The sequence below is a fragment of the Phoca vitulina genome, unplaced genomic scaffold (genome assembly GCF_004348235.1).
Source record: "Phoca vitulina isolate PV1807 unplaced genomic scaffold, GSC_HSeal_1.0 scaffold12, whole genome shotgun sequence".
NCBI lineage: Eukaryota > Metazoa > Chordata > Mammalia > Carnivora > Phocidae > Phoca > Phoca vitulina.
In genome coordinates, this window is record NW_022589715.1 from 11687004 (window position 1) to 11758739 (window position 71736).

At 43.3% G+C, this 71736-nt stretch overlaps 2 protein-coding genes and 1 long non-coding RNA gene across 3 annotated transcripts in view; all 3 read left to right on the forward strand.

Moving 5' to 3' along the window:
* Window positions 1–1044, forward strand: part of LOC116636358 — a 4691-nt gene extending 3647 nt beyond the window's left edge. The window contains exon 3 of the long non-coding RNA XR_004300328.1: window positions 980–1044. This is a non-coding gene — a long non-coding RNA (uncharacterized LOC116636358). The remainder of the gene's footprint in view (window positions 1–979) is intronic.
* A 33010-nt stretch (window positions 1045–34054) lies between these two features.
* On the forward strand, window positions 34055–38701 carry IL36G (interleukin 36 gamma). The gene is made up of 4 exons (XM_032411184.1): window positions 34055–34109; window positions 34578–34682; window positions 35367–35506; window positions 38492–38701. Exons 1-4 carry the CDS (start codon window positions 34055–34057, stop codon window positions 38699–38701), a joined length of 510 nt encoding a protein of 169 aa, XP_032267075.1.
* An 11332-nt stretch (window positions 38702–50033) lies between these two features.
* On the forward strand, window positions 50034–54670 carry LOC116636357 (interleukin-36 beta-like). Its single transcript, XM_032411139.1, has 4 exons — window positions 50034–50056; window positions 50615–50722; window positions 53526–53665; window positions 54458–54670. Exons 1-4 carry the CDS (start codon window positions 50041–50043, stop codon window positions 54668–54670), a joined length of 477 nt encoding a protein of 158 aa, XP_032267030.1. The 5' UTR covers window positions 50034–50040.
* Window positions 54671–71736: the final 17066 nt, after the last annotated feature.

Below are 71736 nucleotides of genomic sequence, written 5' to 3' on the forward strand. Positions count from 1 at the left end.
ACCAGGAAGGCATAAGCACTAGATACTGTAATTTCCCAACCCTGGGAAACTCCAAATGGTGACAATGAGGCCATGTCCTAATTCTGCCTCTTTGTAGGTGGCCTGTGTAGAAAGGGAAGAGTCTTCCTCTGACTCCCAACACAATCCTTTTGAGTCTCTGTCTGAACCTGGCCTGGGACAGCTCCACCTTCCCCCATTCCTACCTCACCAAGGTGCAGTCCTCCTGCTTCTTAGAAGCATAGACTGTCAGAGCTGGAGGCACAGACAGGGAAAATGAGGCTCAGAGTGGTGAGAGGCAGAATTGCCTCAGACAGCCAAGTAGTTAGCAAGGCCAAGACTGTGTAGAACCTTCATACCAGAGCACAAGGTTTGAATTTTCTTCTTCCCTGGGTGCTATATACTCTCAATGTGCAAAGGTTGTTTGGATTATGACCAGGGATTTCATTCAGGTATTTCTCAAACTTAATGTTTTATCAGGTAGAAGGCTCCAGATTATTCTCAGATTAATGTATACTATACCCCCTGAATTAATGCAATGCATATGTTTGTAATAATTAAGGGTTCTAGGAAGTTCTGCATTCAGAAACTAGGTTAGCTCTATTTCATTTCCGTTTCTACCATTTTTGACCAGGAAAGTTTTGTTTTGTTTTGTTTTGTTTTAGAGAGAGAGACAGAGGGTTGGTGGGGCGGGAAGGACAGTGGGAGAGGGAAAGAGAGAATCTTAAGCAGGCCAGCACAGAGTCTGACGTGGGGCTCAATCTCACAACCTTGAGATCATGACCTGAGCTGAAATCAGGCTTAACTGACTGAGCCACCCAGGCACCTCCAGGAAAGCTATTTTTTATGCCATTACTGTCTCTGTGCTTTAGTGTCTCTCAAAACATACAAAAAAGAAGTAAAGCATTAAATGGGCCCTGATGTTTCTAAATCCCTAGAAAATCCCAACTGTATGTGCTAACCTCACTGTCTCTGATTTCAGACTTTACCAGAAGCCCCCCGGAGCCAAACATGAGCCTCCCCACAATGAGCTCTCCCTATTCATGTAAGGCCCCTGGGTGAACTGATGAGGGTGGTGATGGGTGAGGGTGGGGATGAGGGTGGTGCCACTATGTTCTCTTAGGGAAGTCAGAGGATCAGAGATGGGGGATACCTAAGGGTGCTGTGATGAGGCTGAGGCTTTTCCTTTGTGGAAGTGAATCTCAGGAGGGTCAATAAGAAAGATGAACCCTGGGTGGGCCTCTGCCTTTCCAGAGAGGTGCAGGTAACACATCCTGCTGAATGGCACAGGAGAAGAAAGGTTATGAGCCTGGGAACCTTCCATGTCCTTCTGACCTTTGCCATGAGGCTAGCTAACAACCCTGACCTCCTCACATAATTTATGAAAAACAGGAATTTGGCCAGCAGAGGGCGCACACGAAGCTCACACCACTAGTGCCTTGGCAGCCCTCACAGATCTAGAACCTTCTCATAGGCTACTAGATAACTTCATGATGACCTTAAGAAAATTCAAGTGCAGAAACTGAGGAAGCGAGGGAGGGTACCTACCCCAGGTGACACAAGTATTAAGTGCCAGATGCTGGAATTTAAAGGTACTGTGACATCTGTCAGCCCAAGTCAGGTTTTTTTTTTTTTAAAGATTTATTTATTTATTTGACAGAGAGAGACACAGTGAGAGAAGGAACACAAGCAGGGGGAGTGGGAGAGGGAGAAGCAGGCTTCCCGCTGAGCAGAGAGCCCGACGCGGGGCTCGATCCCAGGACCCTGGGATCATGACCTGAGTTGAAGTCAGACACTTAACGACTGAGCCACCCAGGCGCCCCCCCAAGTCAGGTTTAAGGTTTTCCCTCACCACCCTCTGCACAGGAAGAGTCAGGAGACCTCAGCCTGAGTCCCAGATCTATTGCAAGTGACCTTCCTCCCTGGTAAACTGGCAGTGAGTGCACATGGGTGCACGGCAAGCTCCCGCGACTCTGGGAAGGAGGTCACGTCAAGCACTACTGCGACTGCCGTTGCTCCCTCTGTTGTTTGGGAATGGAATCCCTAGAGAAAATAATTACCAGCACATTAAAATCACTTACACCTCTGCTGTGGCCTTGAGAAGGAACTCTGAAGAACGCATATGGGGTCAGGAACGATATGATGTGAATTGATCCGGCTAAGAGGATACTGCACAAGCCTCAGTGCATGATGATGGGAGGCCCAAGTCAGCGTGATAGGAGGGAAACAGAAGCAAAAGAAGGACAGGTTTTGGAAATATTTAAGAGGCAAACAGCCCAATGCTAGTGCTGGAAATTCAACTTACAGAGCACGAGTCGGTGTCTCCCCAGACCAATCAGAATCTCAGGGATGTGGGGCCCAGGCATCCATGGCCCTAAAAAATCACCCATCAGGTGATTTCCAATGTATGGTGCTTGGCTCCTAGATACTTTCTGCCTAATTTCTCACCCCCCACTCTTCCACTGGCCCTCCAGTGCAAAGATCTGTCCCACCCCAGGCATTGCTGATGGCACGATGCCCCCAGTGATAGGCTACAGAAAAGAGGGTTAAGAAGAATAAAGATTAACATGTTCTGAGTCTTTTATATGGCTCAGATACCTGACTAAATGCTACTCATCTGAGTAAGCATTTTAATCTTCCCAACACCCCCGCCAGGTAGGTGCTACTATTATCCCCTTTTCACAGATAAGGAGGTTTTGAGAGATTTAGTAACTTTTCCTAGGTCCTAAACCAGTAAGCAATGGGAGCTTGGATTGAACCTATCTGTGAAAATAGATAACCCATGCTAAACTGCTTGTTCAGAGCAAGGCAGAAAACCTGGGAGTGGGAGCAATCTTCAGTGAGCTGTGATGTTTGAGGCCACAGGCAGTTGGAGGGCTGGGGCTGGGACTCTTGAGTGTGGCTAGAAAGGATTGCCTGTAAAAGGGCAGTCTCAGGGTATTTAATCTGCACCCTAACCAGAGGTTCCTTTCGCAGTTGGCCACTCCTTCTGCTCCCATTCAAGATCCTGGGGTAGGGTGAGGCAGGTGAGGGCAAGAGCAAGGCTGTCTTGGGAATAGAAGAAGACCTTTATCCATCCTGTACTCTGCTTGGCATTGAGTTACCTGTACAGGGATAACAGCCTTAGGAGTGGTATACTCTAAGCATTTTGGATCCCAGTGACCCCAATCAATTAAACAAAACTGAGGATCTACATCTTTGAAATGTGAGCATTAGTACATTATGAAACTTACACAAAATTAGAAAATTCACAAGGACTAAATAACATAGGAACTGACATTTAGTGGTTTCTTCCCACATTCCAGTGGACTGTCTGGCTCACCCAACCACTGCACTCCACCCCCAACCCAGCAGACACACACCTAGCAGTGTGCTGGCAAATGTTTGACAACCAGTTCTCTGGGATTGGGGGGAGTGGGAGGGAGCTCTGATACGCAGCTCTTGCCAGTTTTCATGGTGTAATGATTCCCAACATGGCTGACTTCAAACTGCCAACATGAAGTCATTGAACAGGGATTTGGGAAGAGATGCTAGCAGTTGGCTCTTGCAAGCTGATATAAGCTGGTTCCAGCACACCACTGCAGCCACCTTTAAGATCTTCATTTTAGAGCCAGGACTGGTTGGCAAACTATAGCCTGCAGGCAAAATCCAGCTCACCGCCTGTTTTGTGTAGTTTGCTAACATAGCCATGCTCATTGGTCATCTATGGCTGCCTTCTTACTACAACAATAGAGCATGTGGCTTCTTGGCCTGCAAAGCCTAGAATATTTACTATACATCCCTTAACAGAAAGTTTGCTGACTCCTGCTGTGGAGGGTAGGAGACCAGAGGCTGTTGGCAGCCTCTAGACATTCATCCCTGAGTCAGTCTGGTACTTGAAGTACAATTTCCATTAGAGAGCTGAATGCGTGTGTGGGGGTATAGCTCAGGGGTAGAGCATTCGACTGTAGAGAGCTGAATGCACGATGGTCACAAAACTCTACACTATTTTACACTGCAAAAGTAACAGTAGATGTTTTAGTGTTTTTTGTTTGTTTTTACTTAGCTTAGTTTGTCTTGGCAATTTTCAGAAGGAAAATGCATTCTAAATTCCACCTATTCAAGAGACCCAGAGCTGTTGACAACTACCTGTTACTTCCCCCCAGCCCTCTTGCAAAAGGAGCTTTGTCAGAGCAGCTCCACGCAGGAGCTCAAGGCAGGATCAGAGGTCAGTTGGCCCAAGGTGGCAGGACAGATTCTCTTTGTAGAGTGTGCAGAAGGGACTGTTTGGCAGTCTCTCATGGTGATTTCTGGTCTCTAAAGTAATTTTCATAGTGCATTGGGTGATTGTCACATCAATAATCAACATAACGCTGTGAGGAGGGCAGAGTGGGGATTATTATGCTCATTTCATAGATGAGTAAACAGACTCAGAGACAAGTAACTTGACCAGTCACCCAGATCGTAAGTGGCAGATTTCCAGGTGTTCTGACTCCTAGTATAGAGCAATTTGCATTGTCCCTGAGGTGCTAAAAAATGACTGTGCTTAAGAATCATCTGGGAAGATACACCTGGGTGGCTCAGTTGGTTGGGTGTATGCTTTTGGCTCAGGTCATGATCCCAGGGTCCTAGGATCGAGTCCTGCATCGGGCTTCCTGCTCAGAGCCTACTTCTCCCTCTGCCTGCCACTCCCCCTGCTTATGCTCTAACTCTTTGACAAATAAATAAATAAAATATAATCTTTTAAAAAAGAAAAAAAGAACCACCTGGGAAGCTTCTGATAAATCTTAAGGGTATTGTGCTATGTGAAAAAAGTCAGACAGAGAAAGAGAAATACTGTATGTTATCATTTTTTATGTTTAATCTAAAAAAGCTAAACTCAGAGAAACAATGTATAGTGGTGGTTACCAGGGGCTGGAGTAGGGGAAATGGGGAGATACTTGTCAAAGGATACAAACTTCCAGTTATAAGATTAACAAATTCTGGGGATCTGATGTACAGCATGGTGATTATAGCTAATAATACTGTATTGTATACTTGGAAGTTGCTAAAAGAGTAGATCTTAAATGTCCTCACCACACAAAATAATTATGTGATGGTATGGAGGCATTAACTAATGCTATGGTGATAATCATATTGCAATATATAAATGCATCAAACCAACAGGTTGTACACCTGAAACTTATTTATATGTCAATCATATCTCAGTAAAGCTGGAAAAAATACAGATTCTCAGGGTTATACACTCTGAGATTCTGATTTAGGCATTCTGAGATATAACTCAGGGATCGAGCTGCCTTGTTAAAAAGCTCTAAGTAATTCTGGTTCAAGTATTTCTTTCTAGTCCACACTTTGAGAAACACTGCTTCCTCCCCATATATCTCATTTGTGATTGAGAGCCATTTCTGAGTGATTGGGTACCAGCACCCAACTGTATTAGCATTTAATCTGGGCTAAAACATGCGCCACTAGGGATGTCCTGCTCCAGGTGACATGAGCCTGAACCATGGAGAAATTCCATTGCATGGTGCATCTGGTGACTGTGTACTGTTCCCAGCAGCAAGGTGCCCAGCAGAAGACAGTGGCTGAGAGAGGCTTACTCATATAGAGCTTGCACAGTGTAGTTTGGCCTGGTGAACCCACTGCTAGTTGACTCATTCATTACAGAAGTGCTTGTGCCAGGCTCTGTGTTAGGTGAAAAGGATGAAAGGCTGAGCGGACCCAGATGCAGACTCTGTCCTCACGGAGCTCATGGTCTGGTGGGGAGGCAGACATTAATCAGGCCAACAACAAGTGTAAATGGAGAAGCAGTGCCCAGTGCATGATGGGCGTGGGTTGTAACCCAACAGGAAATCAGAAGGGCTTCTTTGGGGAAGAGACACTTGAGCAAGATCACAAGAAAGAGTGGGTATTAGTTGGCTCAAGGTCTGTTTAGGTTCTAGACAAGGTCAGTCTAGGCTCTGCTGTCTGTCTTTGAGTGGTCCCGATGAGTTTCCTTTATTGATATAGAAAAAAGCAAAGGTGAAAAAAAAGGGAGAGATGAGAACAGCATGGAGCCACCTGCATCTCCTTATCTGGCAGGGATGGTTTACCACGCCCCAAGCTGTGGTACCCTGACACTCCATTGAGATACCTTTGGGCACTTCCGTTCTTATGGGGGCACAAAGGGAACGGGCGGTTCTTTAAAGGCCCAGGGAGCTCCTGCCACCCATCCTCTTCCACTCTTTCTCCTGACATGCACAAAACCCATTTCCTGACCTGACAAGGGAAACAAGTGTGCTGGAAGGGCAATGAATAAAAATGGGCCTTGGGCACATCTACAGTATGAGACAGTCTTTACCTTTTCCTTGGAAATTTGGGAAGAGAAACTGGTTTATTTTTTACACAACCCCAAAGCAGATCCTGGCCCCTGATCCACTTTCTGAAACTGTGGCCATAGCCCACATATTACCAAAGGCTGCAGAGGAGAGGAGAGGAAAGGAAAGGCAAATTTCCTAATGTTGGTGTGTGCTAATTACTTCCTGGCTCAGTCAGCAAAATCTTCAAGAGAAAGGTGGACTCAGACCAGCTCTCGCCAGATGGCAAACAAAGATGGAGGGAAACATAGCTTTGCTAAGGCAGGGCCTGGTCTGCAGCCTGCAATCTAAGTTCACTGCAAATTCCACCCCCCACCTTTTTTTTTTTGGACCTCTGCAGGACCGGGAAAGCCAACTGCTTATGTATGGGCCTTGGAAGCTGCAAAGTGGCAGCTTTCATAGTAGATAAGATTGGGGCCCCATATCTTTATCAAGCTTGGTCCTTTAAGAATAAACATACAAGTATATTTATTCCAATGTATCAGGCATGATCCCTTCAGAGTTAGGTCCAGTCAATCTGCTGGCCAGTGTCAGACTAAGGATATTTATGATCTCATCTGAGCCCATTATGAATGGTCTCAGGGCAGCATAATGAAGTTGAGGGACCTCTTACAACACATATCAGTGGCTAAATGCTGCTGCCAAACAAGAACTGTCAGTTGCTAGAGCTCCCAAAATGAAAATAAATGCAAACAAAGCACATTAAGTATTAGTTAAGTACTTGCATAATCATATAAAATGGAGAATTCTTGAAAACATTGTAACCACAAAGTAATTTTGATTATATATTCTCTTTGGGTTGCAGAGAAAGAAAAAAGCAACTGAATTGTTAAATCTTGCTATTCCTCAGATCACTTTAATTTTAGGTATTAGTCATGTTGTTTTGGACTCTAGATCAGATAAATCAAGTGAGTAAGCTAATTTTGTAAGTATCACAATTTTCAATTAGAAAGTAATTGTATAGCTCACTGAATTATAAAAGAAAGGCATAGTGTTTTGGTAAACTGTTGGCTTTAGTCTTAAGATGACACAAACAGGATTTGCCTTTCTAAAGGATACATGGGGAAAGACCAGCAACAGAACGAAAGGAGGCACCAACTTCCAGACCCCAAATTTTTACTAGGCTTTCCCAGTGCAGATGACAATTTCTGAGTGGGTAAGGATCATCTAGACTTTAAGCATTGGATCTGTTATATGCACCCGAGAAATCAAACCGATACTAGCCTCCAACATCCCTTGCCCCCAAATCTGTACCTGACTCCTGGTTCCTATTCTGATTGCCTGCCTGGCCACCACCCCCACAGCGTTTTAGTATCTGGACCTTGCTTTGCTTTGGACCTAAACCCAGATAAGTCATGAGGGCCCTGCTGCCTGCCTTCAGGCTTCCCAGAAGTAGCTTCTCCCGATTCTTTGTTACTGGTTCCTCTCACCTGTTCACAGCCGCTGCCCCATCCTTCTCCACTGGGGACTCATGGACAGTGCCTTGCCATACCCCTTGGACCCCGGACCCCACTGAACCTCTCTCAATGTACCTGCAGCTGGATCAGCTTCCCTAGAATTCATCATCCATATGCATCATTTATTATAGAGCTTGCATTGTCCAGGCTATCCTCCTGGAGGAGATAACCAGTAGAGCCTGGCTATATCTTGAGAAACAGAAGCACCCGGGTGAGGTTGGGCATGTTTAGGAAAGCAACAAACCCACAGGTACTGAGATCATCACTTCCCAGAAATTTATTTCACCCAGAACTTTGTAATTAACCACACTCTACTTTAAAAAAAAAAAAAGATTTTATTTATTTGAGAGAGAGAGTGTGTGTGCACAAGCTGGGGGAGCAGCAGAGGGAGAGGGAGAGGGAGAAGCAGGCTCCCCACTAAGCAGGGATCCTGATGTGGGGCTCGATCCCAGGACCCTGGGATCATGACCTGAGCTCAAGGCAGACGCTTAACTGACTGAGCCACCCAGGCTCCCCCACGCTCTACTTTTTATAGCCCAAACAACATACACTTTAAAGGGACAAATGACACTGAAGGCAAAGTCCATATGCTTGCAGGGTGAAGACAACATGGTATAGGGAGAAGATATGTCCTTATTTGCTATTCTCTATAGAAATACACAAATGTTGGGTGCCTGGGTGGCTCAGTTGGTTAAGTGTCTGCCTTCAGCTCAGGTCATGATCCCAGGGTCCTGGGATAGAGCCCCGCATCGCATCAGGCCTCCCTACTCAGTGGGGAGCCTGTTTCTGCCTCTCCCTCTGCTGCTCCCCCTGCTTGTGTTCTCTCACTCTCTCTCTCTCAAATAAATAAATAAAATATTAAAAAAAAGAAAAAAGAAACATACAAATGTTGACACAAAATGAATAAACCTTTTAGAATCTCTAAAAGAAAGAAAGAGAATTTTATTTGAGCCCAAGATAGATGCCTGGGAAACATGCTCTTCACAGGGAAGAAAGTGCTCCAGGGAATGAACAGTTTTTATGGTTATATACCTTTTTACAACTTGTAAAACCTCAAAAGACAATAGATTAAGATGTAAGCAGGAATCACAAATTTTAATGTCAAGGAATGCAGGGAGTAGGAGCATCGATTAAGATCTTAAGGACAAGATGGTTTCCTTCAGGCTACTCATTTACAACGCAGGTGTACAGTGTGTGCTTGGTGGGCCATAAATCAGGCTTTTGGTTTAAACAAAGTTTATGTACAGTCATGCTGACTTAGAAAGAAATCTAAAATGGCTTTCCTTACATATCAGGCCTTTAGAGAAGGCTTCATTGTGAAGACCACTCAAATAAGACAAAAAGGAGCTATTTATTCAGAGTTTGCTCTAGCAAAGGAGTCAGCCACCATCACTTGCATTTGGCAGTGATTCAAAGGCAGGCAGAGGAGTGGGTAAGCTGTATGGTGACAAAGAGGGAGGGCTCCAGGTGTGTATTGACTGGAGTTGTTGGTATGGGAAGCCGGAGGTGGGCCATCCTGTGTGCTTGGCTCGAAGAGCATAGTTGGCTTTCTCTGGTTGGTCCTGAGTTGGAAGTGGAGACCAAAATAGAAAAGCTGGCAGTCACTGAACACGTCCTAACTCTGGGCCAATCGCTAGAGAAGCTGAGGGTTAGAATTCTGTTGGTCTGGCCATTCCCATTTGCAGATTCAGTCCCCTACTGTATAGAGATTCACACTGGTATTTTGAAATTTGAATTGAGTGTTGTTTTTTTTTTCTTTTCCTAGATCTTCCCTTACTCCCACAGTTTGTCTGTGTAATTAGAGATACAGATGAAGTATCTGGAATTTGCAGCTGACTCCAAAGTGAAACAGGAGCCAACATATTCCTTGAGGGAGGTGAAGGGATCCTCGTTGTTCAGCGAGTTCGGTTCTTTGATGTTCTTTTTCTGAAATACAAAGGAGAATTTATTAGGTAGCCAGGCTACTTTGTGAAGGAAAGAAGGAAAGATCAGGCAGTCTTTGCCAAAGTTTGGGTTTTCAGCCTTAGCATTCAGGCTTCCCATTTCCCTGAACTGGGAGGGCAGGGGTCATTTCTTTCCCAATCTCTTACTTTCAGTTGCAATGAGAGATGTTTTGGCTCTTTGACTCTGTCACAGGAGGGACAGAGTTCTCCTTTAGAGACAGCCAAAAAAAATGATTTTTCTTGATGTTATTAGCTTTTCTTTAGTGTGAAGTTGATATATAAAAGGTCTCTGGGAAAAGTCAGAAAACTGGGTCAGCTCTAGGAGTAGAAAAATGATCTTTTTTTCTTTTGACATTTCTGGTACAACACCCTCTTTCCTTTAGCATAGTCATCAAATTCTCATAGGTGAGTTGGCCCAGGAGCCAAGAACATCTCGATTCTTGGAATTTCCCTTTCCCTATGCCTCTGGTTCCTTCTTCCTTCCAACCCTTCCAGATAAACTTCTTTTAGATCCAGGACCCCCTTGGGCCCAATTCCTGTCACTGTTGCCCACCACCAGCTGGTCTTTGAGGCTGCTCCCCAGGAGGCAGCCCTTTGCCCATCCTGGAGAAGAGAGTGGTTGAAGGCCCCATCGGGAGAAGGGCTTTATACAGGCCAGGTGGGAAGTGAGAGAATGAGAATCATTTCTGCTAAATAAAGCAAGATGGAGAGTCACCTGGGGTTGTGGTGCTTTTGTCTGGAACTGCTTTGAGGATCCTGCCTTCTAGAACCAGAACTTGCTGGTTTGGGTCTCAAATAGTATGTGTATTTAAGGTTATGGATTGATTTTTACTCCTGAAAAACAGTACCAGAGATTATGAACAATGAACATGCCTCAGTTCACTAGCCTCAGATCCCTACTTTGCCCATTGGGTTCAGGCAATATGTGTTCCTCTCAGTTTTTCACCCCAACCCATTAATCCATTCATAGAACAACTTTGGTAATTAACCACACCACTCTGGAATCAGACTGAGTTGGGGCCAAATCCCTGTCAGTCATTTACAATCTGAACAAGTTACTAAGCTCCAAATTTCATTTTGCCCACCAGTAAAATGGGGATAATAAAAGCTATCTTATATAGGATTGATGTGAGGTATAAGGGGATTCAATGAAAGTTAATTATTATTATTTGTAGTAGTATTGATAACATCCAATGGAAGTTCATCATTATTATTAGTAGTAGTTGTGTTGATGACATCCAATAAAAGTTGGTTATTATTATTATTATTATTAGTAGTAGTAGTAGTAGTGGTAGTATTGATAACCCTCTCTTCTGCACCCTCTCACTGGTGGGCCCATGACATCAGCAACGCCCGGGTGACATGGATCTCTGCTGTGTTGGGCACCAGCTGGGCCAGTGGTGAGGACAGTGAAAGGGTGAGGATGACAGGGTGAGGCAGGAAGCACCCAGGAGCAGCAGTTTTGTGTCAGGAAGGGGATGGAGATGGCAGGAGTCTTGAGGAAAATGCAAAGGGGTTGTACTTGCCCTTGTGGAGCTTGTCTGAGTGGGCAGGACCAGCTACAGCAGTGGCCTGGGATCTGCCTGACTATGGGGGTTTTAGGGATTCAGTTGATCAACCCTGCTTATGGGGGATAGGGGTGCTGGACAATTCTAGACAGGGAACTTGTCCCTATGCCATCTCTGATAGGGAAAATGACCAAACATCAGTGGCTGAATTCCAGCTTTGCATGAGGGAGGGTATGAGTCCACATACAGGACTGATGATTGGGTCTATGTAGAACAAAAGATATAAAATATGATTGATGTGATAGATTAGCATTTATACTGTATAATGATATACAAACATAAACAAACACAACAGTCTTGTTTCTGGCTCCATAAACATGATACCTTTAGCAGGGATCTATGGTTTGTACTGCCTTCCGTGTTACCCACTGATCTTAGGATCACCTGAGGAGCTTTAAAATTATAGATCTGGGTCCCATCCCCAGTGACGGATCTAATTGATGTGGGGTGGTGCTCAGACATTGGTATTTTTTGAAAGCTCCCAAGTGATTTTAATGTGTGGCCAGGATGAAGAGTCATTGTGCTATAGGGTTGGGCTCCTAATTGGAAACCGTTTGCTCCATCAGGCAATACAGTTTCTGATAATAGTTAAGCTCCCCTCCTAGATATTCTGATACAAGATGAGTCATGTTTATGAGTTTGTATCAGGAAAACTACTTTTGTCCTTGTTTTTTCCTTCTACTATTCTAACTCCAGAGTCCTTTGGAAATCCCACTGGGAGATGAATCTAGAAATTTAATCTCTTAGCTACTGCAGAGAGTTAAGTGTTGGCATTTGTGCCAGATCTAGTTGGGACTGGTAGGAAAGCAGCACCCAGAAATCCTTTTCTCTCCCATCAACTTCAGGCCCCGTTTGGATCAGATAGAGTCCTTGCTACAAGGTTTTCTTACTTTACTAAGACATTTGGAAGTCACATTTATCCGAATTATTAGTTTAGAACCACAGTTCCCAAAGTGTGAACTAAGGGGCCCTTGGGTGCCTCACCACACTCACAAAGGTGCCATGGGATGTTTTAAATTTTCAAGGGAAACACAGACATTTGTCAGACCCATAAAAACCACTATCATTAAGTTGTTTCAACCTGACTACTTAATAAACAGAACTGACTGTTAAGGCACTCCTATCTTAGAGGCTCTGGGAAGAAATTCCTGAGACACTAAGGGCACAGTGAGTTGAGAAAGTTTGGGAACCTGTGACTTAGAAGTTGGAGGTGACATTTCTTGGGTAGAGTACTGCCTTGGGATTAATATATACTTTTGACAGTGCATTTAGGTGTGGGATGAAATCTCAAGTGGGACTGGGATGTGCTAGAAGATTGTACTAGATCTATCTGCCTGATAAAGAAGGAACACTCTGGGGTTACTTGGGTGGTGCAGTTGGTTAAGCGTCCCACTCTTGGTTTCAGCTCAGGTCATGATCTCAGGATCCTTAGGTCAAGCCCCACCTTGGGCTCCGAGTGAGTCTTCTTGTGAAGACTCCCTCTCCCTCTGCCCCTCCCCACTGTGCACTTCCCTCCCACTCCCAAATAAATAAATAAATCATAAAAAAAAAAAAAGAACACTCTGATGCTTCCACAAGCAGCCAGGGAAGAATAAGGCATGGGGTCTGAGAATAGAGAGAAGCTGAGGGAAATGAGAAGAAAGGAAGGCCTGGGAGGTGGGACTAGAGGAGTAAGGTGGTCTCTGAGAAGTTCCTGAGAGCAGTATCACTGATAGGTGTCAACCAAGAAGGGCATAAATTGTTTGCTAGGCCATTGTCATCCCCCATGTCTGCTGGCTCCTTGGTAGTCAAGAAGCAATCTGGGGATCAGCAGCGTCATTGGAGAGCTTGTTAGAAATGAATCTGGAACCCCACGCCAGACCCAGAATCAGACTCTGCATTTTAACAAAATCCCTAGATGATCCTTATGCACAGGTATTTGAGGAGTGCGGGCTAGCTGAGAGACTCTCGAGCACTGCTGACGTTGAAACATCTAAAAGAGTTAAAAAAAAAAATACTGGAACTCTTACTTAACTGATCTAGGGAGTAGACTTGGGATCAGGATACTTTTAAAGTCTTTCAGGTGTTTCTCAAGCCAAGTTTGAGAACTATTGGGCTGGTAACAACTGCTTTGTGAGAGAGGGGCTTTTTTGTTTTGTTTTAGTTTGGTTTTGGTGGGGTGTGTGTTGGGGGGAAACCAAAGTTCTGTGTCAGTTTGGGACAAACAGGAAAAAACTGAAATATGTGAGCCATGAGAGAGATCAACAGATATAAGAAATCGGGGACTGTAAGAGGTGTCCCTGAAGTGTTAGGGGATAGGTATAAGGGAAATTGAGTTTCCACCATATGTTGGATAGGGGATTAAGTGAATTCTTACTTAAACATTGCAAAAAGGATGACTAATAGCCTGGAGCAGTTGGAGACATGTAGGTGACTGATATCCAGTTACAGACAGAATTGGCTCACAAGGGGGTGCCTGGATGGCTCGGTCAGTTAAGTGTCTGCCTTTGGCTCAGGTCATGATCTCAGGGTCCTGGGATGGAGCCCGTGTTGGGCTTCATTCTCAGCAGGGAGTTTGCTTCTCCCTCTCCCTCTGCCCCTCTCTCCACTCATGCGTGCTCTCTCTTTCTCTGTCTCTCTCTCAAATAAATAAATAAAATCTTTAAAAAATTAAAAAAAAAAAAGGAATTGGCTCACAAGGCTAATAAAATTCACAATAAATCTCCAAAGAGTATCCATTCAGGTATATCCACAGAACCACCTAAAAAAAGTGCTATATTCAGTCTTCTGGGATCTGTATCCAACAAGCAAAGAAGGCTCAAAGCAGTGTCTTCCAAAAGTACTTTCCTAAAACTTCTCTATTTGCCTGCAAAATTAGTCAGTCCAGCCCCTGGACTAGAGGGAGTAAGTGACATATCAGTGGTACCCTACCACAATGCATAAAGGTATGTATTTTCTCAAGCACCATTCTCTCTTTCCCCCTAGATCACTGACAACCCATTGATTTCTAGGGAAATCCCTCCTGGGAGAAAATGGTTCTTCTTGTACCTTGGAGAAGGTTGCTCAGAGTAGTCTTAGGGATAAAATTTGGAAAAATTAGAAAAGCCTTAGGGAGGAGGTCCTCCTAGTGAGAAGACAGCCAGGCCAAGCCTGTGGGTGCTATTCCATCTCCCCATCCATGAAGTTCTGCTGCTAAGGAAGTCAATTTTGGGTTGGGCCAGAAGGTTGAGAAGGGCCAAAGTCTATGGTGTCCACAGCCCAGGAGAGTGTTCCGGAAACTGGGGGTGAGAACCACATACCTGGGCTAGGGATGTACCATGCCTTCAGCTCTAAATGGATGTCTGGAGCTATGTCTTTTTTTTTTTTTTTTTTTTAAGATTTTATTTATTTATTTGAGAGAGAGAGCACAAGCAGTGGGGAGAGGCAGAGGGAGAGGGAGAAGCAGGTTCCCTGCTGAGCAGGGTGCCTGATGAGTGCTTGATCCCAGCGTGATGACCTGAGCTGAAGGCCTGTGCTTAACCCACTGAGCCACTCAGGTGCCCCGTATGTTTTGTCTTATATAACACTGAGACTATTGCCTCATTGAAAAAAATAAAATGGGAGTGGATTGATGTGAAATAATGAAAGCAACAATTAGTCAATAGCCCATTTGTAGGGCAGAATAAATACAGTACAAATTCTTTGACATTCTTCTCCTTGACAAGGGTGGTCAGGGTTCCCTTCTCTTGACTCTGGGTGGGCTCTGTGATTGCTTAACCAGTATTTAACAGAATGCAGTAGAATTGTGCCATTCCCAGCCACATCCAGGTCTTAAGGACTGGCAATTAAAAAAAAAATTGAGATATAATTAACACATAACATTGCATAAATGTATAATGTATTGGTTTGATACATTTATATACTGCAATATGACTACTACAGTATTCAGCTAACATACCTTTATCACATCACACAGTTACAATTTCTTTTTTTTTTTATGTTGGGAACACTAAGGATCTGGTCTGTTAACAACTTTAAAATTTATAATACAATATTATTGATTATAATCGCTATGTTGTGCATCAGATCTCTAGAACTTGTTTATCTACTATTTGCAAATTTGTACCCTTAAATAACATCTCCCCAGTTCCCCCATCCTCCAGCCCCTGGTAAGCATTCTACTCTCTGTTTTTGCAAGTTCAGTGTTTTTTTTTTTTGTTTTTTTTTAGATTCTACATATAAGAGATATCATACAGTATTTGTCTTTCTCTCTGACTTATCTCAATTAGCATAATGCCCTCGATGTCCATCCATGTTGTTGCAAATGACAAGTTTTCCTTCTTTCTCATGGCTGAGTGATATTCAATTGTATAAGTATACCACATCTTCTTAATTCATTCATCCATTGACAGGCACAAAGTTGTTTCTGTATGTTGGCTATTGTGAATAATGCTGCAGTGAACATGGGTGTGCAGATATCTCTTCAAGATACTGATTTCAGTTCCTTCAGGTATATACCCAGAGTGGGATTGCTGGATCATATGGTAGTTCCGTTTTTAGTTTTTTGAGGAACCTCCATACTGTTTTCCATGATGGCTATGCCATTTTACATTCCCAGCAGCAGTGTAAAAGGGTTCCCTTTTCTCCACATTCACACCAACATTTGTTATCTCTTGTCTTTTGATAAAAGGTAGCTTTTATGTAATGTCTCCTGAAATATGTATTCTTGTACACCAGTCATCACATTGTGAGAAATTCCAGGCAGCCTTGGGAAGAGGTCCACGTGGAAAGTAATTGGGGACCCACTGACAGCCCAGCTGAGCTCCTAGCTGACAACCAGCACCAACATGCCAGCCAAGTGAGTGGCCTCCTGGAAATGCATCCTTCAGCGATATGAAACAGAGTCAACCATTTCAGCTGAGCCCTGCCCATATTGCAGAATTATGAGTAAAATAAGCCACTAAGTTTTGGGGTGGTTTGTGATGCAGTAATAGATCATTGGAACTGAATTTGGTACCAGCAGTGAGGTGCTCCAGTGACTAAAGCTTACAATATTTGCCATTGTCTTGGGTTTGGGTGACAGATGGAAGTTGGAAGACTTTGGGGAGACTTTTAGTGAGGGCTAAGACAGTGAGGAAAGTGCTCCTGACAAAAATGATATGTGTTATGTAGGGGTGAGAAGTTTAGAAAAAGTGTTGCCTGAAGTAATGTGGGAAACTGGAAGACCTCAGAGGGATTTAGGACATGCCTAGTAGGTCCTTGAAAAAACAGAAGACTCACAGGTGACAGAAGGTAGAGCGGGCTGTCTTGAAAAGAAATGTAGATGTGTTTTTCCCCTAATGGAATTGATTATACATTGAAAATGCAAAACATTTTTAAAAGAATTATGGTAGCTTGGACTGAAAGGGACAGAGAAGTAAAAAATAAAGAGAGGCCTTAACATATAAAATATTATATAAATATATATTATAAATGTATATTATATAAATATATTTATATATCTATATAAAATATTATATAAATATAAAATATATATAAAATACATTTTAATACATAATATATAATATATTTATATAATAATACTTTAATATATAAATATATATTATAATATTACTATATGTAAAAATATATGTTACATATTATATATAAAAAATAATGGCCCCAAAGGTATGTACATCCTAATCCCAGAACTTGTGCATATGTTACCTTACATGGCAAAAGGGCCTTGCAGATGTGATTTGGTTAAGGATCTTGAGGTAGGGTGATGATTCTGGATTATCCAGGTGGGCCAAGGTAATTACAAGTGTTCTTATAAATGAAAGAGGACATTAGGAGGGTCAGAGTCAGAGCAATGCAGTGTTTAAAAAGATTCAACTAGCCATTGCTGTCTTTGAAGATGGAGGGGAGATGTGGAATATAGGTGCCCCCTAGAAGCTGGAAAAGGCAAGGAAACAATTCTCCCCTAGAGCCTCCAGAAAGAGCCTGCCAACGTCTTGATTTTGACCCATGAGACCCATTTCCAACCTCTGACTTCCAGAACTGGAGGACCATGTTTGAGATGTTTGCATTATGAAGTTTGTGGTAATTTTTTTTTATAGCAGCCATAGGAAACGAATACAGACCTCCAGCTTTCCATGGGCCAGAAGCAGGTGGAGAGAAATCCTCCACTGCAGACATGGGCTACTCCATACAGAAAAGGAAGGGTGGCTCAGAGGGTGGGGCTGATGGCTCCCCGGTAGCCTGCTCCCGGGGAGCAAGGCAGGTCCCTAATCAAGGAATTGGTGATGTGGTCCCAGCTGGACTTGTGAACTGCTATGAACCAGAGACTGCTGTGTATGTCTGGAACCTCCCCTTCTGAACAGGAAGATCTCTGTGGTCGCTCTCTGCCTGTTTACCACTGCGTGTTGGGTATGTGTGGATAGATAACTTATCTCTTTGGTTCACAGGTCTTCAGATTGGGAGAAACTTCATCCAATAAGCCATATCTTTACCTGGACCTGATTTAGACCAGGGATGGGCAACTTTTTCTGTAAAGGACCAGATAGTAAATCTTTTCTGTTTAACAGGCCATCTAGTCTCTGTCATGACTACCCAACTGTGCCATTGGAGCACAAAGGCAGTCATACACAATGTGGAAATGTGTGGGCAGGCCAGATCTGGTCTGTAGGCCAGAGTTTGCCTGACTGAGATGATGAGGTCCTGGACATCAAGCTGATGCCTTAACTGGAGGAGACCTTGGGAGCCCTTGGGTGAGCATAGGTGTATTTTGCATAAGTGAGGACTAGAAATAAGGCAGACTAAGATAGATTAAAAATAAAGGCAAATTCTTTGACATTTTTCTCATTGAGAGATGGCATTTATGTGTACTCCTCTTGAATCAGTGCAGGTTCTGTGATAGATCAATAGAATTATGACAGAAATGAAGTATTGCCAGTTTCTGGGTCCAGGCCTTAAAAGATTAGCAACTTCGACTGTTCCTCCACTTTTTTGGAGGTTGGGATACTTGTTCTTGGAATGCAGCTGCCATTCTGTAAAGAAGCCTGAGCAGCCACAGTATGGGTTATGTGAGCATTTGTGGCTCTGAACAATTGACTTAGAAACAGCCCTGTGAGACACAGTCTGTTCCTAACTCTGGCTCTACGTATGCCTTTTAACTGGGCCCAATGAGTGGTTGCAGCTCTGGGCCTGGACCCATGGGGCCATGGGGCACAGAGGTGGTGCCAGGAACAGGACTGGGGACACAGGTGGTCCTTGCTGAGTGATTCTCATGATATACTTCCATAGAGCTGTGTGTTCCTCCCACCCCCCCAAGTCTTTCTTTAATTTATAAGTTAATTCTTTTAGCAACAACAGAAATAGAAGAGCAGGAGTTACTCCTCCATTTAACATAGGAAGCACTTGCGGGGTCCAAGGATGGTTAGGGGCAGGATGGGCCAAAAGGGCTCTTTTCTGCTAGTCCCAAGCTCGGCTCTTTCTGTGGGGCTAGGCTGTGGAGGAGACCAGAAGGGCCTTGTGCCCTCCAGAGCCAACTGCCAATGATCTGTTTTCTCCCAGCTCTGATTCTAGGACAATGCCTTATCAATTGTGGGTTGAGAACATAGTAAGTCATAAAAATCAATAGAAAAAAAAGAGGAATAGAACATACATCAGAATCCATTAAACATAGTGAGGGTGAATAATATATTATGAAATGTCTATTCTACATTTAGCTCACAGATTCTTGGTAAAACTCTTTTTTCTTTTTTTTTTTTTTTAACTATTCAGCAGGAATATTCTGCTCCCATGTCTTAAGGAGCTGAAAATGGATTGGGTGGGAGCAGTTGGGTTTTTTAAGACACACCGATGTTTTAGCATCATGTGGTGTGGAATTCAGATGTCCCGGCAAGATTTTACACCCTAGATCTTCCCTGTGAATTCGATAATCACCCAAAGTAACTTAATCTCAGTGCTTTCAGAAAGAACTTGACATAAAGCCATGACACCTTTCTATTTCTGCAGCCCCATTACCAGGACACAAACTACTGTAATGCTTCTAGAATACCTTATTTTTTTTTAAAGCATTTATTGGCTCATGAATATTCATCCCCAGTAGCTTGTCTTGTAGAATTTCTCTTTAGGGATCTCAACGGCTGTAGTAATTGGGCACAGTTACTTATGCATTTTTATCAATCTGAAATGAAAATTTTAACTTAATATTCTATTAGTAGTTGTTATTTGAGAGTGGAACCTTTTCTTTTTCCTCCATTGGTCTCAAGCAATGTAACAGCTTTCACAGGCTAGGTAAGGGACTGATTCTGCCACTGTATGAGGCATTTGCCTTTAACAGTTAACTGCATCATTCTGTGACCAGCTCCTGTTGTAACCAAGCTCACAAAATCATTGTTTCTTATTTTGCATTTGTAGACACTTTGGGAATCTCCATTCACCTTGCAAGGTGTCCTCACAGTTTGTTTCCTGCTCCTGGTGATAACTCTTCCATGCAAACAAGACTTTTAAACTAAGGAAGAGAATTATTTGGAGCACGAATCCAAATATAATTGTTATTATGTCTGCTACAAAACAAAACACCAACAAGATGGAGTCATTCATGCTAAGCCCCATGTCACCAAACTAAGCTCAATTACAGTTTTAGCTCTCCCTGAAATGGAATCTGAAACCAGCAATAAAAACAAAAACAAAACAACAAAAAACAAAACAAGGCAGGTCATTCAGGAGTCACCTGATCAGCATTAGCTAGGTAATCTGCCTGAGACACCTCTGCCATCACCTAAGGGAAAGTAACCTTGCAATAAGCAATAATCAACCTGATTTATTGCCAAGAGGACTTCCTTGTTTCCGCTCCCTTCTGCCTATTAAAGTCTTTCATTCTTCACAGCTCCTCAGAGCTCCTTTCTATCTGCTAGATTGGATGCTGCTGGATTGGAATTGATTTCTGCTCAAATAAATTCTTAAAATTTTTAATATGCCTCAGTTTTATCTTTTAACATGTGGATGACAGAATTTTGTCCCCACAGCTGTCAATGACTTGTGAATTAGATACCTTTCTAGTTTTATTTAAATTTTATACACCCTGTTCCCCAGAAAGTAAACAATTTATGAAAATTGAATGTTTCATCTTAAGGAGGCTGTAGGCCTTTATGACTTTACACAAATTTTCATAATTTTTTATGTTACCTACATTTTAAAGAATGTTTCAAAATTCCAAAAAATTAATCATGCAACAAGAAAAGTAAAATATACTGATATAGTAAATTTCATGTATTCAGTAACTAAAAATCTGAATATTTCACCAAAACAAGGCTTCAGTCATATAAATGCAAATTATTTAAAACAATAATTTGCTGAAGGTACAAAGACCAAAAGTCCACTTTAACTAGCTCAATTGAATTTTGTTAAACTATTTTGTATTTTTTGAAAATGTATTTCATTATGAAATTCCATCAGTCAGATTTTGGTAGGTTAACATTACAAGCCGATAATAAATTTACATGTATGTGTGAACTCGGTTGCAAGGTAAAATGTATTTCAAACTGGGATGCAGTAAAAAAGAAGTTTGCAAGCATGATTCTAAGCTTGTGACAAAGGTCCTGCGTTCAGACACCTCGCTGAGTTGAGCTCCAGGCCCGCCCCCTCCCCCCAATCTCCAAACCGGTGCGGGATGTGGCCTGCGAGCCTCGGCCTTTTGATGTCATTCGGTGCCTTGGCTCCCTCTGCTGGTCCCAGGAGGCACAGCTGACCCCTCAGCCAGGGCCTTAGCTCCAAGTCCTGAAGGTGTTCTAGGGTGACCAAAGGGCGGTCTTTGGATTCTGTGACAGCCAGGCCCTCTCTGTAGCAGCATCTAGGAGGGGGCAGGGGCTGAGGATGGCTCTTGAAGGGGTTTGTGATGAACCAAACACTTGCATTCATGAAGCCACGATGAGCAAGCTGGTGAGCTGAATCAGCTCATAACAGGTCTGGTGGACTCACTATGGAGCTTGGACTTGCTGGGGGGAGTGGTGTGATCGGGTCTGAATTTTAGAGAGATTTGTTTGTTTGTTTTTAAAAGATTTTATTTATTTGAGAGAGAATGAGAGTGAGAGAGAGTGCGCCCATGAGAGGGGGGAGGGTCAGAGGGAGAAGCAGACTCCCTGCTGAGCAGGGAGCCTGATGCAGGACTCATCCGGGGACTCCAGGATCATGACCTGAGCCGAAGGCAGGCACTTAACCAACTGAGCCACCCAGACGCCCCTAGAGAGATTTCTTGGCCAAACTCAGGCAGACAGCCTGGAGCACGGAGCGCCTGGAGGTGGGTAGGCAATTATGGGCTGGGCCAGGAGTCCAGGTGAAAAGTGGTGCCCCTGAGCCGCAGGAGGATGTGCCTCGTGTCTCCACCTGCTCTGTGTCTGAGACTGACCTTGTGAGTTGCTTTAGGGGTCTCTTGTACTCTGACTTCTGGTGGGGCTGAGGCAATGGGAGATCAGAGGGAAGGAGGAGAGTTTGGTTAGTGTGGGCCCCCCCCCCAAGTTGTCAGTAGTGTTCCTTTCTGATATAGAAGCCATACTTCAGTTTTAGGTATACCAGTTACTGGCCAAGCCCCTTGCCCCTTCTCCTCTTGGGGGTGTGGGGATAGGGGATTCCAGCTGTTGGCAGCTCCCGTGCTTCACTCTCTCCTATTGCTTCCTCTAAACCTGCCTGCAATTTTGTAAATATTCCCTTGCTTACATTCTTCCCAATGTGCACCTTCTGAGTATACTTCTTTCCCTTGCCAGGTCCTGAGCCATGCCAAAGAGTTTGAACTTTATTGTTCAGGCAATGAGGAATCATTGAAGGTTTTAGAGGACGATAGCAAGAGCAGATGTGTATTCAGGAAAAATCTGTCAAACTGAAATGAGCAGGACAGGCCAATCAGTGAGGATTTGAGGCAAGTAAACCATTAACAGGCAGCAGCATGAATCCAAGTGACAAACCGAGACCCTAAGCCCCACATCGTTGGGTCAGGGAATGGGAGAGGGAAGCCAACCATTAGATGAGCATCCCAGTTGCACATATTATTTGGTAATTTAACTTTAAAAACCTCTACATTTAATGTTTTGGTTTTTTAGTGTTGAAAAAAATGAGTGTATCAAAAGTGTCAAACCAAAATGTTGTGCTTTGCCTCGGCTCTCAGCCCCTGCCCCTTCCACACAGGCTGGACCAAGTGGCCGCACCTTCACTGATGTGGTACCTCGGTCTTTCTGGCACCAAAGCTGCATCTTTAGTGTCCAATCAAAATGTAATGAATGGTGAGCCACAAATATGAGCACATATGGAATTTTAAATTTTCTAGCCACCGTGTTAACAAAATTAAACAGAAGTAGGTGAAAATCAAAATATACAAAGATCTCTTTACATTCAATGATGTGAGAACAAACAACCCAATTAAAAATGAACAAAGAAATCTGAATAGACACCTCACCAAAGAAGATATACAGATGGCAAATAGGTATATGAAAAGATGCTCACCATCATATGTCATTAGGGAATTGCAAATTAAAACAACAGTGAGACACCATTACACACCTATTGATATGGCCAAGCTCTGGAACACTGACAACGCCAAATGCTGGTGAGGATGTGGAGCAGCAGGAACCATGGCTGGTGGGAGTGCACAGTGGTTCAGCCTCTTTGGAAGACAGTCTGGCAGTTTGTTTTTTTGTTTTGTTCTTTTTACAAAGCTAAACACAGTCTTACTGTGTGATCCAGCAATTGCATTCCACACAAAATTTGCACATGAATGTTTATCGTAGCCTTTAGGGCTTCAGAATATCATATTTTCCCCCAAAATATTATCCAAAATGTTGTATTAATATCTTATGAATATTTTAGAAATTCAATTGTTTAATAAAATTAATTTGTTACCAAAATTTTAATTTATTAAGTATTTCGTGTGATTTGTTTTGAAATATCCTTAAACATAAAGATAACCTAAAATTTTAAGAATTAATTTTCTGGAGCCATAAGGCCTTTATTTATATTAAATAGATTAATGCTTTATGGAGATTTATTTTCTAGCCAGCATAATAGATAATTTTGATTAAAGCTGAGAAGTCTCAGACTGACGAGACAAATGTTTGTTTTGTTTGGGGAAAAACAAGAAATTAAGCTTATCTTATTTAATTTTTTTTAAGAAACTAAGTTTAAATCACCAATTAGGCAATATAGTAGAGAACACCTCAGTTCGGATTTGCCCAACTGATAATTCTCCTTCTCATTAGTCTAAACACCTCATTCATATGGAAAAATGATCAGAGAATCAGCAGTACCAAACCAACTACTCTAGCAGTTTACCATAATACATTCATTTCATTTTTCTTTTTAACTTTTTATTAGAAATAATAATAGACACAGAAGAAGTTCAAAAAAAGTACAAGAGTTTACAAATATCATTCACCTAGCTTCCTCTAATGTTAGAAACTTAAATAACCATCTCCAGCCCAGAGAGGGTGGCTACCAATGAGTTCTTCAGGAGACTGGAGTGCCCCTCACCAACACATTTGCTCTTGGTCCCTCGGGTCATCCTGGGGTGGGTGATTAATGGGCAGCTGAGTAACAGGTGTGTTCCAACATTCTCTCCATCTCCCTGAGCCTCCTGGACAGCAACAGCTCAACCTGAGCTACATATGTATTTACAATGTCAGCACTCTGTGGCAATGACTAATTCATCGTAGGGTTTCTAGAAGGGAAGTAGATGGAGATGCTTCTAAGGTGCTGCTTAACATGTATGAGAAAAAAGTTCTAGGTGTGGTAGGCAGAAAACCTAACTTGAATTGCTATAGTGGAGGATTCATGGCTTCTTACCCGCTTTCCAGACTGAAGGAAGATCACAGACGTGAAAAGCCCTTTGAGGCAAAGGCCAGGTCCCTTTGAAGAATTTTGCATAGTGGTGTGTTACAGGCTGAATTGTGTCTCTTCCCTGCCCCCCCTTCACATGTTTAATCTCTAACTCTCAATGTGACTGTGTTTGGAGATGGGGGGCCTTTAAAGGAGCCATTAAGGCTAAATGAGGTCATGATAGTGGGGTCCTAATCTAAATAGAACTGCTGTCCTTACAAGAAGAGGAAGAGACACCAGGGATGTGTGTGCACAGAGGAAAGACCACAAGAGGGCACAGCGAAGAGAGAAGCCTCAGGAGAAACCAAAGCTGCCAAAACCTTGATCTTGGACTGCCAGCCTCCAGAACTGTGGGAAACAAATTTTTGTTCCTTAAGCCACCGTGTGTGTGGTATTTTGTTATGGCAGCCCAAGCAGACTAATACAAGGTGACAGGTAAATAGTAGGACTCTTCCCCCAAGCTTTACCCAGAGACACTTGTGGCCATTTATCAGAGGACTGTGTCCTGGGAAGAGAGAAAGACTTTCCAGGGGTTTCAGATATTGGCTCCATCCTGATGCTGATCCCTAGAGATGCAAAATGCTGCTGTGGTCCATCAAGCCAGGTAGAAGATTATAAAGGTCAGGAGACAGATGGACTTTGGAGTTTAGTCTGTCTGAAGACCCAGCCTTATATTACTTTCTCAGGCTTAGAATCTATCTAATTTAAATCAATAAATTTAGTGATTGGCAACATGCCCATTTTGGGTTCCTTCTCATAAAGTGAGGGTTACTATGGAGAGAATGCAAAGGGGAAGCCCCTAGAATTCTTCCTCACCCCTGCCAAGATAATAAACTCAAAACCAAAAGCAATACTACACACCTGGGGGAATGACTAGAATTAGTGTCATCATCAAAGACTCGAAAGATGCAAGGTTATTAATTTTACATCCCCGTTTAATTTGCCTTTTTGGCGGATACAAATACTGCATAGGTTGCAGAGAATGCCAGGAGATCATCATTAACTTGTAAAGCCAGTTGAAGCTGCAGATCTGCATGTATTGTCCTTACTGGAGCAAATAAATGCAGCCCAAGACCTAGTATACAGCTATTCACCTAGAAAATGTTTTTTTTAAACCCCGTATCTATGAGCAAAGATGACCAGAAACAATTTGCCTTCACATGCAAGACTGTGTTGCCTCGTGTCTGTATCAGCTCTCCAGTTCCTTATCATCGTAAGTCCTGGGGACCGGGTGTTGGCCCATTACATTGATGACAGTATGCTAATTGAATTTGGTAAGCAAGAAATAACAAACACACTAGATGCCTTAGAAAGAGAAATGCTAGTGAGATGCATTCAGGGGTGTGCTATATCGGTGAAATTTCCAGGAGTCCAGTAGTCTAGGACATCTCAGAATATCACCTAAAAAGTGATAGACAAATTGTTGGATTTTGTATTTCCCAGCATGGAAAAAAAAGAAAGGCACAGTGCTTAAGGGGCTTCTTTGGATTTTAGGGTTAGCATTCCTTGTCTGGGCATACTGTTTTGGTCCATGTACCAAATAATCCATAAAGCTGCTAGTTTTGATGGGTCCTAGAGCCAGAAAAGATTATGCCGAATGTCCAGGTTGGGATGTAAGCTTATTTGCCCCGTGGGCCTTAAGAATTAACAGACCCACTGGTTCTAGAAGTGTTTGGGGCAGATAGAGGTACGTAATGGAGCTCTTACAAGCCCCAGGTGAAAAATGATAGGGAAAATCACTGGGGTTTTGGAATAAGGCCATGTCCTCTTCTGCTTTGCTGAAAATCAGCTCCAGAATTGCTATTTGTTTATTACAGGGTCTGAGTTCCTAACCATGAGACATGAAATGACTATCCTATTTAAAATGCCCACCATGAGCTTGGAATGACCTGATCTACCAAACCATAAAATTGGACAGGCACAGGAACATTCTATTTTAAAAAACAATGGTGTGTAGGAGACCAGGCCTGAGCATATCTGAAAGGCAAAAGTCAGCTTCATAAGCTGGTAGCTCAGACTCCCATGATATCTGCTCCTACAGCTTTTCCACCCATTTCTTAATTCATACCAGGGTCTCATGGGGAGATCTAGAATAGAGGAGAAAAAGTGGAGGCCTGATTGGGTGTATGCATGGATCTGCTGGCCCCAGCTGGAAATAGATGGCTACTGCCATTTCACTATAGCCCCTTCAGGTTGCCTTGAAAAATAATGATGAAGGGAAATCCTCCCATTGGTCAGAACTTGAGGTAGCATATTTGGTTATTCATTTCGTGTTGGAGGAGATCTGTGATACAGATCTACACTAATCCATGGGCCAATGAGTTGGCTAGCTGGGCAGAAACTTGGAAAGAAAAAGGTTAGAAAATTGGCTACAAGGAAGTGTAGAAAGTGGTATGCAGGTGAACCTCACAGAATGGACACAGAATGGGAAATGTGAAGATATTTGTTTTCCAAATGAGTGCCTACCAAAGGGAATCTACTGCAGAGGAGGCTCTCCATAAATGAGAGGTCAAAGTGTCCCAACCTGTGGATGTCAGTCTTCCCCAGTCACTTGCCTACCCAATGGGTCCATGTACAAAGTGACCATGGTGGCAGATATGGAGATTATGCATGGACTCAGCTGCTTGATTTCCGCTCAACAAGTTTGATTTGGTTACTGCCACTGAAGAGTGCTCAAACCATCATCAAGAGAGATCAACAGAAAACTACTGATATGGCACCATTTCCTGGTGAAACAAGCCAGCTCCCTGGTGGCAGATTGGTTGTATTGGACTGTTCTGTTATAAAGAGGTCAGTGCTTTTTTCTTGTAGAGATACATATAAATTTTGTGTATTGATTTATCTTCTCAACTCATAGTACGACACCATTTGCAGATTTACTGAATGACTCTATCTAAGATGTCCCACATAGCATCACTTCTAACTAAGGGTTATGTTTTTCAGTAAAGGCATTGTGGCAACAAGTTCACACTCATGTAATAATTCATTGGCTTTACCATGTGCGGCTATCTTGATAGAATAGTGGAATGGTCTTTTGAAGAGTCACATGTGGTGCCAAGTAGAACACATCACTTTGAGAGAGTGCTGTCTTACTGAAAGTAGTGTATTCCTTAAACCACTGGTTGATAAATGTTGCTGTCTTCCTCATGACGGGAATGCAGAGGTTCAAGAGCCAAAGAGTAGAGTGGGGAAGAGCCCCTCTTACTCTTAAACCAAATGGCATACTGTAGGAACTTTTTCTTCTTGTTATGTGACCCTAAGCTCCATGGAAAGGAGGTTCTAGTGCCCAGGAATGAAATGCTTCCACTAGGGAATACAGTCAAGAATCTGAGGAATTAGAAGCTGAGATTGCCCAATAGCCATTTGGCCCCTCATGTCATTGAATAAACAGGTAGAAAGGAGTCACCTTACTGGTTGGGGTGATTAATACTGATTATTTAGGGAAAACTAGGTTGCTGCTACTCGATGGAGGTACATAGGACTGTGTCTGGAACCCAAGGGATTCCCTGGAGAAAGTCTTATTACTCCTCTGCCTGGTAGTTTCAGACAATGGAAAACTGTAGCACCCAAAAAAGAGCACCAAGGACTCAGAGTCTACAGAAACAAAGGCTTGATTTACCCTCAAGGTGAAGAAGAGCATCCTACTTAGGTACTCGTAGAAGGCAAGGGGAATATGGGATAGATGGTGGGAGAAGGCAGCTATGATTACCAAATTAGACCTTGTGAATAGCTACAGAATCAAGGAGTCTATCAGTTGACTGCTTAACTATTTCTTCCTCATTCCTGTCTTTTCCTCTAACTTATATGAGTAACACTGGGAATGGCTTTTAAAAACTTTCAGTTGGGAGTATGACCACATTGACCTAACTTGTGATGATTCAGAAGCTGCTGTCTTTTTATATTTCGCTTGGGATAGGAAGCACAGATTTCCGACTCATGGAATAAGAACATGGACCTGAGGGGCAAAAGGCTTAGCCTATGCTGGATGACTTCATCAAGTCTTGATGACTTTTCATTCACTGGAAGGAAATTGGAGGGTGGGAAGAGAGTGAGGTCAGGATATTTATTGCTGGTTCCTTCCCTCTGGGGTCACCTCAGGCTGTTTTTCTTGAGGCAGGTCATGGCTTCTATTATGTTGCCCTCTCCACAAAGCTCTCTCTCGTGGGTTCTGGTAACTGTTTCCTCCTCCTGTCCTTTCAGGCCTATGAGTGATAAGAGGTATATCCTACTGTTACTAGCCCTGGGGTTCAGCATTATCTATGCCTTGGCATTTCCCTACACTCTGCCCACATCTTTATAAATAATCCCTTTATTACATTTACCTCAAATTGCCAAATTTTGAATGTGTCATATATTTCTTGTTAGGACCTGACTGGTACAGCATGGCTCTCAAGTTCACCCAAGCAGACTTGAAAGACTTTGATGTGGGAGAGACATTCTCTTTCTTGCAAAAATGTAAATGTCTGAGCATGCAGTTCTTTTTTTTTTTTTTTAAGATTTTATTTATTTATTTGAGAGAGAGAATGAGAGAGAGAGAGAGCACAAGGGGGGGGAGCGGGAGAGGGAGAAGCAGACTCCCCGATGAGCAGGGAGCCCGATGCGGGACTCGATCCCGGGACTCCAGGATCATGACTTGAGCCGAAGGCAATCGCTTAACCAACTGAGCCACCCAGTCGCCCTGAGCATGCAGTTCTGATTCTCACAGAAAATTATCTTACAGACATGAGGGAACCTGGCCTTAAGTACTGAATGTCAGTTCAGAAAAGAATTAACTCAATGCTGATCCTTACTGACATTATGAAACTATCAGATCAGCAGTTCTGATCCTGTGCTACTTCTGGACTGCCAAGTATATGATCTAATGAATATTTTGATCACTTTGAATTGGAGTTTTCCAGCTTTTGAAGCTGAAAGTAAACTGATAGATTCTTATAAGTAGAATTGATGAGTCATGGGGTACACACACTTAGATTTTTAATAGCTCCTGCAAACTTGCTTTCCAAAAAGGCTGTGCTGATTCACACATCCATCCATACGGTGAGTTTCCTTACCACCATTGCCTACCACCTTTTTAATTTGTGCCTTCCTGATGGGTGGAATTGGAATCTCATTGTTGCTTTGATTTGCATTTTGCTAATTACTAGTATGGTTAACTATAATTACTTCTATTTGTTGGATATTTATATTTTCTTCTCAGCAAAATGCTTTTTACATCTATTGTTTATTTTTCTATAAAATTACTTGCATTTTTTAAACTAGTAGGAACTACTTAAAAACTTTGAATATTAGGTATTAGCTTGTTAGATGTATTGCAAACATTTTCTTGTAGGCACCTTATCTTATAACTTTCACCCATTGTGTGTTTTGTCCAAAATTCTAAAATTTTGATGATGTTCAATTTATCATCTTTTCTTTCATGGCTTTTGTATTTCATGTGATGTGGATTGTTGGACTAAAAGTTCTCTGTCATTGACTCTTTGTCCAGGAATTTCAAACTTTAGGCGTTTAACCTAAACTTTTCCTTAAATGTTTTACCACAAGCTGTCTGATGAAGACTTTAGCTGTTTGCTTTTTACATTTTGGTTACAAATAAGTGTACAATTTGGTCAATAGATGTTTTAAATTTAGTGAAATGTACCTTGATGTTGGTCCTGTATAGTTGGATTCTTTTGTCTTGATGCCTTTAATGCTTCTATTTATTTCTGCCATTTTGGTGAGGAGTGTGGGGGTTATTTTTGTTAACTTATCTTTCATTTTCACATGAAGGAGAGGAAGCTGTTAAATAGCATGTTGGCCCGCAACTGAAAGTCTGGGTTTTCGTGGAAGACCCAGCTTGAGGAAAGACATGAGGATAGGTCAGCCCACAGGGAAGCAAGTCTTAGACAATGGGCTTGGGCTACTTAGAGGAGCAGAGGTTTGTGCAAGTTCAACTACATCATCATACCCACATTGGGTAAAGGCAGTCCTACAGAGGTCACCCTGGGAATTTCCTTGGCATCCCATTTTCCCAAATCTACTCAAGTACAAATGGCCCAGGCTGTTCTCTGTGGTCTGTGGTGCACATCATGTTGCACCATTATTCAACCAAGGGGAGTGCCAGTTCTCTCCCAGTAGCAATTCCCAGGCCAGACTGCCAGCCCTGCTTGTAGGTAGCCCTTGATAGGATGTGAGCTACAGTGGCTTTGGTCCTTTTGGGAGCGCCAAGGGAGCTGGTGAGCACTGGAGCAGAGAGCCCTGAATTAGGGAATTGGGAATTATAGATTCTAAGCCCAGTTCTACTATGAATTTGATTCTGTTATTTTTCAACTATGGGGAGCAGATAAGCTCTACTACTTCATGGTTCCTTCTGCTTTATTTGTTGTGAATGTCAGCTTGGCCACATGAATACATTGTTATGGAGATTGTGCATCTATGAACAGGTTCTAGAGATTCTAGTGGTGATGAATGGCCAAGCCCTCTCCCCCTACCTGGTTTCCATTGATGTTCCCTCCACTTACCAAGATCATGGGCATGTTAAGTGAGCAAAATAGCAGGACTTGATACCAAACAAGCATGGATGATAATATCTTAGAGTTTAAAAATTGGAATCTGGACTTCATGATCTCTAAAATTATTTCCACGTCTAGTGGATGGAACTGGGGGGTATTATGCTGAGCGAAATAAGTCAAACAGAGAAAGACTTGTATCATATGACCTCACTGATATGAGGAATTCTTAATCTCAGGAAACAAACTGAGGGTTGCTGGAGTGGGGGTGGGGTGGGAGGGATCAGGTGACTCAGTGATAGACACTGAGGAGGGTATGTGCTCTGGTAAGCGCTGTGAATTGTGCAAGACTGTTGAATCTCAGATCTGTACCTCTGAAACAAATAATGCAATATATGTTAAGAAAAAAAAAAAAGAAGAAGAAGATAGCAGGAGGGGAAGAATGAAGGGGGGGAAATCGGAGGGGGAGATGAACCATGAGAGACAATGGACTCTGAAAAACAAACTGAGGGTTCTGGAGGGGAGGGAGGTGGGAGGATGGGTTAGCCTGGTGATGGGTATTAAAGAGGCACGTTCTGCATGGAGCACTGGGTGTTATGCACAAACAATGAATCATGGAACACTACATCTAAAACTAATGATGTAATGTATGGTGATTAACATAACAATAAAAAAATTTAAAAAAAGATAAAAAAAATTATTTCCACGTCTAGGATCTTTGGCTTTAAGAGTACTTACTTGAATTCAATTCAAGCCACACTTAATGGTGTGCATAATTTTCATTGTTGTATGTGACAATAGAACATTAATAGAATCTGACAAACTGGGTTATGTTTACATAGCAGAATCATATTCCTTTTTATAACCAGCATAAATATTGATAGTCCTCTCAAATATAGCTAGGGTATCATGTAATCATATTATCCATCCCTTCTACTCTAAGACAAAAGTTCTGGTCCATTTCTTCAGTAGATGGGCTCTCTGCTTCTCAATTATCCACTCCAGTGGTTCAGTTCTTCCCTCTTATCACCATCACTCCTATTTTAATTTCTCTGATAGTTATTCGCACTAAAGTTTAAACTGGAGACTTCAGAATGGAACTGATTGCTGGCAATTCTGGAAAGTACTGGATGCTCTGAATGTTGGGAAGGGAGGGAAAGTTCAGTGGAATAAGAGGCTGAGGCCAAAGAGGACACATGTCATCATAAGACATAGGTTTTTGCAACCTTCTTCTGGGCATGGAAAATTCAAGCTATACTCAATGGCTTTTGAATCAATGAAAATACAGTTCTCTGGGTTGTGTCCCTTGGGCCCTCTGAGCATCTCTTGGGCTGATGTCTCCTCTCCACATTTGTGGTTCATGCACTGAACAGACTACACTCTCTTTTCAGAGGTCTGAGCATCAGTTTGGCAGAGAGTCCCCTCCAGAGGTCTGGGCATCAGTCCTACAAGATCCTTCCTTTGAGCTCCTAGGTTCTTTTGTTCCCTCTTGTTTCTTTCCTGTAGTTGTTAATTTCGGGGATACTTCAGCACCTTCTTGTTACTCTTTAGCCTTCTAACATATTTTGTAACCAGTTCCCTTTGAAATTCCTTGTGTGGGTTCTGCTTTCCACACTAGATCCTGATTGAAACAGAGACCTAAGGAATTTGGGGGCCAGATGATAGGACCCTTTAGATGCCATTTTGTGGTGAACATCCCAAGAAAGGAGGTATGTTGATTGATACATAATGGAGAGGCTCTTCAGTTGAAGAGGGGACCCAAGAGAGGTGACACTGACTGAGACTGGCTTTGAACACCAGTGTGTCTAAATTCATTATCACACTCTCTCCTGGGGTAACAGATAAACTGGAAGCCAAAAGTGATGGGATTGAGGCCTCAACAAGAAAGGACCATATTCCTCCAAGGGCAACAAGGAGATGGGGGTGAAAAGTATGAGAGGTTGAGCAAGGAACTTTTCAGGGCTGGGAAGAGGAGCTCATGGAGGTGCTTGCCTAGAAGGCTCTGTCTTAGCCCTTCCCTCCCACCCCCCAGCTAGGCCGGTAAATAGGAAGTTGTTTCCAGTCTGTTTTTTGAAATTCACCTCAGTCAAGTTAGCTTGTGCAGCAGAAAATTTTTGTGCTTGACCTCAGCAGATGGAGGGTGGGGGTGTAACAAACATGGTACCTCCCACCAAAAATAGTAATAATAGCTGTTACCATTCACTGAGAACCTACAAATGCCCTGCATTACTAGAACAGAGGGTGGGGGATAAGTTGGGATCTGGGGCTCAGTTTTTAGGGAGATCATTGCTGACTATTTTAGTTCTTAGGCAGTTCTGGAGTCCACTGCATTTTGGGGGCACCAGGGACCAGGCTTGCCTCTGTTAAGGGTATGCTGCTCAGTGCCTGTGGCTTCCCAAGGGGGTGGAGGTGCTGAAAGAGTACAGTAAGGGAGCTTTCAGCCTAGTCCGCTTTTCAGGGGTGGCCTGGGTGGTTCAGGCATAGTTGGATGGCCAGGAATGCCATGTGGACCCTGCCTGAAGTCCACAGCTAATTTTGCAATCACAGGACTCCCTTAGTAGAACTGTAGAGGGCAAGCTTGCCTGCCTCAACAGATGGACTCCTTTTGTGAAGGGCCTGGCATTTCCAGTTACAGCCTGAGTGAAAAGGCAGGAGAACTGAGTTCTGGGGAAGTCCCTCAGTCTCCCCTTGCTGAGAAGCCTGGGGTCCGTCATCAGCTCTATTTCCGTGTGGGCGTGGCTCGGTGCCTCCTTCTCTGGCAGCTCATGTTGATGCTGTGATTTCTTCATCTGAGTCTCAGGATATTCTGACATGTAATTGCCACGCCCCACCAAGGTAGGTGGCACCTCCCCCATTGTACCAAATAAATGGCAGTCTCTGTCAGAGCCCATCACTGCTCTTGGGAGCTGTTGGAGCTGTGATTCAGTCCCCTGCACTTTTGATAAAGGTTCTCCAACTTTTCAGCCTTCCCTCTTTTCTGTGCTTTAGGGCTCAGGGAAGGGATGGGGCTATGCCAGGCTCTGTGTCTTGTCCAGTGCTTGTCTAGCTGCTTCTCACTTTCTCACTTCCCAGGGAGTTGCTGGGATCCTGGCAGAGCTGCTCTGCCCCCAGGCAGAAGCAGATATCAATGGGGGCAGGAGGAGGAGACACAGGCATTAGGCGGCTATGGGTATTTAAGGTCAAAAGTCATGCCTGGCTTAGAACTTCTAGGAAGATACTGTAACTGGCTGGATTTTCGGGTGGAGGAAGTTCTGCCCCATGTTTCCTCCTTGTTGGTACCTTGAAGTTTTGTCTCAGGAGGTGGCTCAGATTTTCTGACTAGGCTTTGTGTCAGGCCAGGCTTCCCAGCTCCTTGTCCAGAATGAGGATCTCAGTAACTAGTGTCCTGGAAAGGTCTTGGAAATGTCTCCTGATGCTCATGTCTCCTATCACTGTCCCCACAGGTGTTGAGACAACCCCACTATGACATGCATTCGAGGAGTCCCTATCTCTGGAGAACCCTTTACAGCAGGTGATGGTGAGATGGGGCTCTGGAGGCCTGGGACACCTGTACTCATACCTGTCTCTTCTGGATCTTCTGGATATGCCCCAGCATTTTCTGCCCCTCTTTGTGTATAGCCCTTACCACTCAGTGCTCTCCAGCTTTCCCTGGACAGTGAGCTTCTACAGGGTGGGGAGCAGTGCTTATTCTCTGCTCTAACTCCAGACCCAGGACCAAGCCAAGCACACAGTAGTCATCAGAGGGAGTAGCTGGTCTTGACACACATGTCCTATGGGACAGTTTACCCTCTTAGACCATTTGCAGCCCTGGCCCTCCTCACCACAACCCATAGTTTTCCCAGAAAGAAAGGCTGAGCTGAGGGTCATGTGAATGCTGTCAGTTTTGGTGTGTAAACCCTGGACCTTCCTTCCTGAAGGGCCTAGCATCTAGCAAAGCGGCCTAGTTATAATGGTTTTTCATTATTCTTTTCTATTTAAACTGTAGTGAATAAACCTCATACTGGGGAGGTCTCCGACTTGAATCAGCAGGTGTGGATCCTTCAGGGTCAGACCATTGTGACAGTTCCACGGAGTAACAGTGTAACCCCAGGTGAGTGGTCATCCCGTGGCTGCTGCCTTGGAGGCAAGGGAAGGGTCACATTAGTGCACCTGGGATGCTGGCACTGGCCTTTTGTGAAAGGGTGGCTTGACAACAGGGCCCACCTGGAAGGAGGAGAATTTCACACCTGCCTGGGAAGCCATGTCAGGGAGAAGTTTGTCTGGACTAGGGTTTAGAAAGCAGAGAGGGTAGAGCAGCCTCCTGGGGGGCAGGAGAGCTGCTTTCAGTGACTAATGGCCTGTCCCATGGAAGAGGAGTATTTTATTCTGCCTGGCTTCAAGGTGTTCTAAAAGGACTAAATGAGTGGGTACAGGAAGGCAGATTTCAACATCACATTAAGCAAAACTTGCTAATGGACAGAACTCTTCAAGGATCAGAGGGGCTGCCTGGGGTTGGAGCTTCCCACCTTCAGGTGTTTACGCAGAGGTATGACAATCTCTAGGACAGGGTCTGCCACCTGTTTAACTCTGTGTGTTTGCTCCATTTCCTAGGGACGTGACTGGTATGTCATATGAATGAATGAATGAATGAATGAATACAGTAGTTGGCCATTTGGTGGGCCTGGGGTAGCAGGGATGACACTCAAAAGGTTTCTTCCTGCCCCACCTGAAAGATGCTGGCCTTGTCCTGACTTCAAGAGGAAACTGACACCATCTCCCCTCTTATCTTTATTAGTCACTGTCACTGTTGTCCCATGCAAGTATCCAGAGTTGCTTGAGCAAGGAAGAGGAGTTCCCATTTATTTGGGAATAGAGAATCCAGATATGTGTCTGTCTTGTGAGAACATAGAAGGGCAGCCCACTTTGCAACTGAAGGTGAGTATGAAAAATGACGTTTAAAAAAAAGGCCAATTTCTTTTATAAGATGTTTATTTGGTAGGTGATCTAATTTTAGAATTAAAAAAAGAAATATTCACCTATTCTTTTTTTTTTTAAGATTTTATTTATTTATTCATGAGAGACAGAGAGAGAGAGAGAGGCAGACATTGAGGGAGAAGCAGGCTCACCGTGGAGCAGGGAGCCTGATGTGGGACTTGATCCCAGGACCCTGGGAGCATGACCTGAGCTGAAGGCAGATGCTTAACCGACTGAGCCACTCAGGCACCCAAGAAATATTCTTCTATTCTTAAACATAGTTAATATTCCTGGATATTTTTGAGTAGTGTACATGCAATTGAGTTATCCTGACCCTCACTAGTTGAGGATGTTTGTCTTTCTTGAATTTTGAGATATTCTCAACCATTGTTTCTCTCTTTCATTCTGCCTTATCTTTCCTTTTGGAATTCCTATGCCTTAGTCATTGGAACTTCTAGATCCCTCTTTAATATCTTGTCTAATTTTCCATACTTTCTATCCTTTCATTGTTTTTGTTTTTTGCTTGTTGCATCCTGGGAGAATTTCTTGGTTCCATTTTCGAAGTCATGATTCCATTTTAAGCTCTTCCTATCTGCTAAATCATTCTCCCCTTGCTGTTTTCTGAAATTTCAATCTTTACTCTTGTTCCATAAACTTCAGCTCCATAAACTTCTATTTAATTCAATTCAATTTAATTTAACCCCATCAAATTCAGTTCAGCAAATGTGTGAGCTCTTACTGGCCTCTAGCTCTGTTGTGGCCATCTGACATACATTGGGGCACAGAACAGCAGAGAGCCCTGCCCTCATGGGGCATGGATTCTAGCAGGAGGAGAGAAATGGTAGACAATAATTATCAGGATGGGTAAGTTGGTGATGTGTGTAAGAGTGTTATGTCCCCTGGGAGAGCAGGATAGAGAGGTGGGCAGTGCTAGACCCAGGTGGAGTCGGGTTGCCATAGAAAATAGTGCAGCAGGCATGCTAAGATTTTAACAGACAGTAGAAGGCAACAAGAGAGTTAGCCAGCTGGGTGTCGGTGAGGGCAAGGATTAGCAGAGAAAACAGTGACAGGAGTGAATTAGGGAGGAGGAGTTCGGAGAGATAAAGGCAGATCACAAAGGGCCTTACTGGCATTTATAAGGACTTTGCCTTTCAATTTGAGTGAAATGGGGAATTATTAGAATGTTTTTAATAGGAGAGTGACATGAATGGACATAGGTTTTAAAATAATTATTTTGGTTGCTAGCTGAAAGCAGACTGTGGTGGACAGCAGGGGTGAAAGTCCTATGGGGAACTTCGACGTGATCTAGGTGAGATCTGATGGATGAGGGGATAGCAGTGAAGGTAGATAGAAGCCAGTCTGACTCTGAAAATATTTTATTTAAATTGAGGCAACAGGATTTGCTGACAGAGTGAATGTGGAGTGTGGTGAAGGTGGACTGAGAATTACATTTTCAGCTAAGTCCTGTCTAGTAAGCCGCCCTTCTATCGTGGTTTTGTCCTCAGATGGACTGAGAATCGACCACTGCATTTTGCCATGTGTGGGTCCTTAGGGACCTTGGTGACAGCAGTGTTGCTGCAGTGCTGGAGGTGAAAGCCTGGATGGAGGGGGTTTAAGAGAGGGACAGGAAGGGAGAAATCCAAGACAGCATATATAAACAACTATTACAGGGAAATTTCTGCAAAGGGAAGCTGGGAACAGTGATAGGCAATCAAAACAGTTATTTTTTAAGATGGTAGAATGACAGCAAATATGCTAATGGGAATGATGGAGAGAAAGCCAAAATGATGAATTGCTAGAGGAGCAGGCATAAGCTGGGGATGGCAGATGGGACCTGCAGCCCAGTCCTTCCTAGGCCGGACATTGAAAGGGAGGAGGAGGACGTACTGGAGTTTGAAATGAGAAAGTGTCTTTTTTTTTTTTTTAAAGATTTTATTTATTTATTTGAGACAGAGAGAATGAGAGAGAGAGAGCACATGAGAGGGGGGAGGATCAGAGGGAGAAGCAGGCTCCCTGCTAAGCAGGGAGCCTGATGCGGGACTCGATCCAGGGACTCCAGGATCATGACCTGAGCCGAAGGCAGTCGCTTAACCAACTGAGCCACCCAGGCGCCCTGAGAAAGTGTCTTTTTATTTGTTAAACACATCTCTATTGAATTTCTCTGTGTTGAGGAATGCAGTGATGAACAAATCTGGCAGTAATGATATGATTGATGGATAAATATACTAAGTTCAGATGGTAATCAGAACTAATGAAGAAAATAACCTGGTAGCGAGACAGGGAGGGGGTTCGAATGTGGCTGAATTACGGACCATTCCTGTGTAGTGGCTTTCTGGAGATCTTTAATTTAGTTAGAAATACTTATTTTACTTAAATACATGGTATATAAACATACAAAATATACTTCTATATGTGACATAGAAGGCATTTTCTGATTGCTCTATTTACTTTGTTGTTGTTTTTTGAATGCAAATCCTTTGGTTTGTTAGACCCTCTGTGTCTTTTTCCTGGCACTGACCTTTCTCACATGCTGGCAGTTGGTCAAAGACTAACACGGAACTTTGGTTAGAGCAATGGTGTTTGCAGGGCGGCGGCCCTCACTGCTGCGGCTTTGGTGGGAGAGGTCCTTGGTTTTTTGCTGCAAATCTGCATCTCCTTCCTTTTCCTCCGCTTGGCTTCTTGTGTGAGAAGAGTTCCAACTCATTGTTCGAGTGTGCCCACGTGTTCATTAACCTGTTCCTTGTGTCATTCCTCCTCCGTCTCTGGATTTGAGGCTGGGGGCTGGGAAGGTGAGATGGTGTGCTCACTCTGCTGCTCCTAGGCCTGTTTTAATAGAGGGATCAGGCTTTCTCGAGCTTTGGAACATTTACTGATTGCGTGCAAGTAATGTTGAAGGACTCAAACAGCCTCTGCTTCTCCTGCGGGGCCTTCTCTGTCATATTTTAGGAGGAGGAGATACTGGATCTGTACAATGAAGTCGAGCCTGTGGAGCCCTTCCTCTTTTACCACTCAAAGAATGGCAGGACCTCCACCTTCGAGTCCGTGACCTTCCCTGGCTGGTTCATCGCCTCCTCTGACAGAGGCCACCCCATCTTCCTCACTTCGCACCAGGGGGGAGTGTACAATGTTAACTTCAATTTAAATATCAACGCTTGAACTCAGGCTTGAGGGGGCAGCTTGGTCAGAGGTCTTTGTGTTAAATTTTCGAGTTCCCAGTGTGCTTTCCTCTATATTATCTCAGGGTCACTTTCACATCAGTGCTGAGAGGTGGGCAGGACCCTGTTATCACCGCACTTTATGAATGACTTCATGGCAACTGAGGCATAGAATGTGGGCTCAGACATAGGAGGGAAGGGTGATGTGATGTAAGGTTCTGTCAGGCTGAAGCTGTTCATCCCACAGCCATCCCACCGTATGAGTATGAGGATGTCGGGACCCAAAGACATTAGGGCATTCCCTGGGGGTGGATATGGAGAAGGCTCAGAGCTCATGAATCTTACCCAAGACCGGGTGACTAGTGCGGAACTGATTGTTTTTGTTTTGCTTTGTTTCCTTTCCTATTTGGATTACATTTTCCATATAGTTTGTATGTTGCTAGTATATCTCAAGTTGTATAATGTATCCTTTTAAAGGTTAAAGAACTTTTAAAGATAAATAATTCTTAATAACAGTTAAATTATGTTTTTTCCTAATTCTAATATGTAAACATAAGGCCAAATATAAACTTCATGTTTTTACACAATAAGAAAGCTAAAACTAAGATATAAAATGAAATAGCAAACATAGTAAACTGAAATTAGCAAGAGTAATTGAATGAGGATAGCTCTGTGGGTGAGCCTGGGACCGGGGCTTAGCTGGGGGGAGGAGGACCCCTGTCACTGCTGATAGGCTGGGGAGGAGATGATGCATGTAAAAGAGAACTATTATTTCACTACTTTCTGTACAGTCTCACAGCCTTGATTTCTTTGCCTCTTCTAGACTTTTCCTTTTAGGCATACTCACCATCCACATAATCCCTTTAAAAACTGCAGGAAAGGTCCCTTTCTCTGGAACAGAGAGCCTAGCTTTTTCACCAGCCATGCTTCAGATGATGTATTCTGATGAAATCTGATGAAATTAAATCACTGATTGTGAATTTATTTGTAGAAAGATGTAGCTCAGATATGGTTCTGTATATAATACATTTCTTATTTTGTCTCTGATGTTACAAATACAGAAAATTCTGTTTGCTTAAATACAATTTCCAAAATAGTACCAGTAAATTAAATTTTTTTTTTCTACTTTTGGACAATCAGACCACATACTCTACTAGCCAGGCCAGTAAGCAATCAGTAAGCACCGATTTAATGCAAGGTCTCTTGATTCTTTAAAGTTTTCTTCTTCAATTACGTATAGTTTTAGCATTGTAGTTTTATAAAAAACAACATTAAAATGGGCACTGAGCTAATTCTGGGATATTAAATAGAAGACTTGGTTATTGAATATTTATGACTATCCTCACTGCTAATAAATGGTGGCGGTGTCTTACATCTGCCAATTTACATTGTTACGTTGTCGGTTGTTACATCTGACAGTTGGGATCCAATGACACATTTGCGTGTGACAGGATTATGGTCTGAGTGTTACAGCATCTCCAGACTACCACAGGCTGTGTGGTGATTGCATTGTCCCATCTCTTTTTCTCTACCACCAAAACTGTTCATGCAGACACTGTGACACTTTGGGTTGTCACTTGGCACAGATTTGAGCCCAAACAAAGCTCAAATATGAGTCTTGGTGCCATGTAACTGGCTATCCTGATGATCCAGAAGAGGTTCTGATAACATATTGAGAGTGTAATCAAAATGGAAACATAGTAATCTCATAGTTGTGGAACTGGAGAACAGACTTCCAGGGATCCCTTGACTTATCCGTCACATTTGAGAAAGACCACAACATATGAAATCGTGGAAGGCTCCTGTGAGTAGCAGCATCCTCATTTTCAGGTTTATGGCCTGGTGAACATCTAGTTTTCATACATTTGAATATCAAATGCTCTGACATTGGAGTTCTAGGAGCTCCAGGCCAACATTCCTTGAAGGATTTGGTTCTTTTGGGTCTTTAGCAATGGGGTGGTATAAGGGGCTTGATGCATTGTGTTGGGGGAGGTCATCGAGAGGATATGACCACCAGTTGACCCATGAGCTGGACTCTGGCAGCTGGAGGCTCCTTACCCCCTCCCCTGTCCTTGCAATGTGTGTGTTCTGCTTGCCTTTCCTGCTCCCAGAAGCTGCTCCAAGGACATAAGCCTTGAGATAGTGATGTGATGTTGAGATATCTGGATGGTATATGTGGCCCAACCCAGTTAAAGCCTCTATATATATTTTTAATATTCTAGAGATCTACTTGTCTTGCAGCCACTCAAAGACAAGCGTTGTATGTGAGTTTCCTTGTTTATTAAATTTGCCACCTACCGATCTGGGGTGAATCGTCTCTTTCCTTTTGGTCTCAATCCTGACCCCCACATATGAGGACCAGTTTCACATTATACCCAGGAAGCTCCTGAGGAGGTGTAATCTGACAGATTACACTGAGAGAGGGGCTTTTGGATTCTGGTAAGGAATTAAGAACCTTGTCACCAAAATCACAACTGCAGTGAAACTGTTGAGTGGGATGTTTTTCTGCTTTGGGAATCATATCTTCTGGCACCAGGACTGCTAAAAGACCAAAGACTGCTTCCTGAAGCTGGACCTGATGATACCGTCCCTGAACTCATGAACGACTGGGCATGAGGGACTGAAGATGCTGCCTCCGGGACCCTGAGAACAGTGGCTGTAATAAATAATTCTTCATGTCAATAAAACATTACTTTTTCCTTCTCAGACTTTAAAAAGTTGTTTAAAAGAACATTCTTCCAAAACAATACATGTCTATGATTAAAAGTGATATTCTTCTGCCCTGATCCTATTTCCGTGATGCAACTGTTAACTCTTTTTCAGCTCTTTTTTCAGTTTTCTTCCATGTGTCTAGGGATATATTTACTTCTATTTCTTGAGTTACCAACTTGAGACATTATCTTTTCTACCAGACAGATGTCATTTGCCTCTCTACTGTACAAAAAGCATATGCCCTTTATCTGTTTGCTACAAGTTAATAGAAGTAGTAAGTCAAACAAAATTATATTTACAGAGAGTTAGATGACCTTTGGGTGGGTCCATTAGACAATGCTCTAATATGACATTGAAAAGGCACACAATAATCCTTTTGCCTTTTTCAAGATTTGGATAACTTTTCTGAATGACATCATTTTCCTTCAGCCTTTTCTTTTCATGGGTAAGGAAAGGGGGGATCGGGGCACCTGGGTGGCTCAGTCGTTAAGCATCTGCCTTCGGCTTGGGTCATGATCCCAGGGTCCTGGGATCAAGCCCCGCATCTGGCTCCCCGCTCTATGGGAAGTCTGCTTCTCCCTCTCCCACTCCCCCTGCTTGTGTTCACTCTTTTTCTGTGTCTTTGTCAAATAAATAAATAAAATTTAAAAAAAAAAAAGGAAAGGGGGGATCCTTGGAAGTGGATATGACTTGCTGCGGACTGCACTGACATTTATTAGAAGGACTGGAAGTATGATAATCTTGATTTTTGGTCTTTCAATTTCTGTCTCCTTGTGTTGGGATGTTATGAAGCACTGTGTGAGAAATCAGCAACAATTACCCAGAGCAAGACAGCAGAGCAAAGTATGAGCCACCTCGTTCCCATTATTGGGGCTATCCTTACCTAGCAGGGTGTCAGCAGATGACCCACCTAGGGCGGAACACTCCTGGCCACCTAAACATTGTTATGTAATGGTGTCAGTGCTGAAATATATTGTGTATCTGTATTTCTCAAACTTGAAACAGTATCAGAATCATCTGGGGTCTGAACTAAAAGCTCAGATGTTTGGGCTCGCTCTGGACCTAGTAAATTAAAACCCATTCACCTCAAAATTCCAACTTAGTAGGTTTAGAGCAGGGCCTAAGAATCAATATTTTACTAAGGGCCTTAAGGAATAGAATGCACTCCCACTGTTCATATGCCCATCATGTCTGTTTTAGGGTAGTTGGCTAATGTCAACTAGCAGAGTGGTTTTATTTGCTTGGGTATCCAGTGACTCTTCTGTGGTTGATGCTTTCTGGTGGGCATTAACATATAATACAAACATCTTCACATTTATGTCCGCTCCCATATGTCCATCCACATGTCTTTACTCCCTGTCTCCTTATCTTTCAGTCTTCTGATCAGCGAGCCACTCATTGACTACTGCCCAGGAATCTGTGTGTATTGTTCCTTTGGGACAAGTGAATGACCAGTAGTATTACTCCCAGCTACTCCCGTTGAATTATTTCCTCTCTTCACTATTTTTCAAGGCACTGCCAAGTGTGGTTGTAAAATAGTTGCGATCCATTTTTGCCTCATAGACCATGGTGAGCTGACCCATGTGTAAACAATACTTGGGCTTTTTTCTCCTCATTCAACTGGCTGTAGGGAGACCCTCCATACAACTGCAAATGCAAGCTAGGGGAAGGGCATTCGTACAATTGTGCTGGGTGACGTGGGGGTCTGCATTACCTGCTCATATAGCTTACATGTACACTCTGGTTCTGCTTGGATTCAATTCTGGATTGAGAGTGAACAGCTGCCGGGCATGTGTCTAACTTTATTGCTTGGTAGTCTGACATAATTCAAATCAAAATGGACAGTTTGGGATGAATGGTCACTTGGTGCCTCATATATGTGTTTCTCCATGAGGGCTCAGTAACACACAAAGAGCTATTTCTGAAAAAAGCATAGAATTCTCTGCTATAGAGGGCACCAGGTGGCTCAGTTGGTTAAGCATTCTCCCTGGGCTCAGGTCACGATGCCAGGGTCCTGGGATCAAGTCCCATATCAGGCTCCCTGCTCAGCAGGAAGTCTGCTTCTTTCCTTCCCCTTGCTTGTGCTCTCTCTCTCTCTCTCTCAAATAAATAAATAAAATCTTTTTTTTTTAAGATTTTTATTTATTTATTTGACAGAGGGAACACAAGCAGGGGGAATGGGAGAGGGAGAAGAAAGCTTCCCGCGGAGCAGGGAGCCTGATGCGGGGCTCGATCCCAAGACCCTGGGATCATGACCTGAGCTGAAGGCAGACGCTTAACGACAGCCACCCAGGCACCCCATAAATAAATAAAATCTTTAAAAAAATTCTCTGCTATAGAGAATTTTCTGCTTGATGCCCCTCCTTTATTATTCCCCAAAGTGAGCTTTTCCACATGATGAGCTTTAAATTATCTGGGACTGTTTTTGATTTGCCTTTAAGCTGGAAAGAAATTTTGCAGAGTGTGGAATTCCATTGCAAGTCTTTTCTTTCCATGTTTGAGATAATCATTCTACTGTCTTCTGACTGCCATTGTTGTTATTAAGAAGTTAGTTGTCAGTCTTTTGCTTCCTTGAAGATAGTGCCTTTTTATTATCTGTTGCTCTTACTAGCTTATCTTTGTCTTAGATTCTATGCAATTTCAGTCTGATATGGATTTCTTTTTATTTACTTGGGATTTATTGTGTTTCTGAAATCTGTGAATTGGTGTCTTCATCAGTTTGAGGAATTGCTAGCAATTCTTTCTTCAAATAGTGCCTCTGCCCTACTTTATCTTTCCTTTTGGGACTCCAATAAATGTCATAAGCTTTCTTACTTTATTCCCCACATCTTTTCCACCTTTTTCTGTATTTTCCATCATTCTTGTGTCTGTGCTATAATTTGTATTTCTTCTCATTTATTTTCAAATTAATTAATTCTCTCTTACTCTTTTTTTGTTTCCAGATTTATTGAGATATAATTGACATATAACATTGTATAAGTTTAATGTGTACAAAGTAAGGTGGTTATTTGATACACATATTTTGTTTGTTGTCTACTTGTGTGTTCTTGTAGTTCACTGAATTTCTCTAAAAGGATTATTCAGGGTTCTTTGTCAGACAGTTTATTTATCTCCATTTCTTTAGGGTCAGTCATTGGAGTTTTATTAGTTTTCTTTAGTGGTGTCGTGTTTCCTTGATTATTTGTGATCCTTTATTGATGTCTGTGCATTTAAGGAAGTAGGCACTTCTTTCAAGTTTTGTAGGCTGGCTTTGGAAGGGAAAGCCCTTTGCCAGTCAGCTTGTCCAGAGATTCTGGGTGGGCTTGCTGCTGAAGTTCTCACAGGCATGTCTGGTGCCTGGGTCACCAGGTGACCAGACCTGGTACTTGGGTCCATAGGGGCCAGTCTGGTGTCTGGGTTCACTGGGTTCACAGGCCCAGTGCCTGTCTCTGGTGGTAGGCCTGGGACTGGGGTCTGTGTAGATGGGCCTGATGTCTGCGTCCACAGGGGCTGGCCTGGTGGTGGGGTGGCCCTGGAGCCTGGGTTCATGGGAGCTGGCCTGGAAGCCGGGACTGTGGAGGCCACCCTGAAGCCTGGGTCCATGGGAGTTAGCCTGTAACCTGTAGCTTCGGGGTCCATGAGGGCCACTCTGGAATTTGGATCCATGCGGGCTAGCCTGGAGGCTGGAGCCATGGGAGTTGGTCTGGGGACTGGGTCTCTAGGGACCAGCCTGGTGCTGGGGTGGGCTGGTAGCCTGCATCCATGGGAGCCCACTCGGAGCCTAGGTTTATGGGTGTAACCTGTCTAGAGCCTGAGGCCATGGGGTCTGGCCTGGTGCTAGGGCAGCCTGGGGGCCTAGATCCACGGGAGACTGCCTGAACCTTGGGGCCAATGGTACCAGCTTGGAACTGGGGCAGGCCAGAAACCTCATTCATGGGAGCTTATCTGGAGTCTAGATTTGTGAAGGCTGCCCTGGGTGCTGGGGCAGGCTGGTAGCTTGGGGCCATGATGCTAGGGAGGGCCAGGGATCTGGATTAGCAGGAGGCTGCCTGGAACCTGGGTTTGTGGGGGTCTGCCCAGTGCTGGGGTGGACTGGTAGCCTGGTTAGAGCCCATCAGAGGTCTGGGGCCATGGGAACTGGCCTGATGCTGGGATAGGCCCAGAGCCTCAGGCCACAGGAGTCAGTCTGGTGCTGGTGTGGGCTGATGGTAGAATCCACTGTGAAGGCAGTTCCTTACTTCACTCTCCTCCCATGAGTTGGATGTCTCTACCTTGGCTTGGTTGGGGGTTGGGCAATGGGAGTAATGTGAAACTATGTTTCCTATCCTTTTTTCAATACATCTTTTCTTATTTCTGTGTTCTACCCAGGTGCTGTCATCTCTCACCTGGAATTCTTAGCTCTTGTGGAAGTATTTTTATGTATGGATAATTGTTCAAATTGACATTTCTGGGAGGCAGTGAGTGCTAGAAATTCCTATACCATCAGTGGTACTCTCTAATTCTTCCTTCTGCTGTGTGCTGTCTGTTGCTAAATACAAGTTTTGGTTTATATCATTTTATTTATTGTGTTATATAATTCTAGAGATGCTGTTTAACTCTTCCAAATCTGCCACATTTCATAGTTTGCTGTTCTAGAAAAATATATCCATGTTTGTCATTTGCTTCTTAAATATGGTTAGGATAGTTGTTTTATGCTCTGTGTATAATAATTACAGAATCTGATGTCTGTGTATGTTTCTGCTATCTTGCTTTGTTTATTTTTTTGGTTCTTGTTCTTGTGATCTTGTTTACTTTTTGCCTGGTAATCTTCAACTACGTGTGGCTTGTTGCCTTTGTAAAATTATTTAAGTGGCTCTGCCCTCCTCTAGAGAGGCTTTCTCTTTATCTGGTGGAAAGTGTTTGGTCTACATTAAACCAATTTGAGAGTTCCTGGCTCAGTCAAGCTGTGAGTACTCAAAGTGGAAATCCTCCAGAGGGCCTGTCCACAGCCATAGCCTTCCAGGAATTACTTCTTTTCTTTATATCTTTCCCTCCCCCACTTTGTTCAGTGCCAAGACAGCCCACTTCATGGGTCCCAGAGATTGGGGAAAGGTAAGAGTGGGTCTAGATCTGGTTTGCTTGTCCCCCCTCTAGTCATAGGCAGCTCCTGAGTCTTGACCTCTTTTTTTTTTTTTTTTGTGCTGCTGTGACTAGAGTATGGCATGTGCGTGTGTGTGTGTGTGTGTGTTATATCAGCACAGAGCATATACTTCAGTAGTTTTAATGCTCCTTTATTTCAGATCCTTATTCCATAAGTCTGAGATAAACCCTGAGATTCTGCATTTCTGACAAGCTTCCAGGTGATGCGAATGATACTGGTCCACAGGTCACACTCTGAATATTGAGGATATGTAAATGGACTGTTCCATTTAATAACTTGGCAATATGTGAACAATAGCCAAATTGAATGATGGGAATTGTGCTATAGAAGTTGGGAAGGAACTGAGGTGACATGTTAGACCTTGACGTGAAGTGAAGATAGATATGGTGGACAAAGGAATGAAATCCCAAGTTGGATCCAGTTCTGGCTACCTGAAGAGAGAAGGAGGGCTATATCTCTAGATTTTATTCCTATGGAGTTCTTTTCTTACAGAAAGAGAAATTTCCTTCACATATTTGACCCCGTGTCCCTTCTCAGGATCATCCACCACCTTGGTGGTAAAGGATACACCTCCATACTAGGGAGACATAAGTAGAGGTCTCGGGTTATCTGGTATCATCAAAGCCCCCATCACCTCAGCTAATGGCACTGGCTACATGGAGCTCCATGTATTTATAGGATGAAATAATGAATCTGAAAGGATCCACATTTTATTAGCTGTGGTCCCGAGTGAGTTTGCATGCATCATCCATACCAATGTATCTTGAATATTTGCTTCTTTGTACCTTATGGCAGGACATTGAATCTCTCTCCTCAAGATATCCAAGTGGGTCTGGTCCTACCTAAGGAGCATGGGAGTGATGCCATAGGCTCCGAACTTTCTTCTTAGAGTGTGGAAATCAACTCATGCTAATGGATACCTAGGGCAACTCCTCATCATAGCCACAGATTGATTCTGAATCCTAGTTTTGACTCAGAGGCACCTACTGCACATTTAGGTGTGGGTGCTTCATGATTCCACACTCCTGAAGGAATGGTTATGGGGCTATCCAGGACAAGATGATAATGACCTTTCACATCCCACTGTGCAGTGGGAATCCCTTGGAACTGTATACAGTGTGAACATGAGGGTGTTAGGTTGTTAGATAATTTGATGAGGTAGCACAAATGTCAAGAGCTAGGATGATCTATTGGTGGTCAAAGCAAAAAGGCTGATAGAGACAAATAGGCTGATCTGGGGTCTGGTGACAGACATAGAAGACCTAATTGCTTAGTTGCTTAAAGACTTAGTTGCTACAGGAAGCTGTCATGTACTGGGGGCTTTGCATACTCTTCTTTAACCCACACAATAATCTAACAAGATACAATGCATTTCATATAGTAATCATTTGAGGATCAGAGATGTGAAAGGACTCTGCCAAGGACACAAGTCTGAAAGTTGCAAAGCCTAATTGTGAACACACATCTTTTGAATATAAGTGTCTGGCTTTTGAACACAAGTCTCTGGCTTTTGAACACTAAACTACTATCATAGTGCGGGTTCTCCCTGAGAAACCCTACCATTGTCCCACCAGAAGCTGGGGAGGCTGGGACATTTATCCACAAGCCCTTTCCCCCATTGGTTGAGGTTGCCACTGAGATGAATACTCTTGAGGTATGAAGCTGACAGGTGCTGCCAGCTGTCACAGTGACAGCGAACTCAATTGGCCTGAAGGGATTGGGGCAGAGTATCAACAGCATTACCTCAGCTTTCCTTCATGTAAGACCTAATGTGTGTCTGCTAGCTCAGAGCAGTGGAGCATCTGGGAGCCAGGCTCCCTTTCCCACTAATCCAGGGCAGTGATCTAGAGTCAGTGATAGGCAGGGTGTACAAGAGCTGGCTTTGCCCAGGTGAGGCTCCCTTGAGTGGAGAAGCAGCATGCACACAGACTCTGAAAAGCTGGAGAAGCATACACTGGGGCATTTTTACCTGGTCTGAGATTGGCAGAGAATATGGTGACTGTGGACCAGGAGTAGTTGCAAGCTACACAGGTCTTAGGGGACCCACCTCTTCCTTAGTCTATCTTAAACCTACTAGGGGCTTCCACTCCTAGGAATAACATTCCAGTATGTCATTTTTTGGCAACAGAATCCAGTCATGGGCACTGGGGCACTCCCATAATGTTTCTTTCCTCAAACTCGGTGTTGATGACTATATTTCCTGGTTATTGCTCTTAAGGGCTTAGCATGCCCTACTTTTTCAGGGTGAATAGACAAGTCATAGTGATGCTTGGTTGATATTTACATAAAGACTCACTGAATCCTCTGGCACCAGGAACCAGCAAATATTGAGTGTCAGGCAGTCCCAGCCTAAGTGAGGCAGAACCTCCTTCCTTCCCCATGTGGATAAAATGCTTGGGACCTGTTGGAGTCAGTCAGAGCACCTGAGTCCAGAGGAAGCCATAGTCCATAATAACAGATTACAGGTGCAGCCTGAAGTCACAAAACCTATTGACCTTTGATCTTCTCTTGCATCTGGGTCTCTGGTTTCTCCTGTCTTTTCAGTAAAAGAACTAGGAGTCCTAGACAACTTTCCGGAGCCCTTGGATGCAGATAGAACCTTAACTTTGGATCCACGGACAAGAGTATCTCTTGGACAAAGGTAACTTCAACTCAGAAGCCATTTGTGGGGAGTCTTGTTTCACTGCTCTATGTCTAGCCTTGGGGAGCCTTGGGGGGGGGGGCCTTGGTGGAAGGCACAGGGTACTGGAGGAACTAAGCCTTCTTCCAAGAGTGCAGGTGATGATTTGCTTACTCCCTGTCCAGTGATGACTATTGAATCAGGCCGTGAGGATCCTGAGGCGGGGAGGGATGTGAACAGCTGGCTCTCACTATGGGGAGTTTATGGCCTTCTTGGAGAACTGTCCTGGTTCCCTAATCAGAAGCCCAGGGACAGATGGCTCCTGACAGTCAAAACACATAATGGAGATCCTAGTGATGCCTCTTTGGATGAAGAATGGGTGAAGATGGGGGTTATAGAGGCAGATTTGCTGCCAGTTATTTAGTGGTGTTCAAGCTTGAAGTCTGGATGAGTGGTGACTCACCAGCCATATGGGAAGCTAGAATGGAGATAGATGCCCAGTCTCCCCTCCATTCCTTCCTTTAAATCCGGAGACTTGTTGCACAAAACAGTGCCTGAGGTGATGCTCTGGAACCTCCTAACAATCACAAATGTGATGGATGGAGGGCATCCCAAGGCCATCAGCGTCTGGAGAACGAGGACTACCCAGTCAGGACAGAGATGGAAGTTTCCATTTGGGGTTTTCTGGCGTTGGATGTGCATCTGGGACAGGATCTTGGGGCAGCTTTCTCAAAAGAATTTTTACACAAAATTCCAGAGTGGAGGAGGGGCGGTGAGAAATTGATGACATGTTTTTCTTCTTTCTTTCCCCCACAAGACCAGCTGCTGACAACCTCCTCTCTATCATCTGATCTACCTTGTCCTCTTCACAGGAAGCTCTGAAACCATCATGGCTACCCCACAATGTGAGTGGTGAATTTCAAACCAGCCTGGAAATATCTCCATCCTGCCTCACCAAAGACAATAGAGTACCGGGCCCCTATCATTTACTCAGTTACAGATGCATTTATTTCTTGCTAAAATATGCAGACTGCAAAACCTGCATTTGAAAATCTGAGCGCATTTAGCTCTTTTCTTATTATGTATGTTCAGAATTATTATTTATTTCAATAAAGAGGGTAAAGAAAAAAACAAGAAACATACTGATGACCAATTTGAATATTTTTGGTCTTGTTACTACCCAGAGACTATCAATCAGAAAAAGACAAGTCACTGATAGCCCTAGAAAAAAGACAAATCTTGAAAATCTTTTGGGGACTATAAATGCAGGTAGATCCTTACAGACGCTTTGATCCACAAACCAGTTCCTGCCTTATTTCTCTCCCTTTCTCCTTATAGCCACTCTTTCTCAGAGCAGTAAGCCTACCCCCAAGGATTCAAAAACCATTATTACCAAGATGCAGCTAGGGTCCTGAAGTTTATAATAACCTCATATGTGTTTTGTGTTTTCTGTCTTCTCTCAGCGGTAGATAGTCCCAGAATCTTTGGTGTTTATGATTCTCAGCAAATGGTATGGATCCTGAAAGAAAATTCATTAATAGCAACTCCTTTTAGCAGAAATGTCAGACCTGGTGAGTGACAATCAAAGCCACTGTTTCCTCTAAAAGGGACACCAGCTCCCCTGGGGTTGGGGCTGAGCTTGCCTGAGCCTAGCCTGGGGCCTTTCCTACTTCTGGGCGGCAGCCCAATGTCCACAGGAAGGACAAGAAGGCTCTCTTCCACAGAGGAAACCCTGCACCTAGAGATGAGGGTGTGAGGGGTTGGCAGTTCTTATCAAGAGAAAATGTCTTCAAATAAGAAGATTATCCACTTAAGCAGCAGTTGACCTTCTCCTTGGAGTTTCTCTCCTTTAAATTTCAACCATATCGCTACCTGTGTCCCCAGAATCAAACTTGATCATCTTTTCACTATCAAACCTACACACTTTCCTAATTTGGTGTCCTCTCTTCTGATAATGGGGGATATTCCTTTCTCCCAGCAAAAATCAATCTGTCTTAGCTTCTTTCCCTTTTGCTAGGACTTCAATGTTTGATTTAATTCTTTTTTTTTATTAAAGATTTTACTTATTTGTTTGACAGAGAGAGACACAGCAAGAGAGGGAACATAAGCAGGGGGAGTGGGAGAGGGAGAAGTAGGCTTCCTGAGGAGCAGGGAGCCCAATGTGGGGCTCGATCCCAGGACCCTGGGATCATGACCTGAGCCAAAGGCAGACACTTAACAACTGAGCCACCCAGGTGTCCCTGTTTGATTTAATTCTTCTCTTCCCTGCATACTCCACCTTTGTCTGTCGGTTGGATCCTTTCTATCACTGACAGACATGCTCTAATATAATATTTCTAAGTTTAATACTAAACACCTTCTCTTGATTCCCACATTCCATTCTTACTACCACTCTTTTTTCCCTGTATAGCAATCTCTATACAGTGATATGTACTAGTCGTAGCCAAACTTCATAGAAGAGCTGGCTATACAACTTGTTTCCACTTCATCTCCTGCTCACGCTGGCATCAAACAACCTGACTTCTGAACTGTTCTCTCAAGCTCCCCTTCCCAAGGTCACCAGATATGCTCCTCCGTCCTCACAATGTTTGGTTCCTCAGCTGCAGTCAGCATAATCGATAACTCTTTCTTTCTTGAACACCCCCATCTTCTCCTTCTGTAGGAATAGTCTCTTGTGGTTCACTGGCTTCTCTTTGGCATTCTCCTTTCCAACTCCACTTTCTCTATAAAATCTCCAAATGCTGGGGATCCTCAGATCTCAGTCTGCAATCATTACATAACCCCACTGAAGGGATTGGGAGTTGGTCTCTTAGATTGATGTATCACCTCTATCACTCTGACATTTATGCTTCCAACCAAGAAGTCCCCTCTGGACAATTTACCCATGTCCTCTCGATGTCCCCTCAGGCATCTCTAACTTCATCTATCCCAAGCAGAATTATGGATCTGACTTCTCAAAACTGCTGATGAGCCCAGTCTTCCCCATCTATTAGTGGCATTACCATCACTTGTTTCCTCAAGCCAGAAGTGCAGGAGACATCCTTGATTCAATCTCTATCCAATCCATCAGCAAAGACTGAGGAGTCTCTGTGCAAAATATGCTTTATTTCTAAGATAATATAATATCTCCCCTGGGCCACTGCCATTGCCTCCTCACCACCCTCCCTCCCCCTTCATTTGTGTGGCCTCTCATCCATTCTCTACAAAACATTAAGAGTGACCTTCTGAACGATGTTAATTGAACAGTGTCATTCCCATGTGTTTGTGTTTTGGGGGTGCTAGGTGGGGGCTAGTGGGGAGATCTCAGGGGTGCCGGTCTACTTTCAGAGCCACATAGGGGCCTTTACCAATCCTTTCCCTGTGACACTCTCCTTTCAGACCCTCTCCAGCACCCATGTTTTCATATACTAGTTTCCTCTTAACTTTAAGGTCTTGGTTTGAACTTCACTTCTGCAGAGAGGTCTTTCTTGATTTCTCTATCTAAATTTGGTCTCCTACTGTCCCAGGCTTTGGTCCCTTCCTCCAAAGCAGGCATTGCAATTTATTGTGGTTCTGGTCATTTCTCTGCTTACATATTTTGGTCTCATTTTCTGCGGGGGCCAAGACAATGTCTGTCTTATCCTCAGCTAAATCTCTGGTGCCCACATGCAGCCTTGTCCTGAGTGGGAATTCGATAAAGAAAGTTGACTGGAGAATTCTCAACCCCCTGCCCCGAATGATGGATGCAGAGCACCCAGGCTCCTGGGCTAAATTAGTTGGGAATTAAATTCAGCTGATAGCAACAAAAAGCCCACATAACTGGGACTTAACTAAGAAGTTTATTTCTTTCTCATGAAAAAGAAGGCTGAGCAGGCAGGCTGAGGCCAGTATGATGGCTCCATGATACCCCCAGAGTCCAAAGATTCTAGCTTTCTGCTTTACCAAGCTCAAGTTCTCCTCAACCATCAACCAAGTATTTGAGGCTGGCAGTAAGAAGACACAGGGTATAAGAAAGGAGCTTCTCCCAGCTGAGTCAACTCCTTTTAAAGAACATTCTTAGAAATCCCACACAACACTTCCACATTTATCTAATGGGCTACAACTTCAGCATATGATCAAATTTAGCTGCAAATGTGGTAGGGAATTTTATTTTTATTTTTGGGACACAATAAGCCTTGGTAACAACTGGGGTTCTGATATTAAGTAAGAGAGTGAAAATGGGCTTCAGATAATGATGAAGGGTCTCAGCTCCATGGTGAATGGGAGCTCCCTCCTGAGGGAGTCCTGACTGCTCAGCATCCCCCCTGGCTAGGAGGAGTAATGTCAGGCCAGAAGGACTGGACTTTCTGCTGCCTGGGACCTGATACCTGTTTCCATTTTTCCTTGTGTTTCCAGTCTGTCTTGATTTAACAACATGTACAGACAAAGAATTTCATGATGCAGGAAAAGGCAATCCAGTTTACTTGGGAATCAAGGGCAACCATCTTTGTCTCTTCTGTGCAGAAATTCAGGGCCAGCCTACTCTGCAGCTGAAGGTGAGTGATCATACAGCTAATGAGAGAAGCACCGTGAGATGCACTTTTTATTTCATTTAACATATTGCTGAATAAAAATGACATTTTTTCAATCCTGGATTGTTCAGTTTAGGGAAGGAAATGTGACTTGGCTGACCCCCAAGTCAATGGGCATGGGTGTAACACTCATTTGAACGTAAGAGCATTCTCCGAAAGCTGGAGGGTACACCCATGAGAATGTTTCAAAAAGGCCAAGGAATGGTGGTTTCTTCATCCTCAGTTTTCTTTAACTGACTCCCAGAAGTCCTCCAAGATGCTAGGCTGCTCCAACTTAAGCAAAGGCCACTGCATGGCAGAGGAGACGGGGAGATTGTTAGTCTGGATTTTGTGGATTATATACCTGTGGTCTCTGTACCGAAGGTAGCATTTGTAGTTATGAAGCGAATCCTTCTGATTATGATGAACGCTGTAAGATGTCAACCCACTTGGAGGCTGGGAATCTTGTGAGATGCCCGCACCTGCAGATGGGTGCCCACCAGGAGCACCCACAGAAGAGACTTAAGCTGGTCTCTGTTCTCAGGGAAGATAGTGCTGTCTCAGAGAATCAGAAACACCTGGTGTTATGGGATGCTGGGATGGAGCCAAGCTATTGGGAGCCAGCGGGCTGTCTGTCTTGACACTTTGGTGTCCTTTCACCTGCCTTTGTCCCTGGCCTCTGTCCCTCCCTTTGGGAAAGCAGTCAATCTCAGGGCTGTGTTATTTAGACCCTTCCTCTCAATAATCCTCTCTAATGAGGCTTTTTCCTAATCCTAGGAGAAAAAGATCATGGATATGTCCAAGGAGAAGAAAGCGCAGAAGCCCTTTCTCTTTTTCCATAGTAGGGAGGGCTCCACCTCCACCTTGGAGTCTGTCTCCTACCCGGACTGGTTCATAGCCACTTCCAAAATGGCAAATCAGCCTGTCATTCTCACCAAGGAGAGGGGCAAAAATTACACCACTAACTTCTATTTAGATCCTCAGGACTAAATTCAGCCTGGGCTGTGGGTGGCTGATTCCAGGACAGAGGATCAAGCAGTCAGAGAATCTTCCATTCCAAAACACAATAGGTCATCTTGAGAGACCTCCATGCACTGATGCCCATCTGTAGTCCACCTCATTCTCATCACCCAAAACCACCTCTTCCTTTAGACATCCATTTCTGCACCATGTTTCCCCTGAACATCATCCTAGTGTAAAACCCAAGTTACTTTTTATTCTTTCCTGATCTTGTCCCACCGTCCACTTATCTGCCATGTCCAGTTAAATCAACATCCAAAATGCTTCCTGTACACACCTCTCTCTTCCTTTTCCTTCTGACGACCTATGGCCTAGAGATGTGAGTTCCAAACATTTTTGTTCATAGAACCCTATCAATAAAAGAGTATTATCTGTTAATTCTCTGCATGTTTATTATAAATATTATGATGTATGTTCCCAAATTAATCTAAAGTTTTTATCTATTTAAGTAATCTCTACACCCCACATAGGGCTCAAACTCATGACCCTGAGATCAAGAGTCACATGCTCTTCCGACTAAGCCAACCAAGTGCCCCACCAAAGATGAATCTAAAAGATAAGATAAATGTGAAATAAAAATTTTACGTGTCTTCATCATCTAATGGATTCATAATATCATTAGTTAATAATTTGACACATAACACATAGTTTGGTTAAGATTAATTATTAACTGTAGTGAATTTAAATCAATCCATATTTCAGAGAATCACTTGTATCAGTTTAAATTTTTTTCAGGTGACTTCTCAGAACTTATTGTATTGTCTTTGTTTTTACTTACAAATTAGCTCAAAGGAGAAGTACCAGCTTTGATATTTTCCTGTTATTATTCATGTTTTCTGGAATTTTAGTCAAATCCTTAACCAACAGTTTCTTTATTGGGATACTTTTAGGCCAGTTGTCCCTTTGGTGAGGGTTACTTTATTTAAAGCCTGTATAAAATCTCCAGATTCACTTAGCCAGTCACAAGGAACTATAATTTACCATAATATCTTGCACATGAATGTGAGCATGATGAACTCTCTTCCCTCAGGAGACCTTGCCCTTCTCTGCATATGACAAGCAGTGGTATCAGGTTTTGCAATGTATACCCATTGCTAACTAAGTTCAAATTTCTTATCGGGACATAATCTCTTCCAAAAGCTATCCTTGTGGCATTATCTCCTGGTGCCTCGCTGGCCATGGTCCTGAGACGACCCTTGAATCCTCCCTTACATCCTGTTCGCCTGCCTCTTACTCTAGTCATTGCTGTGTGACCAGCTCTGAGAAGATGTAACTTGACATCATGTCATCTCAGCTGCACCAAGCATCTGTCTCTCTCTGCTTGGGGGCTCCTAGGACACCTTGGGGAAAGACACTTGCAGGAACTTGCTTTGCACTCACACATGCACACACCTGGAAGTGAGATGGAGCTGCCCATGAAGAACCCTTGACCAGTGTGTGGTGGGAGTGGGTGGGTACCTGCTATTCTCTTGGGTCCTTCAGGTGCACAATTCTGAGATGCATTCTACCTACAGGGTTCCTCAGAGAGTCCCAGGAGAATTGAGTCATAGTCATGCATGGCAGTGCTGAGCTCAAGAACACACTCTTGTATTGGCTTATCTCATTTCCCTGCTTCGGTTTCTCCATGCCCCACTCCTGTTCCCTGGGGTCACTTCTCATCATCTGAATGCAAAACCCTTGTCTCAGGTTCTGCTTTCCAGTGTAAACCCAGACTAAGACAGATTCAATCAAAGAGAGCTTCTTTTCTGTACCAGCTACACCCAACACGTTGGATTTCTTCCCTCTGTGCCTCTGCACATGATTTTGCAAACATTTCAGCCACTTTCATCACTGTGCCTCTCACCTGCCTATGTCTTCCTAATATCCTACATCTGTCTGAAGTGTTTAGAGGCTGCTCCTCATCCTCCCAAGAAAATCCAACATCTTATCTTCTTTGAAGTCTATAGCACTTTGCCTTATCATGTGACAGACATTTCTTTTGTTAGACTTGTGCTGGAGTTTTTTCTCCTTGTTTTGGCTTCTTTGCTCTTTCTCCTCAACCAAATTCTAGGTACATAGTGGGCAGAGATTGTGACTTTGATATCTCTATACTTCTTAGGTGCCAAATCTTGCCTCCTACATAATAGTTGCTCAAAATACATGGTTGAAACAAATGAACATTGCATGTATTAGCATCCTCCAATGATACTGAAGTATGTCAGAGTGGAGTTTGCTTTATCATGGCAGAGGCAGCCCTAACTGCAAGAAGGGTGCAAGGAACGTCAGAGTTCCTCAGAGAAGGTGGGGAAGGAAAGCACAGAAAAGCTGGCTAGGAACTTTTCTGTGTCAACTCTTCTTCCTCCTCCTTCTTTGCCAATCTAACCTTAGGAGACTGCAGTGATGTTAGGATATTCTCTCAGGAGGGGATGGCTGCAGAAACAAAGCACAACCCAGAGCTTCCCAGAGGGCTTCCAGCCAATGTCCACTGACTCCATGGCATCTCCCTCCTGGATTTTGTCCAAGCCTTCACCAACATACATTCATTCATACTCATAAACCACTTAGGGGCACAGGAAAATGATAACAGGGGAATCCAGTGTTTCAGTTTTTTACTCTGACAAAGTCAGGACTAAGCATAAATGACCCCAAGGATGGCTATGAGAGGCTTCTGGTGGCAATGAAATGGACACAGAGTAAGCAGGTTTTCTGAGAAGGGCTGCAAAGAATGTGAGTTCTGTAAATAGCTGAATGTGTAGAAAGAATAGTAGAGAGTGACAAAAAATAACACAACATAACTCTAGGCTGTTCTTATAAATATTAACTTCTCGGAAATCCCAAGAGCACTGGAGATGAGCGGGAGGTAGACAGCTGGCCCACCCTACACTGCACCCTCTCACAGAGGAGGTGAGGAAGTGGTGGTGGTGCTGGAGGAAGAAGAGGAGGAAGAGGAGAAACCATAGAAGGACCCAAGAGGTATTCTCAGATATTTTATTGGCTCTCCTAGTTCGAGGGAGGTTTTAGTCTGTTTGGGCTACTGTAACAAAATTCCGTAGACTGGCAGGCATAATAAGAACAAATATGTCTTGCAGCTCTGAAGACTGGAAGTGTGATATAAGGGTGCCAACATGGTCAGGTGAGGGCCCTCAGAGGGTTGCAGACTTCTCATTGTGGGCCTCACATGGTGGAAGGGGAGAAAGCCCCCTAGGCCTTTCTCATATGGCTATTGGTCTTGTTCATGAGGGCCCTGCCCTCAGGATCTAATCACCTCCCAAAGTCCCCACCTCCTAATCTGATCACATTGGGCCTTAGGATTTCACCATATGAATTTTGAAGGAATCAGACATGCCCATTCCCACACTCCATCTTCTCCATCTCAGTTACTCAAGACAGAAACCTAGGAGCCACGCTTGCTTCCTCCTTTCCTTTGAGCCCTACCTCTAATCCATGAAGTCTATCTCTAAAGAGGTCTACCTTCAAAAGGTCTCTAATCCACCCATCTCTCTTCAGCTTCTCTGCCACTCTCCAATCCAAACCAGGCAGCCACCATAGCTTGCTGGTGCTGTAAATCAGAGTCCTGACTGGTGAGTTCCATCTACTCCTCCCTCTGCCCATTCAGTCCAGTCTCCGTGAGCCAGTCAGGGTAATCTCCATAAATGTAAATCTAAACTATGTCATTTCTATGTTCACTCCTTCAGTGCCTCCATTTGCACTTAGAAGGAAAAGCAAATCCCCTTCCATAGTTTTAAGCGTTGCCTGGATGGCCTCAAACTCCTCTATCTTCCAAGGTAATTCTTTCTCCCTATTACTATTCTCAGTGATGCCAATCTTTCTGTTCCTTGAATATGCCAAATTCTGTATAGCCTCAGGACCGTTGCATATGCTGTGCTCGTGCCCATCCCTATACCTATATTAGTTTACTCTCATTCTCTGCTTTTCTGGCTGCTTCAAGTCACCTCTTTATATGTCACCTCCTCAAAGAAGCCTTCCTTAAGCACCATGTCCACAGTAAGCCCCTTCTTCTACCTCCTGAATTTTCTATCTCCCATTTTTGACTGTTTCCTTCACACAATTGTAATGACTTTGTTTATTTGTCTTTATCTCTACTTCCCTCCTTACATTATAAAGTCCTCAATTCCAGGGAAGTGGTATGTGTCTAGTTTACCACTGTATTTCCAGTCCCTAGTGCAGTGTCTGTGTTTAATAAATATATGTTGAATAAATACATTGTTAATAAATTAACAAATGAATGATTGAGGAACTGACCTCCTCCTCTTCTCAGAGCCCAGGGAAAGTCACCATAGTGAGCATCCTGGTCCCTAAAATGGACTCAAAATCCCATTAGGGATCCAGAAGAGAGAGGCATCTTCTCCAAGGCTGAGGCTCTGCTTACAGCTTTTCCCAATAACCTCTTCCCAATTCCCAGTGCCAAGAAAGTGTGGGCTTTTTCTAGAGGTATATGAAGACAGAAAACTCTTCTAATGTTCCTTACGCCAGCAGAGCTTGAAGGGACTATGTGGTAATATTCTTCAGAAGCAGTTGGTGGAAACTCCCACCCCAACTCAGAATTTTGAGATACGTAGGAGGGTAGAAGATAATACCAGAGGCTGTCATGACACATGTAAAGAAGCCTGGGGTTGGCAGAAGGCTTGGAACTGTGGGATTTTTCTCCAAGGGAGCAATGGGTCATGTGATGAGATGCTCTACCCTGGAAAGAGTTTGAGCCTGGGAGCTACTCAGGTCCCTCCAAGGGTGCTTAACAATGGGTAGAGGCGAGGTGATGCTGATCATCATATCCTCCCCAACAGCCACACACACACACCACCTACTGAAATCTGATGAAACCAGACTACACCCAGGAGTGTGGGAACACCTTCCCTGCAGACCCAAAGCCAGTGTCCTGAGAGGGGCTCTGCCTTTCCTATTCTTGCTCTTTGCTTGCAACATTTTGGCACTAGGTCTGGTAAAAAAGAGGGAACAGCTTCCAAAACCAAACTATCATCTCGCCCCCCACCATTCTGAGAAAAATGACAAGAATGTTAGGATACTTTGACTAGGATGTTGTTAGGGGGCCTGATACCAAGTGGGAAAGTGGGGTGAATAGTGCAAACCCTAAAGAAATGATTGCACTAAAGGAAAAGAAAAGCATGAAGTAGTTTTACATTTATACCTAGATGATTAGATGGCCCCTTAGAGGTGGATTAGAAAAGGAAATAGACCAAGAAGAAGAAAAAGACTCAGGAGTCACAGGATAAGGCTCAGCCCAGGAGAGAGGTATGGGAATTCCTGCAAATAGAGAATACCTTTCCTGAATGGATCTGAAGATTGGGCTAAGAGAAAGAAGATGGCGTGGGCAGGAATCTATTGTTTATAGTTATGCATTCTAAAAATTCTATCTGGCTTTTAAAAGCAATGTGCCTGTATTACTATGATAAAAATTAAAATGAGTTAAAATAGTATGATTCTGTGCCCTTGTTTTACTTATCTGGAAATGTCCTTTTTTTGCTGGGGTGAGGACTGAGTCCCTTTTAAGGATATAAATATAGGAAACCCAGGAGGGTTTATCCAAAATCACAAAACATAGCATCTTTCCTTTTTTCTCTAGAGAGGAAAATCAAACCTCTGATGAATATACTTGAGAGCATCAAGCTCATTTTTCACATTCATTTTCACCTGGGTGTTGGAGTTTCTGCCTCAATCCCTGTCCTTCTTGGTGATAAATAAAGTCGATGAACTAGAACTTCCATCTCCTGACCCTTCAGAAGAGTGCATTTCTCTGGGTGCCCAAATAGCTCAATTCCTGGATAGGTCATTCTCAGGCCTTCAGAGGCCCTTGAGCCAAGAAATAAGTAAGCACCTGATCCTGCTCAGAGTGCCTCATCCTGATTTCTCAAAGCCAGGAACTCAGAGATGTCCCTCTCTTGGTTTAGAGTAAGGTGGATGCTGTTGGAGGCCCAGCCTTGGTGATTCAGTCAGTCAGAGGAGGCTACGTCTGGGCAAGACAAAAATCTAGGGCTGCACTGCCCTGCCTGCATTCCACCTGCAGGCAATTTGCCCTTCCCTAAGTTTCTCCAGTCTGGAGAATGTAATTGAACCACCGTAACTGTAGCAAAAATAATTGCTAAGACTAAACCTGAATCTATAGAGTTGGAGGAGCCCTGACTCTAGATTCCTCCCTCTGATGCTTAGGTGTGTTTCTAAGTGCTTGAGAACCAAGTGGCATCTCTCTCTGTCCCTCCCCACGATGAGCATGGGTGTCTGTATGAATCTGTGACCACAGATGGAGGTATGGTTCTCAACCTCCACGAGGCTGTGTATCAACCATATCCAGGTTCTTTCTGCCACGGGCCTCTGTGGATATTCCAGCATCAAGACCTTTGGCTGTTTTGGAGTTCTTTTGAGACTCATTTGTGGATTCTCTCAATAGCCCGGAGAAGGTAACCATTTGCCCTTTTGGACGACCCAGCTCCTGTAGAAGACCCAGTTGGGTCCATACTTTTTGTTTTTGTACATTCTTCAAATCATTATATGAATGATGGGATTCTTCTGTATCCTTATAGTTGTCTTTTTATTTTGTCTAATTTTGAACACATTTAAGTACACTTTAGGCAGTGGGCCTTAGTAACTACCAGATATTATGCTTTAGAGGCAAATTTTCATCAAAATTGTATACTAAATTTTATGTGCTGATTTGACAATAGGTCAGATCAGTTAAAGGAGTGGATGTTTGGTACTACTAAATTTGCATGGATAATTTTGTGTTTCTTAGTCCAGTTTAATTTCTGCACCATAATTAGGGCAGTTCTGCAATGAGAGAACTTCCTTGGGCATTTCCCTCCTTGAGAGAATGAATAACAGGAGTTTTGGTGAGCCTTAGATACTGACATTTGAAGTCCAGTGGTATTGTTCCTCCTCAGATTAAACGATAGCTTGATAAGCACCTCCCTCCCCTCCACTACAAAGCCCTACGTGGGGCTGAGATATCCCCAGAGGACAGACTGTATTGATAACTTAGTCCAGCAAACAGCTTGTGATCTGAGCTTTGCACTGCCCAAACAGGGAGGATGCTTTTCTTCTTGCTACAAGATGATGGAGAGGAGGCTTTAGAGAACAGAGTATCCAGACCAGATAATCCCAGCTCCAGAGAGCTTCTCATTGCTGGCTGGGCTCAGGGATCTGCCCAAGAGAGTGAAAGATATGAGAACTAAATTGGCAAATAACATAGTTTTAACCCAGATACTATTCATCACTGAGCTGTCCTTGCCAGTTCTCTGTGCAGAGAAAGTTGATATCATTCCTTCATTTTTTTCTTCAACTGCTCTTGTCTTCTGACCAAAAACAAAACTCTGCCCTATCCCCATCTGGGACCAGCAGCAGATGAGAGGGAAGGGGCCCAGAGCTAGGGGACCAGAAGACTAGGTGCCCGGGACTGCCCTTCTTTGAAGCCAGAGCTTGGAGGTGGGGTGTAGCTAGGGGGTGGGGTGTAGCTCGGCTCTCACTTTGTACATTTTCCATTTTGGAATTTTGAGTTCCATTGTTGTAAAACTTAATTTCTCCCCAGTTAGTATATATGTATTTTTAGAATTGAGTTTTTATTATTAAAGCAAAAAGCCCAGCTCTGCCAAAGCCTGAGTGTCCCTTGGAAGAATGTCCTCAGTTGGGTGGTCTTGAAGCGTAGTGCAGGTGGCCTGGCCACAGACTTTTGCTTGAACACAGAGACTCAAGAGGCGATAATACTTTGTGTGAATAAAGTATATACAGACACTTGCAAAAAAACCCCGCAAAACAAAAACAAAATTATTGTCATTCTGGACCAGACCCTGTTTTGTGGTACTTCTATTGCCTTGCAGATAGAGGAGCTTTCTTACTGGGAAGTCAGATGATTCTGGGCATGCCCATTTTTTTTCCAGCAATCTCTGCTCCATGTGTCTTCTACAGAAGGTCCAGTTTCTATAAGAAAGATAATTTCCTGATAGGAGATATCAAACCCAGCTGTGACCTCTGGTTGCCTCACAGTGGTAGTTCATACAGAGTGAGATGTATGATAGTGGTGACATCCTTGTGTCTCCAGTCTGAGGAGGATGGTTGATGTGGGGGAAGATACAGGATAGCGAAGACTAAGGCTCAAATGAGAGGTTGTGGGACTGGTTATTTTAGGAAGGCATGATCCCAGAATGCAGGGAGAAGAGATAAGCTTCATGACTTCAAGGACCAGTGGTAGAAGAGGGAGACAAAGAGACAGAAATGAGGACAAAAAGTTGAGCTTCAGGGAATCCATGGATTCAGGGACAGGCTGGACAGAGCCTATTCTCTCGACTGCTGAATCTCCATCTATGCTTGTGTTTCAGGTGCAAACTCAGCAAGGAGAGTGAGTCAGTGGGAAACCGCCCATTGATGACTGGACAAACCATGTCCTCTTGGGATCTTCTCCCCTTATCACCAGACTGAAGGCAAATAGTCATGGGTCTAAGGGCTGAGGAGAGAGGAAGGGTAGGGTGGCCTTGGATTTCCGTATCTGGTCTCCTGTCTCTAGGTTGGATATCAACTAGTGCAGATTGGAACCTGGATGCCAAACTCACTCCAGGCATCTTAGATGTCCAAAGATGTAATCAGTATGTGCTTTGTAGGGTGAGGCAGGCACCAACTTCGAGTTCTGTTCTTTCTTGACCCTTCATCATTACTAGCCAAATGGCAGAGAGTACCACTGTGCCCTCATCACAAAACTCAGTGAACATTCAAGAAGGGACAATCAGATACCCCAAAATGTGGTCACCATCCTACCCCTGTGGCCACCCTCACTATGGCACCGTTCTCCAACTAAAAATACTGATTAACTTTATATTTAGTTGGGTCAAGAAAGATCGTTAAAATAGCTAGAGTAACTATCAAATTAATAGAGAGCATGTAACTTCCAAATTTGAGAGAAGGATGAACAAAGGGAAAACAAACAAAACTATCTCACTCAATCCAGTTGAAAGCACTAAAGGAAGGAGAAAAAGAAACAGCAAAAAAAGACATCAGAAAGAAAGGAACAAAAAAGAAAGAAAGGAAAGAAAAAATAAGAGGATAGTAGAAATAAATTGGCATATTTAAGCAATTGGTCAATTTAAATTGACTTAATTCTCCAGTTAAAAGAAGGTTAACAGACTAGAAAAAAAAAAATACTGCAATGTGCCAATTACAAGAGACATACTTAGAATTGAAAGGCATGAGATTCTTTTGGTGCCAAGTAGGCTCGGACTGGACCAAGTCTTTCACAAAAACAACTATAAGATCTGGTGGGAAATGGGGAGGGAACCTGAATGTATTGGCGAGTGAGCATAAGCAAACACATGCAGGCAGATTCCGCAGGGGAGTAGCCACTTGGAAACAAGTGATGTGAATGGGTCAGTTTCCCATATGTCCTATTTTTACACAGAGGGCAGGCTTAAGCTGCACAGCATGAGACAACTAAAACTGATTGAAAACCCTACAGTCCTCCCTGCAGAACTGGGGGACAGATTTGGGACAACTGGAAAGTGAGGGGGTAATCTTAGAAGGTAATCTTAGAGGCAGTGAGGGAGAGCCACAAAATTCAGTGTAAAAACTGCGCAAATCTCTGGCTGACCCTTGAGCCATGCCTAGAAGCCCAGCTAAAGGTAAAGGAACTGATCTGAGGTATTTGCTGCCACTTGAGAGACAGGATTTGCATTTTGAGTCTGATGAGGTTAATTGTGTGGTAAAACAGAAACATAAACTTCTTCAGAGGAGTGTGATAGTCTCTGTAATATAATATTTACAATGTCCAGGGAGTAAGTCAAACATATGAGGAAGAAGGAATGTGTGACCTTGTGTCAGGAATTAGGACAATGAAGACCAATCCTGAAATTACCTAGATGTCAGAATTAGTAGACAAGAACTATAAAATGGAACTATATTGACAGAATAAAGGAGAAATACCAGATGATTATTTCAGTGGATACAGAGAAAGCATTAGGTTAAAGTTAACATCTACTCATGATCTATAGTTCCAGCCAACTAGGAATAGAAAAAACTGTTTTCAATATTTTGAAAAGGCATCTACCAAAAAAATATATCTACAGCTCACACTTAATGATGAAAGACTGGATGTTTTTTCCTAAGATTGGTAACCAGTTAAGGATGGTTGTTCTGTCTTCTTGTGTTCAACATTTTACTGGAAGTCCTAGCCACTGCAAAGTCAATTAAAAATATCCAAGGAATGAGGACCAGAAGATAAGGAAAACTGTCCCTCTTTGCAGATGTTATGATTGTTTATGTAGAAAATCCCAGGGAATCTACAGAACAACTACCAAAACTAAGTGTAAGGTGGCAGGATACTCTGTTAATATAGAAAAGTTAATTGTATTTTTTTAAACAACAAACCTTAAAAAAATTGGAGTATAACATGCATAGAGGACCCTGCACAGCTTATCAGGATATAGTTTGCTGAATTTTCTGATGTTCTGCATAAGTACCCAGAAACAGCCCTGTGCTCCTTCCAGCCACTCTTCCCACCTCAAGGTGAGGTTGACCCCTGGCCTGATGTCCAATACCATGGATTAGTTTTGCTTAGTTTTGAATTATGTAAATGAAATAATACAGCATGCATTCTTCTTGTGCCTGGTTTCTTTCACTTAATACTGTGTTTGAGAACCACCTTGTAAAGTTAAGTAAAAAAGCAAACTTTAAATGAATAACACGTCTAAATGATTTTTTTAAAATTCCGGTAGGGTTAGGGTTAAAAACTAATGATGTAATGTATGGTGATTAACATAACATAATAAAATAAATAAATAAAAAAAATTCCGGTAGGATGAAGGGAACAAAGTGAAAATCAGTTCTGTCTCCCCATCCAGTTTCTATGGCACATAAAGATAACGAATGCTACCTGTTTGCAGACTCTCTTTGGAGAGAAATTTGGGGCACCAGCAGGCCTCTGAACGTGTACTTTTTCCACACAAATGGTAGCACAAGCTACATATAGAAGAGAAGTCTTCAGGAGATGTACTTTCTAAATATTTTCCGAATCAAGCCTACTTTTTCTCTGTCCCTATTGTTGTCGTTCATTCATTGTTGAAGAATAAGGGGCTGTTTCTTTGTGACTGTCCCTCAAGTTGGCTTTGTCTGGTGTTTCCTCGTGATTAGATTCAGCTTACGCACTTTTGGCAGGAACGCTGCAGAAGATGTAATGTGTCCTTCTCCACGTGCCATCTCCTGTACGGACATACCTGGTGTCTCGCGCCGTTCCTGGTGAATGACATTTTGGCCACTTGATTAAGGACAAGTCAGCCAGGTTTCTCCACTGCAAAATTACCAATTTTCTTTTTGTAATTGGTAAGCAATCTGTGAGGAGATCCTTTAAGACAACGTGTATCTTGCTTTTCATCAAACATTCGCATAAAGGCTTTAACCTCCGTTGATGATTTTTACCTGAATCGGTCATTACTATGATGATTACAAAAATATTAAGTTTATTTTTATTATCCTTGAACTAATTATGTTTTTTATATATGGGCAGCAAGCTGTTAGAAAATGAAATAAAACATCAATTCTGTTTACAATAAAATACTCAGGAATAGATTTAACAAAAGACTTAAAAGACATGTACATAGCTGTACACTTAAAAATGGTTAAGGTGGTAAATTTGTTATGTTCATTTTACTACAATTAAATATAGTAATAAAAAATTAGAAAAGACAAATGTGCAAACACTTATCTGATAATTGTTATATATATTTATAATATATAATATGTATTTATAACATAAATAATACAGTAAATATACTATATATATAATATATTATTTATATATGATATATAAATATATATATAAAGAAGTAGTCCTTGGTTCTTGAGGAGTTTGTGAAAGGAGATGATTCTAATCCATCGGTGCCAAGTGTCACAGACAGAGCCAAGGAAGGCTTGGGGCCTCCTCTGGGGGAGTCCCAATGCAGTTCCCTTTGCCCTGTCTAATTCTGTGGGTACTCACTGCTCCAAGTCCTCTGTGGAAAGAGAAAAAAAAAACAAAAACAGGAGGAAAGACTGCATGGATTGGTCAGGTGGATGTTTGGAAGAAATCATCCAAGTGTGGCCTGCCCAGTCCAGCCTGGCCAAGAGTGCCCTCTCTGTGAGGCCATAGCCATGCACACAGAGCCTGTACTCTGTCCAGGCAGAAGGAGGGCATGGCCCAGGGAGCAGGGAAGATGGAGCCAGACCAGTACTCTTCCTGACCTACTGACTTTTTTCTTCCGCATTTGGCTTATTTCCAATTTTCAGCTGCAGAATCTGGTTCAAGTCCTAGCTGTTCTGTGGGCAGAGGTCCAGAAATGGCCAAACCACATAATCTGTGGGAGGTGAGTCCTCAGACTCTGGAGGCCTCTGAAGTACAGATGAGCAAAGCACCTGGACCTGCTCTGGAGGGTCTCACCTGGATCTGAGGTAAGGAAGTTGCCGGTGGCTCTGGTCCTGCCCTGGGTGACTCAGTCAGGAGAAACCACCCGTGGGTGTGACACACACCACAGTCTCACCCTGCCATTGCTTACACACTCCCTGGTCCCAGCTTGTAGAACTGGCCCTTCCCTAGACCCTCCACCCTGGAAGATGCCGTGGGACTGAGCAAGGACAACAAAGCCACACGTTTCTGGCTCAGCACCCAGCTTCGGTACCCTGACCCACAGACTTCCCTGTAATGTCACAGGGACTCTAGCATTACTAAAATGTGCTATGAGCCAAGTAGCACCTTCCCTCTATTGCTCCACACAGTGACTGCAGGATGTGGCTGTCGTTGGGGTGGGAGTCCAGGGCTGTAGCAGGAAGGACACTTCTGTTCACAGCTCCCTGGAGGCTGTGTGTCTGTGCATCACCACCAGCTCTCCTAGGCCAGGCAGGCCACCGAAGTCACTCCAGGGAGTGAAGAATCCCCTCTGTCCTAATGTGTGCCACACTCTGTCGTGCTGGAGCCCTTTGTCTCTGGACCAACTCTATCGGTTTCTGTTGTCTTTCTTGAAGTCTCTGTTCTTCTCAAGAAGCCCCTTGGTCCTTCCTGCAAAAGACTCCTGGCAGGGAGGCCCCCTGACCTCCAGCTCTACCCTCCATCCCTTGCTTGCTTGAGTCTGTAAGCATTATATGGCTTATTTGTTCACAGGGGGGGAATGGGGGTGAGTTAGTATGAAATTGAACTGCCAGAGTACTAATACCAGGTCCATGTCTTACTAGTGTGTGACCTTGGGTTAGTTACTTCACCTCTCTAGGTCTGACTTTGTCTTATCAGTTAAATGGGAATAAAAATTGCACTCATTTCACAGGTCTGATGGCACAAAGTCTGTACTGCTTTTGAGATAATGTTGACACAGTGAATGCACAGCACATGTGAACCTTTCTTGTAAAAGAGATTTGAAAATCCACAGCATAATCTGTGGTCATTCAGCCAGGCTGAGTTGGAGCCTTCTCCCTCTCTGGGTCAGGTAAGATGTGTTAGCACAATGGCAAGGAAGTGCTTGGCCTTGAACTGGCCTCAGATTTAGGTCAGCGTAAAGGGGGGACTCTGCCATGTTCTCGGGGTCCTCTCTACATACCTGGGGAGGGGTGCCAGAGAGGTGAGAAACAGAGGGGGTGGGAAGCAGGTGTCTATGGGTTTGTGTTAAGTGCTGACCCTGCTCTTCACAGCCTCTGTCTCATCCATCCTCATGACAACCCAGTGAGGTGGTTGTTCCTCTTTTCTTTACAGAGAAATGTAAATGAGGTGAGATGAATCATCAAATCAGAGAGATGAGGCAAATTCCCCCAGGCCACGTGGCTGATGATGATGATGATACAGCTGACGTTTAAGCACCTGCTTGTGCCAGGCATGGCTCTAAACACTTCACATACATTAACTCCTTTAATCTTAACAGCCACTCCTGAGTCAGTACAATTTTTATCCCCATTTTACAGATGAGAACTCCAAAATGCAGAAAGATTAAACAACTTGACCAAAGATGTATGCTAATAAGTGACAGATTTAGGACTTGAATCAAGATGGTTGTGACCAGAGTTTGGCAAACCTTTTCTATAAAGGACCACGTACTAAATATCCTATCTGTGCAGTTTCTGTCACAGATACTCAGCTCTGCCATTGTAGTACAGAAGGATCCACGGACTGTGTAAACAAACGAACATGGTTGTGTTGCAATAAAGCGTTGTTTAGAAAACAAACAGTGGGCCCGTGTTAGCCCACTGGCCAGAGAGTGTCCACCATGATCTTAACTGCTATATTAAGAGAATGAGGACCCAGAAGCATCAAACCTCTCTGAGAAATAAAAATCATAACTATGAACAAAATGTGAGACAATTCTCTGGCCTTTTTTAAAGATTTTATTTATTTGTTTGAGAGAGAGAGAGAAAAAAATCATGAGCAGGGGGAGAAGTAGAGGGAAAATCAGACTCCCTGCTGAGCAGGGAGCCCAACGGAGGGCTCCATCCCAGGACCCTGAGATCATGACCTGAGCCGAAGGCAGATGCTTAACGACTGAGCCACCCAGGCGCCCCTCCCTCTCTGATTTCTTTCCATTCCATTTTCTCTCCCTTCCCCTATGATCCTCTGCACTGTTTCTTATATTCCACATGAGTGAAACCATATGATAATAGTCTTTCTCTGATTGACTTATTTTGCTCAACATAATACCCTCCAGTTCCATCCACATCGATGTAAGTGGTAAGTATTCATCCTTTCTGATGGCTGAGTAGTATTCCATTGTGTGTGTGTATATATATATGTATATATACATATATATATATATATATGTATATATATATATATACCATATCTTCTTTATCCATTCATCTGTCGATGGACGTCTTGGCTCTTTCAATAGTCTGGCTATTGTGGACATTGCTGTTATAAACATCCTTTCTTGATAAAAACTCTCCACCCTGTAGGGATAGAGGGAACATACCTCAATATCATAAAAGCAGTATACAAAAAGCCCACAGTGAATATCATTCTTAATGGGGAAAAATTGAGACCTTTTTCCCTGAGGTCAGGAACACGACAGGGATGCCCACCCTCACCACTGTTGTTCAACATAGTACTAGAAGTCCTAACCTCAGCAATCAGACAACAGAAAAAATAAGAGGCATTCAAATTGGCAAAGAAGAAGTCAAACTCTCACTCTTCGCAGATGACATGATACTTTATGTGGAAAATCCAAAATACTCCACCCCAAAATTGCTAGAACTCATATAGGAATTCAGCAAAGTGGCAGGATATAAAATCAATGCACAGAAATCAGTTGCATTTCTGTACACTGAGACGGAAGAAAGAGAAATTAAGGAATTGATCCCATTTACAATTCCACCCAAAACCATAAGATACTTAGGAATAAACCTAACCAAAGAGGTAAAGGATCTGTACTCTAAAAACTACAGAACACTTATGAAAGAAATTGAGGAAGACACAAAGAAATGGAAAAACGTTCCATGCTCATGGATTGGAAGAATAGACATTGTGAAAATGTCTATGCTACCCAGAGCAACCTACACATTCAGTGCAATCCCTATCAAAATACCATCAACGTTTTTCGCAGAGCTGGAACAAATAATCCTAAAATTTGCATGGAACCAGAAAAGACCCTGAATAGCCAGAGGAATGTTGAAAAAGAAAACCAAAGCTGGTGGCATCACAATGCCGGTCTTCAAGCTACGTTTTGTCTTATTTTCAAGTTTGAAGAACTTAACTTTCTTAATGGGGGTTCATTTTGTTTTTGTCACTTTCACCATCTTAGCTCATTCATTCATCTCTCCATCCATTCGTTGTGTACCTGTCACCATGAAGCACACAGCAGAACAGACAGAGCTGGCAAACACATCCCCCTGTGCCCTCAGCAAGCTGCCCTATCTGGAGGGGTGCAGCCATGCACTGGTGTCATTCCATATTAGTCAGAATGAGGACAGAGCTTCTGAAGCCCCGCCGATGTGTCCTGTGGCCACGTTGGTGCAATTCACTGCGGTCAGGGGATCAGAGAAGGCAGCCTTTTTAAGTGAAACAGTATGTACTTCCCTATGATCACTTTACAAATGAAAGTCTGTCTGCTTAAAACCACTTTGGGGTGCCTGGGTGGTGTAGTCCGTTGAGCGTGCGACTCTTGGTTTTGGCTCAGGTCGTGTTCTCATGGGTCATTTGATAGAGCCCTGAGACAGTCTGGGGGGCTCTGGGCTCAGCAGGGAGTCTGCTTCAAGTTTCTCTCCCTCTGCCCCTCACCCCCCCACTCACTTTCTCTCTCTCAAATAAATAAATAAAATCTTAAAAAAAACAAACAAACCACTTTGCCTATAGGCCAACACCTTCTGGTGTTTTCTTTTTAATTTTGTTCTTTTTTATAGTTATTTTCAGTGTCCTTTCCATTTGGTCAATTTAATCATTTTGCATAAAGTAGCCTTTACATTTTAAAAATTTTCTGAGGTGCGCCTGGGTGGCTCAGTTGGTTAAGCATCCGCCTTCGGCTCAGGTCATGGTCCCAGGGTCCTGGGATCGAGTCCCACATCAGGGAGCCTGCTTCTCCCTCTGCCTGCCACTCTGCCTGCTCGTGCTGTCTCTCTCTGTCAAATAAATAAATAAATAATCTTTAAAAAAATAAGGTTTTCTGAAAGGTGTTTATCACATTGGAAAAACTTGGTATTTTATTTATTCTTGAACACTTTAAGGACTTTTTAGCCTATAAACTGGAACACAATTTCTTTAAAATTTGTATCTTAACAATATATGGCTATCAGCGGTACTCAAGATGTCATTAAATTGTTTGTTATTATGCACTGCCCTCTACCTTTAATTCAGATCCATCACAGAGAATGTATCAAGGTATTGAAATTGCATGAATTGTTACCCAGCCACATATTAATTTGCCAATTAGGTATTGGAGAAAGATTGATTACAGGTGGCATGGGCTAGATTTTATTTTCTAAGGAACTAATCAGACACGAGTGAAGAGGTTGATACGAAGATGTTTGTCACCACATGATTTTCAATAGCAAATAATAATAGACTAATAATAATTGATTGCTATAAATAAATGATACATCTATAC

Bases quoted from the DNA above. Each gene is read 5' to 3' on its own strand.
- IL36G (XM_032411184.1), top strand. From the start codon at position 34,055: ATGACATGCATTCGAGGAGTCCCTATCTCTGGAGAACCCTTTACAGCA. The intron at 34,110-34,577 runs GTGAGATGGGGC...TTTAAACTGTAG, and splicing joins ACCCTTTACAGCAGGTGATG to TGAATAAACCTCATACTGGG. The intron at 34,683-35,366 runs GTGAGTGGTCAT...TATCTTTATTAG, and splicing joins GAGTAACAGTGTAACCCCAG to TCACTGTCACTGTTGTCCCA.
- LOC116636357 (XM_032411139.1), top strand. The intron at 50,723-53,525 runs GTGAGTGACAAT...TTGTGTTTCCAG, and splicing joins TAGCAGAAATGTCAGACCTG to TCTGTCTTGATTTAACAACA. The intron at 53,666-54,457 runs GTGAGTGATCAT...TCCTAATCCTAG, and splicing joins AGCCTACTCTGCAGCTGAAG to GAGAAAAAGATCATGGATAT.